Genomic DNA, 50,968 nt, shown 5'->3' on the forward strand with positions numbered 1-50,968 from the left:
AAGGACAAGCCTGAGCTTTTTGTAACAGCAAAGGTTTGTTAATGTTGAAATTCACAGGCAAGGCCTTTTCCACAAAAATGAAGTGGGCATTCTAGAAAGCCCTTGGTGATCTTTTAAGTGTTTTGTCTGGAATATTTATTTCTGGAAATTGAGGGTTCAGTGGAAAGTTTGCGGTTTTTTCCCTTCTGAAATGGTTGTAATGATTTCTGTCTGCTGTCAGATTCAGCAAGGTTCAACCAGTTTTTTTGGGGGTCAGGATTACATCCTGGCTTTACCGTTAATGTGTCAACATAGTGTCTAATAGTGATAAATAATGGGAGTGCAGTCCAGGGAGGATCAGCCCTGGAGTGGGGGAACAGTGTGGGGTAAAGGAGAAACAGAGAGGAACTGTTGTGGGCCCCATTGCCTCATTCCCCTGTGTCTCTGGGGTGCTGGGTGAGGAGGGGAGTGAAGCCAGGAATCAAGCAGTGAAATTGAGGAGCAGGAACAAGGTGTCACTTGAATTTTTTGTCTGTATTTCTCACTATGCAAATCTATTTTAATTTGTAAAAGTAATTCACTTTCCCTAAGTCAAGTCTGTTTTGTGCATTTTGGTAATTGATAAGTGATTTGTCTGCTTTTATCATGACCTATGACCTTTTTCCTTTTATTTTCTTCCCTGTCCCGTTGAAGAGCAAGAATGAGAGAGAGGTTGGATGGGTGTCTGGCTGCCAGCTAAGGCCAATCTGTCACAACCATCTTACCAGCCTATACTACTTTACAATTTCCTTTTTTTCTTATATTTATTTGCTAAGCTATGTAAAGTTCTAGTAAAACAAAGGCAGTGGATCCTATGGTTATCTCAAGAAGCTCTTAAAAATATTAGCAAGAGATCACCCATTGGAATATTGGCAGAAATCAACTCCCAAGTGAATTATCTTCCTGAACAGTAACAAACCAGTTTTAAAAGTCAGACACCTGCTAAATGAGCTGTTGAAATATTTTAGTCTTTTGTTCACTTGCACTAAATCCCCTTTACATTCTCAAATTAGTTTTTGAAAGTTTGGAGTAGAAGTGAAAATATTTTCATGTAATGATACACAAAGATAGCAAAAAGCCCACCCAGGGAAAGCAAAACCAGTCTCTTAGTCCGACAAGAGTATCACCTCTCTAATCTCCACCCAAGTTAAACTCAAGGCTATTCACAGGTGGGCAGCAGAAATTGATACCAACGTTGCAAAGATGAAGATCAGAGACAGTGCCAAACCTCAAAAATCCAGAGAACTGTCTCAACAGAAGGGTTAAGGTTGCTCTCCCAAAGGGGAGCAATCCGGGAAAGCACAGGCATGTTTACATTTAAACATAATGTTCCTCTGGAATTTTCTGAGTAGGTGTGTACCTGCAGATGATGTGCAGTGTTTTTAGAGATCACAAACCTTGTTCCTCTGCTGCACATTCAGAGAACTGGCTTTGTTTTTCATCTTGCTTCTTGTTACTCAAACACACTTCACGCTTCAGATTTTATTTCACCAGAAAGAAAACTTCAAAGCCACTCACACATATATATAAAATGCTTTATCACTTCCTTTTCTTTTGTGAAGTCCAGCACATGCTTTAACTGAATAAACAAAGAGCAATTCTGAGAAATGAAAATCCTTTCTTGGCAACATGGTGTTGTGAATGCAAGGCAAAAACATTGGGATTTTTTCTTTATTTCAGAAGGATATTCATACTCCTTTTACTGAGATGACAGAGCCAGGAATAATGGCAGAGATAAGCAACCAGGCAAGGACAGCAAGAAGCCAGCCTATAAAAAGGCAGATGCTGAAAGGAAGCAAAATGAGAGAACTCTAATTTTTACCAGGCTGGCAACCTGTCACTAGTGGGGGTTCCACAGGGTTCCACCTTGGCCCTGCTCTCTTCCACATCTGTAAATGACCTGGACACAGGACTGGAAGGGGTACTAAGTTTGCAGATGATCCTAAATTGGCAACAGTGAGCACAATGTGTAAATGCATTGTGCCTTTTGATATCCTATTTTGTTCTTCTAGCTAGGAAGCATCCAATCCCTAAATGCTATACCACTGTTGGGTTGGTGATATTGCCCACAAAATATAAAAATGCTATGAAAATCCCGAACCAAGAAAATCCTGAACCACAAGAACTCAAGAGTTTCTGGTCACACAACTGGTGAAGACTTTTTGTAGTGTTTGGGCTTTATGTCTGAGAAATCTCTTTACATGCCTGAAAGCAGCCATGGTTTTAGCAGATCTCAGTGGTTCATTATCACTCAGATATGTTGAGAAAATCAACCTGTTTAAGTCTGACATGTACTAACATTTACTTTCATGAATGTCCTTACAGTGCAACATGTAATAAAACCCCACTTCTCAAAATTCCACTTCAAAATATGTTTCATGTAAATGAAGACCAAAATTTCTGTAAGTGGCTTTGGCACCATCTAAAGAAGCAGGAAACTGCCTAGAGGTTTTATGATACAGATCAAAGGACACTAAAGGTGCTTTAATAGAATGTAGATGCTCTCATACAGTCAGAACAAAAATAAGATGAACTAAATTTTGCAAGGCTTTCACTTTACTAGTGCCCATGGAAGCTCTTATCAGGCTAGGGATGTTCACAAGTTCAAAACCATTCTTGTCTGGTAGCACTGTTGTCACAAAGCTGGCACCCTCTTTTTCCATCCTGTATTCTGCCTTTGGATTTCTTCTGCAACTTCCATCTTAATTTTGACTTCTGCAGAGCAGCCTGGAGCAATGTTGTGTTGTGTTGTAGAATCATGGAATGGTTTCTCTTGGAAAGGCCCTTCAAGACCATCCAGTTCCACCCCCCTGCCATGGGCAGGGACACCTGCCACTACCCCAGGTTGCTCAGAGCCCCATCCAACCTGGCCTTGGGACCCAGGGGCAGCCACAGCTTCTCTGGGCTCCAGGGCCTCCCCACCCTCACAAGGAACAATTTCTTCCCAATATCCAATCTAAATCAATTCCCTTTCAGTTTAAAGCCATTCTCCCTTGTCCTGTCACTAACTTTCCCTCTCCAGCTTTCTTACAGAACTTCTTCAGGCACTGGAAGGTATCCAGCTCTGAGGTCTCCATGCCTTCTCTTCTCCAGGCTGAGCACGCCCAACTGTCTCAGCCTGTCCTTGTAGGAGAGATGCTCCAGTCTTCAGAGCATCTCTGTGACCTCCTCCAGACCCATCCCAACAGGTCCCTGTCCTGTGCAGATCCCCAGAGCTGCACAAAGGCACATTTCCTAACCTCCTCATTCTAAAGCTTTCTTACTGGGAAATAGGTTCCCATTCTGCAGCCACCTCTTATTTGTGGATGATTTTTAGAAAAAGAAATGCAAATAGAGTGTAAGGAAGCTCTTGGACAACCTGATTTGAGCCACCAGAAAATAGTACTGTAGTTTCAGAAACCTTTAAGCCTCTGAGTAATATGAAAATGGTTGCTGTAGGAAGTGGAGGTAACTTCTACACCTGGGCAGCTTCTCTTGTCTCCTTGCCAGGGCTGAGGCGAGCCCTGCCTTTCTCATCCATAGCCTTCCAGCTGTATCAAGGCTGGATGGATCCATTGGTACAAAGTCAGAGGTGAAGTCTTGATAGTGGAGCTGAAAGTCTTGACAAATACCCACCTCTTCTCTGTAATCAGACTTTCCATTTGCAGCACCTTCTGTGCCAGTCAGCACAAGTTCTTTAACTTGCCATTTATGTCCAGTTGGTGCTCTGTTTTTTTGCAGGAGGAATCCTTACAAATGGGATAGGAAGTTGGAATGTGAGACCTCAGGCAAAGTTCTCACATATATTTGATCCTGCACTAAATGTTACATGACCCCCCCCCCCCACCCCCGGAGGATTGTCAGGGGATCCTCCAGGAATTCTCAGGGGTGTTGGGGGGAAGGAAGGAAGGAAGGAAGGAAGGAAGGAAGGAAGGAAGGAAGGAAGGAAGGAAGGAAGGAAGGAGAGTCTGTGGGTGCAAATAGTCCTGACATAGGGGAAAAAAGCTGCTGCTGCTTTTGTCCCCTGCCCCAGCAGCCACATCAGTGTCCTGCCATGGGGCAGCCCAGCCGCCTGGCTGCTGTGGTGATACCCATGAGACAGTTTCTATTTCACCACCTCCCTTTGTGAATGAGATGGGCTGGGAGTCCTAGAGACCTGCCTGGTCAGAAGGGCTGGGAGGGCCACCCTTTTGGGTTTGAGAACATCAAAACCTCAGAGGCTGTGGGCAGCATTGATGGACACTACCGTCACTGCAGTTTCTGCACCCTAAAACCTCTGGCCACAGTAGATTCCTATAACCAAGCTTTTAGAGAGTTTTAGTGCCAGAAGGAACAGGATTGTGTCCATTGACCTCTGAATAGAAATAATTGGCAACTAAAGACTTCATTTGAATGGCTGTGGACTTTGAGATTGATATCTTTGAGAAGTGTGTTCTATTTTTGATGTTTACCTTGCATGGCTGAAAAATAGCTGAAATGGGGTGTTTGCAAGAAAGGGATTTATTTGATGAGTTCTTATGCAACTTATAAGAAAAATGACAACTGCTGAACTTCAAGGAATCATGGATGACCAGGCACTTAGACCTTCCCATCTCCCTTTAGAAACGTTTCAATCAGTTATTGAAATGTTTGATATTTAATATGGGCTTGTATGAATGTGTCACTGCTGCTGTATCAGTTCCTCTTGCATAATTCCCTCCCTTGTGGTTTTCTGTGCACAGTATTCTGTGTCCTCAGCATCTGATCCTGAACAGAATTTCAAGAAGAAGGACAGTGTGTGCAAATATCACTGATGGCCAAAGAGCTGCTTGTGCTGCCTGTAAGCTGCTGAGCTCAAGTGAAACATTTCTTGTAATAATAACAATGATCCCTGAAAAATGCCAGCATGGTGAATGTCTTTGGTAACAGAAAACAGCTCAGTTTGGCCCAGAGAAACACAAACCAAAATCTGTAGTTTTACTTAAGTGCCGTTTATTCAAGACAGTTTTTGACTGTCTTTTTTTTCTCAGAATCCTAGAGGGAACATCCAAGGTGCAACAGCTAAAAGCCCCAAATTGCCTTACAACATCTTTCTCAAAGAGCCTCTTCCCAGGAACTCAAGGAGGGAGCTTTCCACACTGTAAATTTGGGACTCACTGCATTCCTCTTAGAGTTCTCTTTGCATCAAAATGAATTATTTACATAAGTCATAAACCACCTGCACAGCTCCTGAAATGCAGAGCATGAGCTCTGATTTCAGCTGCACCAGAAGAAAGCAGGGATAATCTTAGGGCAGTTGACTGTGGAAATTCCTGGGTGTGAAGCTGGTATCAGTGGGACCTTCAGGACTTGGTCAGCAGGTCCACCTCCAGTGTTTCTTGTCACTAGTGGAACAGCCACCACCCTCATCTGAGTGCGTTCCTGTGAGTTATAGGAGCCAGTGAGGCTTTAATCAATTGAAAGAGAAAAACTCTGGAAAAAATATGGGACTTCATTCATTGCAGAATTACATTAAATTAGAATTTATATATCTTTTCATTCCTTACTATGCAAATAATACTAGTTCAAAATAATGCAATTATGCAATCAAGAATAAACTTATAAATGACAGTTTAGGTCAGCTGTGCAAAGAATGGACCAGAATTCAGTAGTTTAGCTTTTAAGCCTATATTCAAACTAGGACAGATAGAATAATAATAAAAACAAACTGCTATGATGTTTCCTGCATTATTAGAACTTCCAGGTAATCTATCCAAAATTTCATTGACCTATTTTTACAGGAATTATGCCTGAAGTTTCAATGCTTCCAGTGGGATTTCACAACCATTCAGAGTTTATCTTAATGCATCATAAAATCTTTAAGATCAAAGCTTTTTGAACATTGTGCATAAAATACTGCATTACTTTTTGGCAGAAGGAAGATGATTATTAATTTCAACCCAGCATCACATCCTTGTTGTCAGTGTCCTTTAAGATATACATTGTAGATTGATCTGCTCAGACTCAGGAAGATATTCAATTATTTGAAATAAGGTTATCAGAGGAAATCTTGAAGGTACAGTATCCATTCTTGAATTTGAAATATTTTTTCTATACCCTTTCTAGGAAAACATATAAGGGAAAAGGTGGTTAATTATCAGATGGGAAATCTTCCCCCTCCTGAAATACAGGATTTATTATCCATGGATACTCGGTTTGCATCTGCAACTCATAAAGATTGATTAAAAGGCAGAAAAAAAGGGGAAGGCATGGGAAGAAAATACTTTTTAATACTATTCTCAGTGGCTTTTATTCTGCTTGTTCAGCTTCAGTCAGCTCCTCGGTTTATACTCAAAAGCTGTAAACCTAAACAGTGGCCTATATCTATGGAGATTTATATCCACAAATGTGCTTGTTTTGGATATGAATGATATTAATTTATTCTCCATAGTGAAGAGCTCAAAACCATGCAGTAAAGAAAGGTTTTCCCCTTCCTACTCTGCCCAGTGCAGGAATAACAACCTGCTATTATCTATTTCAGGGAGGGAAAATGCTGGGTTTTTTCACCCTAAGCCAGAGGATTTCCTTTAACTGGGAGCTATAGCAGAGCTTTAGGTGCTGGGACAGAGCAGGTTTAACTGCAGAACTCCAGGAATCAAGCAGGTCAGTGTTGTGTAACTCATACTTCTGAAAAAAAGGCCACATAAGCACTTCAAATTTCGGTCAGTTTAATTGGAATAGAAATTCTGATACATTTTATGGTGAAGTAGAGACATCTAGTGACTATTTTGTGTGATTCAAATGCAAAGGATTAATGTAGGAGGGAAAAAAAAACCCTTCCAAATTCTTGAGTATCCTTCGAACAATAGGTACATCTTTATATATAAAATAAATTTAGTCTGGCTTTGCATTACTGGCAGTGAGGACAGTTAGTGCCTAAGTACTAACACAATTACTAACTCAATGTTACTTTTTTAAAGAATCTTCCTCAGAACAACTTGACTGCAACCTCAAGCAAAAAATGTCTTTTTCTACTGAACCATCACCTGCCTGCCAAGGGAAGGGGAAGATGCTGGAATTAGAAGGGGAAGGATGTTAGAACTGGAAGTGGGCTGGAATTAGATGGTTTTTAAGGACTCTTCCAACCCAAATCATCCTGGGATTGATTCCATGCTGCCTTGGACAGAAAAGCTTTAACCCTGTAATCTTCTGCTCACCCACCTAGACATCTAAATCTCAGCTGTTTACAAACGTCTGCTTTCCAGCTGGTACCTCCACAGTCCTCCCACTTCCTCCTGAAAGGTCAGTCAGGTATTGCAGTGCTCTGGGACACTTCACATTTTCTCATTATATTTCAGCAGCCAAAAAGCACATTTTTCCAGAGTATGGGAGAGTATCACTTTCTCTCATTGCTGTCCTCCTTTCCATGACAGAAAAGGACATTGTGGTTCTTCTCCACTCTGCCGAGACCCCCCCTGCAGGGCTGCATCCAGCCCTGGGGCCAGCACAGGAAGGACTGGGAGCTGCTGGAGCCAGGCCAGAGCAGGGACACCAAGGGGATCAGAGGGATGGAGCAGCTCTGCTGAGAGGAAAGGCTGAGGGAAGTGGGACTGACCAGCCTGGAGAAGAGATGACTTTGGGGTGACCTCATTGTGGCCTTTCAGTGCCTGAAGGGAACCCACAGAAGATGGAGAGAGATGCTTGACAAGTGACTTTGGAGTGACCTCATTGTGGCCTTTCAGTGCCTGAAGGGAACCCACAGAAGATGGAGAGAGATGCTTGACAAGGGCCTGGAGCGACAGGACAAGGGGGAATGGCTTTACACTGACAGAGAAGAGGTTTAGATTGGATATGAAGAAGAAATTGTTCTCTGTGAGGGTGGTGAGGCCTGGCACAAGTTTCTGATAGAAGCTGTGGCTGCCCCATCCCTCAAGGCCAGATTGGACGGGATTTGGAGCAGCTTGGTCTGGTGGAAGGTGTCCTTGCCCATGGCAGAAGGGTGGAATTACATCATCTTTAAAGTCTATTGTTAATGCAGAACTTTTTAGTTACCAGAATTGTGAAGGCCCATTCTCAAAACATCTCAGTGAAATAAGCTGAAAATGCCAAAGTGTTCATCCTTCTTCTATGGCTGGTCCCAAGAGGGTAAAATATTGCACTCCTTGACTTACCACCATGATAACTCCAAAGAACCCCATTTTCTGCCTTTATTGAGAAAGTTTGAAAATCAACATGCAAAGAAAGCATAGGTTAGACTCACCCCTGGTTTAATTCTGAGCTCAATAGTGCCCCAGAGATATGAGGATTAGCATGTGGTATAGAGCTGGTTGAAGAGCAGAAGTTCCTCTGTGAGAGGAATTAAAAGTTTTGGTATCATTCTAAGTTACCAAAAACCCCAAAAATTTAGAAAAAACCCCCCCAAATGTAGAAATTTCTATGGGGAGGAAAATCCAACTGAAAAAAGGAAGTGGACCTCATAGAAACATTTTTAAACCAAACTTTTAAATTTAATTTTATTCTGTATGAAATACAGAAAAACTTTATTTCAAAAATATTTAGGGGTTTTTTTTCAGCAATATCAGATATTCTTTCTGTTCCTCCCCATATAACTGCTTTCTGGTTTCAACCCTGACCTATGGAAGTTTAGGAGGAAGTGATCTGATAATCACAAACCAAAGCAATCTAATCACAAAATGAGCAATCTAATAACCATGAACTGAGTTTTCTGTTGAAACAAATTTTAATGTCCAGTTGGTTTGACGACAGTATGAACACACTCAGCATGTTGCCAGCTCAGGTTCTAAATGAAAATTATGTGTGGGCTGAAAGTCACAGTTTATGAGAAAACTGATCAAAATCTCAGTTTTAAATAGAACATACACCAAGAGAAGGGAGTAAGAATTAAAAATTGTTTATCAAAAGCTACAAGGTGAGAATTTATATTTGAAAAAAAAAAAGGGTTCTGGTTTCCTTCCGTTTTGCAGACCTCTAAACACTTATTTTGACCTAATGTGGTGTGATGGGAGGAGATCAGAAATGGGGCTGTGTTTTCTTCAGCGAGTCCATTTTGATGGCAGACCTGAGAGCTGAAAGCAACTTTTCAAAATGGCAAGTGAGGTGCTCTATGCTGTGGTGTCACCCAAGGAAAGAGCGAATTTTATTTCAGAAGCTTCAGATACAGGTAAAAAAAAAATTCATCTTAATATTACTTATTTTTCTTTGCTCACTGACGCATTCTTAAAACTTTCACTCTTTCTTAAATCGTTCACAAGCAGCTGAAGTCATGTGGAAAGCCTTTTAAAACTATTAATACTCAACTCTGTTTATTATATTTATCTATTGGCATGGCAAATTCATGTTTATTGATAGAATTATGAATTCTAGCAAAAGTGAAGATTGACCTTTAAAATCCCATTCTGGCTTTCAGTAAGATGGTTGAAATAGGATCTTGAACACATTAATGTTCAGACATTGGAGATCTTTAGACAGAATATTGGAAACTCATTGACAGTTGAAGTTCACTGGATGGACTTCTCTTTCCTGCAGTCCACTTACATTTTGTGTTTTAATTTGATTCAGTTTCTTAGACACCAGAAATATTTTTAAATTCTAAAGTAATAGGTCTGTTTCTATTTTCTTGTTTCCTTCTTTCTTTTTCCTTTCTTTCTTTCTCTTTCTCTGTCTCTGTCCCTCTTTCTTTCTCTTCTAAAAGTTCTGTGTTGAGAAAAATACAAGTCAAGATTTAACAGAACTTTCTACAATTTTGAAAACTGTTAGTACTGCAATATGTGCATAACCTACTGATGCCTTCAACTATAGAACTGCATTGCTTAAAAAAATTATTTAAAAAAATAATGTGCAAAATATTGCCATTAATGGATTTAGGTAGGAAATAATTCATAGTTTTAAAACAAAAGTATCAAGTTTTACTTTTTCAATTCTGATAAAAAAATAGCTCTTTTCTTGTTGTAAGAAAATTGAGCATGGAAAATTTATTTTAAATTATAATATTCAGAGCTTCCAATAGGAAAGAAAAATATATGCTGAGTATACCATTAAAGCAATATTTATTCTTAAAAATTAAATATGTATATTCACTCATTGGAACAGAGTACAAAAAGAACCTGTACAGGTATGAAATCCTTGTCTTTCATTGTTCACTCAGCTTGCCCCTTAAATTACAGGACCAGTTCTCTGCAGAACACAACCAGTTCTGACAGCTACACTGCCAGGACAATCCTTGGAACTCCAGTGTAAAACTGTCCCCTAAGGATTTACTGGAGATGCACCCTCATGCCCAGCACAACTCACAATGACAGTCTCTTAAACTTGGAGAGCGTAAAAGTCTGTTCCTTCTCTTTTTATTTTTTTCCTCACCTGTTCATTAAATTTCCAGTTGTATGTTATAGTTTTAAGTACTTTCACACAGCTTTAATTCACTTTAGTGAATCATACTTAAAAATTGATGTTTAAACTCGGAGACCCCCCTAAGCCAAGATCATACTTCTGAAATTTGCCACTATAAGGTGCTTGGAAATTCAGAATCTAAAAAATTCAAAAGGCCAATTATGAGGCTAATTAAGTAACCAAAATTTCACACAAAATGCTTTTCTTATGTTTTAGAGTATGCTATCATGGTGTTTAACTTGTCATGATATTTATTTTTAAATATTTTTAATTGTAATATCTATATTCTTGTAATTTCTGTGCAGCTTGCATCCCTGTGGTATCCCAATGAATGCTTTACTTAAATAGCATCCTAAAGCAAGGACTTCCACAGGCTGATTGTAATACCTTGCATGAAGAAATACTTTAAATCAATTTTGAACTTGGCACCTATTAATAGCACCAGTGTATCCTAGTGAGATATAGCAGGAAAAAAATCACCTATCTACACAATTAATATTTTTTCATGTTCTTATAGATATAAAATCATATCTATACATTCTTACAGTCTGCATCTTCAAATTCTTTGTGTGTTCCATCACTTTTGTACTTGAGAGCAGAAGTGCAGGAAACCGAGCCCTCATCTTCTGCCAGATGTTGTTAAATTGTTCTGACCACTCTGCTGTTGCCTGTGAAAGATGCTCAGTTCTGCAATTGGGTTAGATTCAATATTTTCTGTAAATCTAAGGTTGATCTCAGCAGCCCTGGCACCTTTTGGAGGTTGCTTTTCTTCAAACAAAAAAAAAAAATATTTCATACACTATCAGTGAGCAAATATTTGAAAGTAGCTCCTGGGGAATGCAAACATGCATAGCAGGCAGCTCTGGAGGTTGCGGTGTGTTGCAGTTGATATAAAAATACAGCTCCTTCCTTCCTTCCTTCTGCTGCCACACCTACCAAAAACTGCTGGGGTCAGTGACACATCCCACACCTTTGGGGAAGCCCACCCTAACAACACTATTTATGCTCTCTGTTGGTTGCAAAAGTCTTGTAACACAGGATGAAGTACTTTTTATAATGCTTTTGACCACGAATGTCACAGCCCAGCTTGTGGTTTATTAAGAAGTAAATGGAAAAAAAAATTTAGTTAAGGAAAGTTGCCAGTGATTAACTTCTGCTTAAAGACTGACAGATATATAAATGTGTGTGCAAGATATGGAATGACAAAAAATGGAATTCATAATAGAGTAACTCAGTGTATGGTAACTGAGAGTCACTTAGAAGGATCTGTAAAATTGTCTAAAATTTAATAAATTTTATTTATTTATTTATTTGGAATACTGCACTGAAGAACCATTGTTGCAGGAACTCTCCTAGTACCTTCAACCCTTTTTGTCCCTCCAGGTGATTCAGTCACATATGCTGAGGTGAATATGAATTGGAGATCTGACAGACCTGACAGCACACCCAAAATTACACACTCAGGTATGGCAACACCGCAGGACACTTCACATTTTCTCATTATATTTCAGCAGCCAAACATCATAATTTTCCAGAGTATGGGAGGGAGTTGCTTTTTCTCTTTGCTGCAGGTGATATCAATCAATTTTTCCCTTTTTCCCTGCTCTCCACTCCTGAAGGATGCTCCGAACATGCTTAAAATTCATTTTGCAGTAGAGGCACTTGAAAACTTTTCTGTTCATTTTAGCAACCATTTCCATGTACTGCTTTTCACTTCTGAATGAATTTTGGGTAAATTCAGGCCAACAATAGTATTTAAAGCAAAACTAAGCTACTTTTGAAAAGGAATAGCCAAAAAGCAAAAATTCTGGACAGCTTTTTGACAATTCCATAAAAAATGTGTCTGTCTTTTCTTAAGTTAAAATTTTAAGATAGTTTAAACTATTTCAAACCATGTAACCAGCCTTGAAAGAAAATTTTATTCTGCAAAGTGAAATAATATATTGGATATGAGTTTTGACTCTTGTGTGTGAGGTGAAAACAAAGAAGAGAATATTGCATTCATGTGATACATACGAGCAATTAATATATGCATGGAAAAAATGTTAGCTGTGGGAAATGCTAGTGCAAACAAACATTTCCACTGGGGTTTAATTTGGTCTCACAACAAGCAAAAAGAAACCAAAAGCTTCAGATGTGTTTTCTGAATAAAAGTGGCAGTCAGGCAGACAAGGGAGTGGGCCAGGTGGAGACCCGGCTACAAAGACAAAACAAATTTACTGCTTTCACTGAAATGCCCTATGATTTTATCTCACTGGATCCAGGCTTGGAATACAGCATGGAAATTGTTGTCAGAAATGCAATTTTGATATAGGGCCATTGACCTGTCTGCTTTTTGGCTCCTTTTTATATCCCAGTCCTCAATCTCTCCCTTCCTTTCTCTGTTTCTGGCTACATTGTCTAGGTTTTTAGAATTTTCTTCAAGGAGTATCAAAATCCATATATGCTCTACCCATGGATAAATGCTACTAGGAGAGTTCTGTCCCTTCACATTCTTAACTGGATCTTCTTTAAAACCACAGGAGCTGAATGTTCTGATTCTTGTTTAGCTTGGGGAGCAGTTTAAATGGAAAGTATTAAGGAATGGGGATCAAATGAACGCAGTGATCCTAGCCAGGACTAAAGTTGGAGGAAAAAAATGATGGAGGCAGGGATTTAAAGACTAATTAAACAAGTGTGTCTTTGTGGTGCTTAAAAATTATGGTAATCTGGGAAGAGTCTCTAGTATTTCAAATAACCTATAAAAATTTTTTTTAAAGCCTGAATGGGACCTTCAAGGTTTCCTTGTGGATCTTCAGTTGTGCAACCTCAGACAATTAACACAGGATAGCTCAACCACTGCAAGCCATTTTCCAAGGAAAAGGCAGGGCATATTCCAGGGTGAGAAGCACTGGCAGTGTGTGCACGTGGCAAAACTCTGACACAGCAGTGCTTGCAAAGCTGTGCTCTGCCACTAAAGGCAAGAGGTTGTAGTTTTAGGTTTCTTCTCAACGGCTGTGATGATAAAATATAGGACTGGTCAAGAAAAGGTTTCTTCTGACCCTGGATCTATAGCAGGAGGGACAATGATTTTTCATACTCCACAATTCAGAACAAAAGTGTCCCCTTGCTTCTGCCCACTGTGACACCCCTGTCCCTTGTCCCCTTGGCAGTGACCTGCTTGGAGAACTCCCCCTGGTGCTACCTTGTCTTCGCCCTCCTCTTCTGCACAGTGATTCTGCTCCTCACGGTCATCCTGCTGGCAGTGAAATGTTACAGTCTTTGACCCTGCTGCCATACCAGGTAAGCCCTTCCCAGCCCCGCTGGATTTCCATAGATACCTTGGCAATCAGCACAGGAGGTGCAAGGAAGCTCCCAAACCAAAGGCTGGTAGTTTTGGGCAGCCATGGTAACACTCACAGCAATTTTGAGCTTCAGTGAGGTTCTCTAATTCTAGCAGCTTTTGTCTCTTTCCTTTCCAGGTAAGTCAGCATGGAAGGTTCTGCTTTTTCAACGGAACTGGATGTAGTCTGTTTTATTTTACATTATTTTGGCTGAGGAGACAAAATGAAGATATGCCATCAGTCTGATCACTCTCCAGTTATGTCTTCCCAGAGCTCTGTAAAACCTCTAACCTCTCCATATGTGGACTATATAGATACCAACTTTATTTGGAATTTTCTTAATCCTACAATACCAGCAACCATCCAACTATATCAGTGCATGTATCAAGACATGGGCTCAAGATCCTGCATCAAAAGGTGGATTCGCGCCTTGTTTACACAACAAAAATGATCAGGTGGAGACATACTTTTAATTCACATCTGACTTGATTCTGCACTGGTGTGCAATATATATACACTTTTGGATTATATGCAAGTGCAAAAACTCATAGACAAAACAGGGAATTATAAAAATCCTTTTTATAAAGGCTGGGCTTGGACTTGGTTTTTCTTCTTCTGACAGCCAACTAAAGTTAGTTGGATTTGTATGAAAGGGATATTGAAGGTTCAAGAAACTGAATGTTATCAGTAGAGAAGTCTCCATTTCATCTCCTCATTGTCTTGAATTGAATTGTTCTGTTCCACTTGTCCAGAAGAGCATCTCACAATATACTGTTTCTGTCTTGGGGCAGTAATTGATTTTTGTATTTGTGTTTGGTTTTTTTCTCCCACATGCCATAGCTTCAGTTAAAACTGACTCTTCCACTGGAACTGAGACACTGAAGTTCAAATACATTTGTTTGTAATTATGACCTTATTGTCTGTTTTTATATTATTTTTGGATCTTATCCTTTTAAACTTCTTTGTGGCAGGCTGCAGAGGATTTGCAGATTCTGAGTAGGAGGAATCTGTATAGCAAATATATCTAGAACTTATATATCTATATATATTTTATACATATATATAAAATATATCTAAACTTCCTGTACTTTAGCTGTTGCTGTTGCTGCTGTTGGTAATGTACCCTATCTTTATAATATATATATGCACAGAAGTCAATAAAGGGATTCAGTAAAGCACTTTTGCTGGTGTGTGGTTGGTTGGTTTGGTTTCCTCCAGTCCTCTGTTAGTAAGACTGGAGAAAAAATAACATTTGGTATTTGTATGAGTGTCAGTATATGTGGTGTAGCCCATTTATAGCACACCTGTTTTATAGATCTTGCTACTTACCCTCTTTTTTTTCAGACTTACCTTTGCCGTCCCCTCTTCAAGATAAAAATGCAGTACATAAAACTCAAAAAGCCAGAAATCAGACCCAAGACACAGGCAAAATCATGAGACTGGACATTTGGTAATATCAGAATATTAGAAATACTAGATGGGTGGTAGAAGACAGTGCAAGGTGAGGGTAACACAAGGCAATCAGTGAGGTATCAGAACCAAATACACCAATATTTTAATAATCTTATTTTTTTAAACAGTTGAATTCAACTGTCTCAGAGGAAGGCTACATATGTATATTGGTATTTCCAGGGAGGTCAATTTCTTTTACTCTTCTGCTTGCAAATGTTGTCAGCCAACAGCCTCACAAGTACCCTGGGTCATACACCCCTCAGATCTCTATGGGGTGTGGTGACTTGTAGAGAGAAGGAAGACAATTTTTTATTGATTTTATTATAATTTCCTGGGTATTGGCTTTGTAGCCTATTCCTTTGTGAAGTATAAGAATAGACAGGAAAAATATTTTTATTGTTTCTGGCCTTTTCATCATCCTAAAAATATTAAAAGTTTCATGTCAGGCCTCAAGTTTAGTAAAAAAAATAATTCTTGGAGGTCTGAGAGGGGCTGATTCCCATTCCCACATCCCGTGATGTGGGACCTGGACAGGCTGGATAAATGGGCTGAGACCAAAGGAATGAAGTTCAACAAAAGTAAGTGCTGGGTCCTGCCTTGTGTCACAACAACCCCCAGCAGCTCCAGGCTGGGGAAGAGCAGCTGGGAAGAGCCCAGCAGGAAAGGGCCTGGGCCTGCTGCTCCACAGTGCGTGCCCAGGTGGGCAAGAAGGCCAATGGCTGCTGGGCTGGGTCAGCAATGGTGAGGCCAGCAGGAGCAGGGCAGTGACTGCACTGCAAGATGGACAATGAGGGGCTGGGTGTGTCTAGAGGAAGGAACGGAGCTGGGCAAGGGGCCGGAGCACAAGTGTGAATGAGGAGCAGTTGAGGGAGCTGGGGGTGTTTAACCTGGACGAAAAGGAGGCTCAGGGGAGCCCTATTGCTCTCCACACCTCCCAGACAGGAGGGTGCAGCCAGGTGGAGGTCAGGCTCTGCTCCCAGGGAACAAGGGACAAGACGAGAGGACACAGTCTTAAGCTGAGCCAGGGAAGGTTTAGTTTGGACATAAGGTAGATTTATTTCATAGAAAGGGTGATTAGATATCGGAAAGGGCTGCCCGGGGAGGCGGCGGAGTCCCAGTCCCTGGAGCTGTCAGAAAGAAGCACGTGGCGCTCAGTGCCGTGGTGCAGCTGACGCGGCGGCGAGCGTTCAAAGGTTGGGCTCGCTCATCCCCGAGGTCTCTTCCAGGCCGAATGCTCCCGTGACCCTGCGCAGGGCGCAGCCGGTGGGTGTGGGTTTCCCACCACCACCAGCACGCCCTCGCACCGCGCACCCCGGGGCCGCCTCGCTTCGCTCCCGTCTCCGCGGCAACCGGGCGGGCCGGGCGGGGCCGCGCCGCCCCTCGNGAGCGTCCCGGGAGCGGCGGCGCGGGCAGACCCGGCAGCCCCGGCCCTTCTCCTTCGCGGCTCCGCCGGCGGCCCTGCCGGCTCTCCCGGCGCCATGTGCGAACCCAGCAAGCAGGACATCGTCGCCATCTTCAAGCGGCTCCGCTCCGTGCCCACCAACAAGGTAAGGGGCCGGGCCGGGCCGGGCCGGCGGGCAGCGCTCCGCCGCGGTGACACGTCGCACAGCCGGCGGGGCGGGGGAGGCGTGGGGCCCGCAGCCGGGCACGTCCGGCCCGGGACAGCAGGGAAAGGCCCGGTGAGTCCTCGGGCTGGCTGTCCCGGGATCGGGGGAGCTTTTCCCTGCCTGCCCCTCGTCCCTCCGGCCGGCATCCCGAAGGGATGAGCCCTTGGGCAGGGAGGTGCGGCTCCCGCCGGGTGCCTCAGGTCCGCTGCCAGGGTGAGCTCCGCTGAGCATAAAGGCAAGTTTCCAGCCAGCTGCAACGTAGTGTTGAGTGTGTGGTTTTGTTTGTTTTTTGTTTTGTTTTGGTTTTTTTTCCCTGTTTTTATTGTCCAGCGAAGTGGCACAGCCGTTTCTGTAGTGATAAAAGTTTGTTGGTTTGGGATCCCGTTGGGCTTGTCCCGTGCTCAGGTGGGTTTTTCCGTGGTGTGAAGGTGGTTCTGTGGTGCCCTGTGGTGCCCATTGGGCTGGGAAAGGTGGCTGGCCAGGTGACGCGGCACAAGTGCCTTCAGCTGCTCTGTGCTGTTTGTTTGTGTTGGCTTTGCGATGTACGCTGACAACATAGGTGATTTATACACCCACCAGGAAACTTTGCATTAGCGTTATGAAGGAACACGTTGGGTTTGTTTTCTGGGAATAGGAATCCGGATGTCTGTTTCTGGTCCAAAACTGACTTCCACACTTTGAACGCAATTCTTTAAGACTGTACACGTCTGGTTTCTCCAAGCAGAGCTCAGGGGTGAGCACTCGGTTTCTAACAGAAGAATTCTTAAAACTTGCCTTTGCCATGGGGTAAAAAGTTTATCAAGGAAAGGTTCTAGTCCCAGCAACGACGGTGAGAGATGTCTTACAAGCCCCTGAAATTCACTGGCACTCTGCGTGAAAATTGAGTAGTTTAGGGCTATTCTTTTTTATTGGGATCACAGGAAAACTAGAAAGTACTGCCCCTGGCTGACAACCATGGAGTGCCTCAAGCAGTTCCCCTGTGCTGGACTCCTTGTTACTGTGTCATCATGTGGATGTGGTACCTGTGGTTGCTCAGGTGTATCCGTCTCCCCATGTCAGATGCCATACAGAAATTCAGTGTTGACATAGCACATAGTAGCACAATTACCGTGAGCCAGTGGCAAAGAAGTAGCTCAGGCACAGAGAACTCGGTAACAATGTGGTGGTGCCCGGTCTGGGTGACCTAAGAAGGCAGAGAGGGAGAGTGGAAAACAGCAGCTTAGATCTCACAACTCTCCCACTCCTGCTTGTCTGACTGTTCTCCTGAAGTAAAAGTTGTTTGTTCCATCAGTTTCTCCTTGCATATTTGTTTCCTTTCTATTTCCTTTCTGTTGTGTTCCTCTTAAGCAGTCTATCTATCCCTTTTATTTGTAAGTCTTTTTTGTGTGGGAGGGAGAAAGACATGGGAAAGTGCAAATATTGAAAAGGGTTCTGGATTAAAAGCTTAGTAATTCGCATTAGCTGTGCAGTTTATGGATAGAACTTGGGAAGAACTGCCTGGTCTAGGCAGACAAGTGCATTTACACTGGTCTGGGTGCTCTGCAGTAGTTCTTAGTGCATGTCAGCTTAGGAAAATAATTCTCATTTAAATAAAGGTGCAGTTTAATATGTGGATTAGAGTGTATTGAAAGTGATGTTTTAATAATTGTTTTGAAATTAACATCTGTAATTTGATGTTAGTTCCCTTTATGATAAGGTTTTGAGTTCTTGGTGTATTTGGGTGTTACATAATGTAGAGCTGCCTGATGACAGCAGACTGTTTATCAGCTGCCTGATGACTTAACAAACATGTTACAGTTACTAACTAGGATGTATTTTGTACCCATAAATATGTTCATAGTCCTTAAGCTACTTGATATTGTTGAGTGAGTTCTGCAGCTCAACCCCTTTGAAGACTTGCACACTCAGGCTTTGCTGAAAGTCTCTTTGATTCTGTCAGACCTTTTAGATATGTTCCTCTGAAAATGTTTTTTCATTTCTTTCTTTCATCCTGTCTCTGCTTGGACTCCCAGTGTGCGTGTTGTGCTGGTGGTTTATCAGTAGTTGAGTTTTGTTGTTGCAGTGTGTGTTTGGGTGTGGCTTGTGTTTGTGTTGGGTTTTGCCCCAGGATGGACTCTACTATCTTGTGTCCCTTTAGTAATTTTGAGATGATGACACTTCCAAGACAGGCAGTCCTCTTGCCTTCCCGTGGCCAGCCCTGCAGTTCCCTTCCTTATGGTGGCATTCCTGGACAGGTGGCTGTGCTGTGAGTTGGCCCTACGTTTGCCCTGAGTCCAAGTGCCCGTGCGGAGCTGCTTCCCAGCGGGATCAGCAGCTGGGATTAGTAGTGCTGATGCAAGGGAAGAAGGAAAGCATATCTGGGAACAGTGGCTGGTGACTAAGAGGAGCTGCTTGGGTTTAGATTCCCTTGGCTGAGTGTGGCACTGCCTCCTGAGTTCCAGCCAGGTTAGTGTTCAGGCAGCTGGACGCACAGCCTTGGAATGGCAAAGTATGGATCTGCCCTGAGGCTGGAGCCCATTCCGGGGCAGGTTCAAAATGTAAAGGCTGAAAGTCTCTATGTAACCCTGACCTCAGGGATAAGTGCTCTTCCTGAACCAGCTCACCTCTTCTGCTTGTGCCAAAAATAGCATTTCTGTCAGCTATTTATTATTGCATTTCCATAGCCAATGTCAATATTTTATCTATTTATTTGTTAATGTAGGTGCTTTGCGCAAGGTGGATGTTTTATGATTTATTGACTGCTTTCTGTGGATTATACCCAAATCTCTGTGTTTGCTCTTGTACAAACATCTCAGTTAGGTCTTTGGCTGTTTTTTTTTTCCCAAAGTGACTTATACTGAATCTACACTGTGAAGTGTTTCAACACAAAGTAAACAAAAAGCATGCAAGTGTATTTTGAAAGCACTAGATTATTTAAGCATATCCTTCAAATTTGTTTTTAATTAATATTTTAATTATTTAATTGCACCTAAATCAGTGCAGAAAATACAGTCTGTTTTTTAAATGGAAACAATTTCTTACGGTGGCTCTGAAATGGATTTTAATTTCTTCCCCCTGATTCTTCTTAAAATTTATGTGGTGAGAAGCACTTTAAAAATTGAAAAAAACTAAGAAAATTAGTCTAAATGTTAGTGAAACGTGCATCTATTTCTGTTGCATAACATTGATGGAAATAGCAGTTCCTCCTTTGCTTTCAGAAGAAAATTGGATGTTTCTGTTTGCATCTCAGTCCTGAAAGGTACATTTTTATGCCTGGGAATAATTTCCACAGGTGTCTGATAGGGACTCCTGTAAGAGTGAAGATAGTGAGCTGTGGCAGCCAACTCCAAGGTTGACTTTAAGATGTTGAAATTACAAAGTGCTCATAATTGGAAGAAAGGAAAGGGAAAAGAGGAGAATCTTCAGGTATGTTTATAACTGAACTTTTAAAAACGTGGGTGTTTTTTTTAACCACCCACTCCAGATTATCGTTTCCCATTTGTACTCCAGGGAATTTCCACAAGCCTTCCAGCTGTAAGTCAGCTTTGCTCTCCTGTATCAGAAGTGAGACCAGGGTTGCTCTCTTGACTTCTGTTTTAAGCAGAATCTTCTCCCTTTTTTGTTGACCTATCCTACTTTGACCTTGCAAGAAAAAGCCTGAAAATATTAAATTTAAAATTAAAATGAATCTCATGTTTTTTTAAGGAGCTGCTTCACAGAATTTGAGAAAAAAAAACAAATTCTGGCTAGTTAGGCTGTGTGTTTTCTTAGAATATGGCATACATGAATTCTTACTCATTCTTCTTTTTCCCCCACCCATTCTGTGCCATTCTTCCACCTGGGCTTGTTTCAGGGACTCTCTCTAACCCCTCCTGTTGTCACCCATTCTGTGTTGCTCTCATTTCAGCTGTATGCCAGTGAATGTCCCATTTCCATGTACAGGAGTGGGATATGTAAAGAACATTAATAAGTGTTAGGTCCCTGTTGAGAGGGAAAGGCAGGACTTGCACCTGCAGGAGCTGTGATCTCCATGATTTCTGTGTGTTTTACCAGTCATTACCTAACTGAAGCTTATGCTTAAAGTGTTCAGTTGTTGGAAGAGTTAATGCTGGATCTGCTGGTGTGCTGTGCTTGTGCCTGATAAATTTGGACTGCCCAAGTTAAATATAGTCACATTAAACTGAGGAGTTTAGCCTCAAACTGCTCCTGGGCATGTAGTTGAAATTAATTTGGATGGATGATAGGTGACATGATTTGAGCCCAGACTCAGGGCTTGTTTGACCATGTATGTACAAAAAAATAGAGATAAAAATCTCTATCCAGGTCTGCAGAGGGGGTTTCTGACAAGAAGACTTCTTAATTTTTATTTTCTTGTTCAGCTTGGCAAGGAGGTGTTGGAAGCTCTCGGGCCTGATTATGATGTTCCATATGTCCCCACCTGGCTTGGAATAAACTTTTCTTTTAATATCTGCATATAGCCAGAACTTCCATTGCTATCTGAGGATGCATTAAGTTTATAGGAGGATGTTAAAGCATAAAGTTGCAAATTGGCATACTGTCAATTTGCATATAAAAGCTTGTCTCTCTGTGGAGTTATTTCTTATTAGGTGCCCCTGGGTGGATGCTTTTATTGTAAAAATACTTCTCTGCAGTCTTTGCAGATACCTCTGAAAAAGCATTGATCAGGTAAAGTCCTGTCACACAAGAATAGGTGTGTGCACATAGAATTAACTCAGAATAGCTGTTTCTGTTTAAAGTTATTGTGTTCCTTGCATTTGATAATTGATTTGTATCAGATAATTTTTTTCTGGTTCTTGCTTTCCTTGGTCAAAGAAGCACAAAGCTCAGAATAACTGAAAAAGGACTTGAAAGTCATGGTCTGCTGACCTGCAAAGTATATGAGACACACACACAGTTCTTGCTCTTTTGTCTGAATGTTAGAGGTCCATCATGGTGGCAGAGGGTAGGAAATTCCTGGGTTTGTCCATGCAGTAATTGTGGACCTGGTTGCTTTTTAACCAAGGTGGCACAGACAGTGGAAAGGCTGATGTGGCAATTGGTGTGTGATGAATCACGCGAATATCTGCAGAGGCTGTCTGGATAAGCTGTGCTCAGAGGCCTTTTTCACACAGCTGGATTGCCATGGCTTGCCCTGAAGGTCAAGGTTTCAATATAGGAAAGTAAATGATGGTGGCGTTAGTCCTGCTGATAATCTTCTGGGGACTCAAAGGTGCAACAGAGAGCCTGCCTTAACCACTTTCCTATTCCAGCAGTGCTGGAAGTGCTGTGTTAAACGTGTGTTTGAACTAGGCTGATGTGGGTTCTCTAACCTGATTTCTCAACCTGTGTACAGTGATTATTTTTGGAAATGGGGAGTCTGTAGTTGTGTGGGCAGATTGTGTAACTCCTCTTTAGATGTTTAAAATTAGGATACATGGAGTTGTCATGTCAACAAATGCCGTAAGAATGAGTTAACAAAGTTGGATCACTGCAGGGGTGTTACATTTGCCTGTAATACAACTCTAAGGCCTAATTATGCTCAAGTCCTGTTACTGATGTATGTTTGTTTGCTTGCTTTAAGGTGTGTTTTGACTGTGGAGCAAAGAACCCCAGCTGGGCAAGCATCACCTATGGAGTGTTTCTCTGTATCGATTGCTCAGGGACCCACCGGTCCCTTGGTGTTCACTTGAGTTTCATTCGGTAAGTGTTGGTGTGTTTTGACAGCAAAATTAATCTTTTAATAGTCTTCTTTGTTCACAGACCTGCTCAGAGAGGAAAACCCATTCTTCCTTCAGCTTCTGATTGTGTTGGCTTTGCTGTATCTGATAGCTTCTTGGTAATTGTGTTCATTTGCCAGCTTTGCTTCCTGAAGCAGCTCATTGTGGTGGCACCTGAGTTTTACCTTTCCAAGTCAAACTATTCTGTGGTTCTGGTACTTGGGTAGTGCTCAGGCAGTCAGCTGGTGCAGTATATCTGCACCCTGAGCTTGTCCCATTCCAGGTGAGTATCCCAGCTGCTGACTCAGGGCTTTTTGGGGTCTGATAAATAACTACAGATTACAAAAAAAAAAAGGTGGGGAGAGAAACACTTGGCAAAAAAACCAGAAACAAAGTGATTGAAAATGGCTTTGGTGGTGATGCTAAAAACATTTCTTTGTGTTTAGGTCAACAGAACTGGATTCCAATTGGTCCTGGTTCCAGCTGAGATGCATGCAGGTTGGAGGAAATGCAAATGCTGTACGTACACCCAAGTGTTTGCTTTGCACGTTGAGGCTCGGTAGGCTTGAAAAATGTTGTCTGTCCTTAGTGCCTCTCTTCCTGGGATTATTTTTATTTTTCCAGTCCTTTATCTTTATTACAGCATCCCACCCCTGTCCCACCTCCCTATCTTTAAATAATTTCTCTTGATGCTGATTTCATCCTCCATTCTTGCACCTTCTCCATTTTGGTATAGTCTGAAAATGTTTTGGTTTTTTTCTTACAAGTCAGTGATAAAAATCACTGGAAAGGCCAGATCAGGTTCCTCGTCAGTACACATCTAATCTAGACAGCTGCTCAAAGATGACTTGTAAAGCAAGCTTATTGCCCCTTCCTTTGACCATCATTCCTTCCATGGCTCATGAAAAAACCATGCCAAAACCCACAGAACTGCCAAAAGTCACTCGGAAGTAAAGATCTGACTTCACCTGAGTTAGCACTGCAGATAAGACATGCTGCATTGTTGCGGTGGGGGGACTAGCGTGTCATGGTTCGGGCCAATTCAGATTGGCTCTTACTTTCAACTTGATTTTTTATGTACTTACACAGTGTGTTTGTAAATTGAAGTTCTGTTGACAGCTGTCTTGTTCTCAATCTCCCTTTTTGTTTTTTTTTTGTAAGCTCTTGGGCAATCTTTTCACAGCTTTTTCCACAAATAACTGAGAGCGCTTCCTTAAGTTTGCCCATCCAGTGTGGGAGCATGCAACTTCCAAAAGCAATTTCTGCTGTTCTTCTAATTCCCTGAATGCTTATCCCTTATATATTTTCATTTATGCTTGGTCCTTAATGTTGTTTCTTTAGGAAGCTTCACCCAAGCTTGCTTTCCATACTATTTTCTGTGACAGTTAACCATTTTAAGTCTTTAGGGTTTTTCTGGTTTTTTTTTCCTATTTACATACTGACTTTCATTCCATATTTAGCTGACTTTCAGGGTCATTGTTACTTATTGTCCATTTCTGTATTTTCCAGTCAGATATTTTTCTTTGAATTTGGCATGCAGCAAGTCACTATCTCAGGCTTGCAGATCTGAGCAGTTACATGGTGTCTTCTCCCTCTTTTTCTTCTGCCCGTCCTTGCTAAGTTATTCCTTTCCGTGTTAGTACTGCTGTTATATAAATGTCCTCATCAAGTTTCTGTTATGCCACTTAGTCAAAATTGTTATTTTTTTTGTACTAAGAAGAAGAGGGGGATTTCATGTTAAGAATAATGATCATAGTCTTAATCATGTTAAGAATAATTTCTTTTTTAGCTAAATGCTTAAAAGCCTTGATTAAATGATATCAATTCTGCTATGTAAAGGGTTTGAAGTAGTTAGAAAGATGACAAAGTCTGCAAAAGTCTTCTGTTAGTCTTAGCCTCTTAGCAGAAGAATAACAATAAACCATAATTGTTTAATTTTGTGGGGTTTTGTCTTCCTGCTTGGATGTCACTGTTTCCTATCATACATTGTACCAAGAGGTGTATTATCCCCTCAGCAATTCCCCAAATACCTTAAAATCTCAATGGTCTGCTTTGGATTACTTCAGCAGATTAATACTTGAAACTTGAAAAAACAGATTGGTAAATTGTCTTGACATTTGAAGTAAAATTAACACTTTCTTCTAATGGCACTAAAAACCCATTCCCTTTTGGTTCCAGTTAAATACCAAATTCTAGTTTTACAAGCTATTGGCTAGAAGCCTTGCTAGATTAACATCAATCAGTTGTGTTCTGTAATTGCCTGATGATGCTGAATCCTGGATAACAGTGGTCCTGAGCTTCCTGCTGTGTTTCAGATATCTGGAAAATCCAAAGTGTCATTAGTTCCTTGTGCTTTCAGATCAAATCTCTATGGTAATTGGAATTAGGGTTTCTGAGAAGCCCCTCTGAGTCCCAAGTTAATAGGTATATATATTTACATGCAGAAATGTAAATCTTCATTTATTAATTTTATATAAATACACAAGCCTATAAACATATATGGGCACATAGATATGTGCATAGACACCTCTTTCATTTGAATGAAGGCCATTTTGTACACTCATTTTGATACTATTGAACATACATTGATCTCCCCAGCCTGACAAAGATTAATCCAAGCAGTGCCTTTTAGAATATTAGGAATGTTCTGTGGAGCACAGCTACTGGCAATTAATTTTACCTCTTCCTTCCTCTTAATCACTTAATTCCAGAACAAGAATTTTTTGTATGTGATGGAAGCTTGCATTTGTATATGCTCTTAAAGCATCACACTGATGTATTGGGGTTTTTTCTGATTTATTTATATGTATAGAAGTCACCAGAGTGGAGTTTCCTTTGTAATTTGCAGATTACTTAGACTCTATAATTTAGAAGATTAGATTTAGGCAGAGGAGCAGAGTAGTTTGCTGCATTGCAATACGTTTTTGTGTCAAGTGTCATTAGCTTTAAGCCTGTTCATCATAGCATTGTCTGTGTTCTGCTTCCCAGTCTGCATTTTTCCACCAACATGGGTGCACGACCAGTGACACCAATGCCAAGTACAACAGTCGTGCTGCTCAGCTCTACAAGGAGAAGATCAAATCTCTTGCAACACAGGCCACGAGAAAGCATGGGACTGATGTGAGTAGTGTGTGTCCTGAGGCCTGGAGATTTCTGAAAAACTTCACCTTCTTTCCCTCTGAAGTCACTTTAAATTTCTAATCAGTAATACAAAAGATTATCCAGTCTTCAGATAACGTGTCCATTTCTCCATGAACCGTGTAGTGGTTTTATTTTTGCTTATCTAAAGTTGAATGTTTAGAGGAGTACAGCATGAAAAATTGTAATGGAATTAACTGACTGTGTGTGATTTAAGTGAAGTTTGTTTTGATCAGTTAAATAATGTATTTTTTGTTTTCTTCCCTACAAAAATAATATTTGGGAAATAAGCAAGTTGTGTAGAACTTGTTGTTCTCCATCAGAAACAGTGAGGCAGTTCATGCAAGCTGTCAAAACATTGTTAGGTTGCTGACAGGAGTTAAGCAAAGTATCCAGAATTGATTTCTGAAGTGTTAGATAAGTTTGACAACAGTTCTCTTCTTCATACATAGAAAATACGTTTTGATTGTTTAATTCAGATTGTTGAAGTTTGTGACTGGTTCATTTGAAGTTGATCAGATGAGTGGAAATTAAAAGCAAGAAGGCTTGATTTTTTTTCCTCTTATCTGTGCATCAAACAGTGTGAAATTTAATAGATAATTATAATTTTAATTATTCGCACTATGGACAATAGAATTCATATTACTAAGTCAAAAGATATTTTCTCTGAACTTTGTGTACAGTTTAAGATGTAAAATGTGTTTGAGTAAGTGCAATATACTGTGTGTATCTAAGTTTATGTCAAGTTCCCCAAATAACTCTTCAAGGAACTGTGATTATCTTGCTTCAATTACAGGTTCCATCCAATAGTTTGATATTAAATATTTGAAAAATGCACAAAATATTTAGTAAATATTTTTAGCTGTGCATTGCAAACTAAGGTGATTAGGTGCTATTTAAATTACTGAAGTAAATTATTCAGATAATTGCATTTAGTACCAACCATCTCTCCCCCCCTGACATGTTAAAAAATTCCTTTTTTAACTTAGTGATAGAGCTGATTGCTGAATGGTGAGGTGAGCTTGTTGTACCTTCACTGTCCTTTCTGACAGAAGTCATTATTCCTGCATGGATTAGGAAGAGCTGTGAGAAAAGATTTGCCTGTGAGTGATCTTGAAGTGCAAATCACAGGTTGGAGTCCTGTCCTGCAGTTCTCTGGCACTCTGGGGACCCCAGCCCTGAGATCTGGCTTTGCTCAAAGCTCTTGGCTGATCCAGCAGGAACACATGAAATATATATGAATACAATAAAAAAAGGAATGTCATCTATTGAACACCGGATAAATTTGTAAGGAAAAAATACGGACAAGAAAATAATTAATACTTTTTAAACCTGAAAACAAAACAGAGTTGTTTTAAGATTAATGCATTGAAAAAGAATATGTTCATGCAATTAACCTGTAAAATTCTGGCCCTTAATTTCAGCTGTGGACAGATGGGTGTGGAATGCCACCAGCATCACCTCAGAACAAAGAGGAGGAAGATTTTTTTGCATCCCATGTTTCTACCAAGGTACAAATTACCTGTCTAATTCTTGTTTGCTTTCTAAACACTTTGGTTGACTGTGAGCTCTATGGTGAAGATTAAACGCTGAAAGAAAACTTTATAGAGAAAAGGTAGGATGGGGAGTTAATAAGTACCTTCTTTTCCTTCTCTGAGTCTCAGAATTCTTCCTGGATGTGAACCACTTCCTAAGATGATCATTTTAAATGACCCAAATAGTAGCTAAATATGGAATGAAAATCTATTTTTTTATAGACATGACAATTCCACTTGGAGCCAGGATTTCTTGCTTGGAAGTGCTCTGATATAAATGTACTGTGTGGTACCTTGGGTTTTCAATCAGCAAAGTGTTAACAGTTCTTACAACATTTATCAGGAGCTGGTCACAAACTGCCTTTTGAGGGGGGTGTATTTGAAGGGCGTGGGAGTACACACCAGGAATGTTGGGAGGACTGCTCACAATCAAAAATGTGTAAAAAACAGGAAGTGCAAGAGCTTCTAATGGGGAGAAGGTGTGGTGATTATATGTAAGTAAATCATCCAGCATACAATAAATAAAGCACAGTTAAAATGGATATTAAAAGGTAGACATTTCTTGTAATTTTAATAGCTGCCCTTATGTGTACAGGTTTTAATCCTGAAAGCTGTAATCATACGAATTCAATATTAATAAACCAGTGATGCTTAGGCAGTCTTTAGCTAAGTGCTCATATTTATTGGGTGTATTCAATTTTCTGTGCACTTTTGATTCTGTCTGGTTTTTTCCAAGGCAAGGGATACAGAGTGGATGTTACCAGAACCAGTTTCTCTCCAGCAGAAAACTTCAGAAAACATTGCAGAATCCTGTGAAGGTATGATTGATTCTTTGTTAACAATAACTTGCATTTTTCTAGTATTCTATTAGTTTAGTCTATTTTTACCCTGCTTTAATAGTTAAATAACCTAAGCATGCTTAATAATACAAGAATTTAGGGTGCCTGCTGCCCTTTTAAGTGACTGGGAAAGCTGTGATGAAACTACCGCATTATGGTGTCTCTACCAGGCACTACTGTGAGTACAGTGAGATGTGTTTGATACTTCATACATTGTGAAGAGCCTTCTGATATTCTTACCCTTGTTATTCTTTATCTTTTAGGATCAGAACATGGACCAAGTGTTGATGGCCTTAGCACATCCCCTCAGCCTGCATTAGGTAATGAGTGCAAGCAGCAGAAGACAACAGCAAGTACAGGGATTCCAAATATCCCTTTAGACAGAGAATGTCTGTCTAGGAAGAGCTGTGGAAATAGATTTTTGCTCCCTTTTCAGAAATTTGAACATAAAACTTGAACTGGAAAAATCCTATGTTTATAATGCAATACCTTCAGTGACCAGGCTCTTATACTTAACACTGGGCAGTTTATCATACTGTGAGTAAGGAAGAAAAGCTGATGGAGATAGAATAGAGTAAAATACCTCAGTTATTTATCACTGTGAGGCTTGTCCTGCAGGACCAGGCTTCTGAGAACGAAGTGTTCATTCTCAGCAGCACAGAGGTAGTAAAGAAGTGCTGTCTGGTCCTGTTTCAGTTCTTTAGGCAGACATGGTCTGTTATCACTGTTTTTATTTGGCGTTAGTTATTATATAGCTGGAGACTACAAAAAACTTCACTGGATGCACCTCCTGCTTTTCTCATTTTTATCTTTAACATGTTCTCCTAAGACAAGTGCTTTTCTTTGTTCCTTTGGACATCACAAATTCTGTCTAAAGGAAAGAATCTCTGTTCTGTGTATGCCCCTTTCGACACAAATTTCAGCTGAGAGTAGTTTTTCTGTGTGCACAGGCATCCAGTAGGATGCTGTAGGAGCAGTTGAAATTAGAACAGTAGGAGCTCTTTATAATGCTTGTGATGTTTTACTGATGCAGGTAACTATGTTCTATGTGTGTCACTGGTGGGTTTGAACACAGCCAATGCCTTTCTAGACAGGAAAAAAATCATCTTGGGAGTGATAGGAAGTTAGGTGGACATCAAGTCTGATTCAGAAGAGCAAGTCCTGCTTTCCCGTTCTCTTAACTAGCAAGAGCTTGCAATGGACAACTGAGCTGTAATTTCATTCCTATTGCATATTTTCAAGAGATGCCAATCAAAGGTAGCTCCCCACATCTTATTAGAGGTATCCCAATATCTCCATTATCTTGGGGATATCCACTTGTAGCTCTGTTACATAGCTTGGTTTAGTATCTCAGCCCCTCAGTGTAGAAAGATATGAAAATAAATGGCAAAATTATTTTGAGGTTGATGTTACAGATACTTTCTTCTGCAGTTCTGGAATTAATAAAAATTGAATGCTAACTAATGTATATTTAATCCTTGCAGAGAACATCACCTTCATAAAAAAGAAGCCAAATCAAGCTAAGAAAGGGGTGAGTGTATATAAACAATGAGTATTTTTAACTGTATCACAGTATCATTTATTTCAAGATAGTTTAAAGATAGTTTATAGACTTGCTTCTGCATGGGGTCTTAGCACTTTCTTAGCATCTGGTCTCTGTAAAAAAGCAGGAAGAGAGTTTAGTGTCTCTGAATGATGGTTCAGGGCACAGGAAAAGTGAGGAAGGCAGCTCAAGTTTTGAATGTGTGGCTGTTGCAACTCAAGAAACAGCCCTAATAGTCACCCTAATGCCACCCTAATCATGGGCTGTCAGGGTGACAGCTTGTTACAGGGACTCTCTCCTTTTAAGTCTGTGCCACTGTAGGACAGAAGATTTTGAAGGTTTATTGGAGCAGATAATTTAAATTAAATCCCATTATTCTGTACTCCCACTAGAAGACCCTAATAGCCAAGAGGATTTTTTTTTTTTATTCTGAGTGGTTTGTGCAGATCTGTTCCCTTCCAGTAAGAACAACAGAACAGGGTTGACAAGTGCAGGTACAGTTTCTGATCTGTGTGTGCATGGCCTGGACCTTTTGCATGAAGGCTTTAAAGCAGTAAAAGGTGAAGATAAATGCATTGTGAATTTAACTGTTGCAGTGTTGCAGGTGAGGAATTAAACACAGAAGAGACTAAGAGCAGCAGTTTGAGGGCTGTGCCACCATTTGAGTCAGCACCATTGTATCCATATCTGTAGTATTAAGTGTTTTATAAATCTGATAATGGTTCCATTACAACAAAATTTATTATGTTATTCCTATACAACAAAAGAAACCAGAGTTCTATATGTTATATTTGTTTGAGTCTGCCAATCTCTGAACAATTAAAACCTGAATACTTCAATTTTTCTGTGGGACTTCACTGCAAAGCTAACTAAATTCGTAAGAACAATTAACAGAAGCAGAATTTTGAAGTCCAGAATATGGAAAGAAGTATTTTCTGTGCTCCAAATAGTCCTTGCTGTTTGAAAGGACTGCTCCCAGACAGGATGTAGTGTTTGCTGTTGGTTTCACATCTGGCTGATGAGTCAGCTGAGGTGGTTGTCTCAGTGATAATTTTGGGGCCTTTGTTTTTTTCTTTTTCAATAATTCCAGCTTGGTGCTAAAAAAGGTGGTTTGGGAGCCCAAAAAGTGAGCAGCCAAAGCTTTAATGAGATTGAAAAAAAAGCACAAGCTGTAGATAAAATGAAGGAACAAGAAGATCTTCACAGTAGTAAGAAGACTGAGAAGGAAGAGCCACTGTAAGTATGAATTAATTATACAGTTGTAAACCATGAAGCCTAATTTAATGAGCTAATCGACAGCATTTTAAATATTACCATCGATTAGCATCTGCAAATAAAACTTCAGTTCTTAACAAAAATTCCCAAACAGACATGGTTAAGATGAGCCAAGCAGTAATTCCCCCAGTGCCTTTTTTTGGCTATTAAATATATGTTTATACAGTTGATGGGTTACTGTAGAAAGTTAAGTATTAAGAAGACTCTTGGCTCTTGAATTTTTTTCATCTCATGCTAGATACCTAGTTTATTTTGGTTTGGTGTAGTGAGCTCAATACTATTGAAAGCAGTCTTTCTAAGAGCATAGGGAATATTCAACTTGCACTTACTGGGTAAGAGCAGAGGAACTTCAGGTATGTCTGAAATAGCCTGATGAAGTTTTTGGCTGATTTATGCTGGAACTGCCTTCACTTTCACCACAACCCTTTGAATAATTCTGTCTGAGATCTTGACTCGTTGATCCACCTTAATTAATAAATACTCAGCCCTAAAGCTCAGAGGTTGCTGTTCCTGATTCCTCTGCTATGTGCTTTTGTTTTTTAACATTTCATTACTTGTCATCAAAATTACACTACTAAATAGTTGGTCAGTGTACACTTTTACTGCTACAGAGCTTAACATGCTGTCAGGTGCTAGAGAATCCATCCTACAACCTTTAAAAGTTTTCTGAATTGTTACATAATTGCAGGATCACTTTTTTGCTCATGATACCAAGGTCTTTGGTCTATAATCTCCTCCCCATTCCTTTTACTCGCTTTTCTGTTGTCCTTGCAGAAATAAATGTTTTGGTTGCGTTAAAAAGACCAGTCACAAGGGGATCATTTGAAGTGTTTTAACCACAACATCATGGTTCTTGGTGTCCAAAAATTACCAGTGGAAAGACTCTGAAGTAACAACTAAATAATCAAAAAAAGGATTGTTCATGTATTATTATTCTTTATCAATATTGTCTTTGACTGTGTAATTTAGTTTGGAAGGAAGTCCCAACAGTGTCTTGGGTTTTGTGTCAGAAATGTATAAATCCAAAGATCCAAGCTAACTTTTAATAAAAGTTCTGCAACCTTTTTGCTGTAGCTAAAACACTCTAAAAGTGCTTGTAAACATGAGGGATGCACATACACTGAGTTTATGGATCTAGTTCCAGTGCAGGCAAGAGAACTGTATTTCCCTGAGATTATCAGTTAGGTGGCAGCAGATACCAAAATGAAAGGATGGGCGAACTTGGCTAAAATTGCATTTGCTTCCAACTAATTTGTATAGTGGTTTTAATTTTAAAAGCTTAAGTAATAAGCTTTACTAAATTAATTCAATATGACTTTGTTCTGTGGCAAGGAGTAGAAGTAATTCTTTTGTAGTTTAGTATTTTCAGGGAGGAAGAGTTCTGAGACTTAAATGTGATTTTAAATTCTTACACAATTTTCTTATCTTCTGCTGTGCACTGACAAGAATAGATAACTAAAATTGCATCTAAAAACTTGATCATTATTCCCATTTTTTTTAATCCACAGCAAATAAGATTTTGATGTTCATAAAACAAATTTCCTGAGAAGGGCTGCTAATCTTACTGCATAAAGTGCTGGGTAGATGTCACCAGTTACTCCTTTCTGCTTTGGATGATGCTGCAGAATCTCATTTGTCATTCTTCTCATAGTTCATTTGTACTTTGTGCTAGTTGAGACTTAGGAATTAAAATATTGCTTATTAAAATCAATTAAAATTTGTATCCCTTCTGACCCGACAAATTAAATTGAGGCAGTATTTATGCAATTCTGTAATCAAGATGGAAAACCTCAGTCTCTGCTGTACTGGTGTGACTGGAAAATATTAAGATGGTTTAGAGATAAGGGATGGAGACTTAGCTGGTCCCAGATGTGCATTAAGGGAAGACATTAGAAAATACAGTGCTGGAATAAATATTGTTAATGTTCTACTAATATTTCTGGGCTGATTCAGTGTTGCATTGGACATTTCTCTGATAACTGTGGTTTTTTTCCAGTGTATCATCTTTAAGGTTGGCCTACAGAGATCTTGATATTAAAGCAAGAGAGGAAACCTTAAACCTCTCTGGTAAGAAGAAAACAGAACTGGAGAGGCTTGGCATGGGATTAGGCAGCAGTAGGAGGTATGTGAATTTCTGGAAACTGTATTGGAAATACTCTGGTTTTACGCACTTAGCCCTCATTTTAGTCAAGGAAATTAAGAAATGGACTAGAGCATGTTATGGAAACTTGAGCATATCAGAAAAAAAATCTTCTCTTTGTCAAGGGGAAACTTCTGATAGATTTAAGTTCTAACCTGCTAGACAGAGGTCAACCTAGATTGTGTTTTCCAGCTGTCAGAATGGGCTTTGTCTTCAGAATTCTGTCCCTACCTGAGAGAATGATTGTTTTCCAAGGGTTTCCTTTATTTTAATTCCTCTTTCTTTAACTGTTTGTATAGCTTGGGCTTTCTCAGCAAGCATCAGAAACTAGATTTAGGCTTTGATTTCTTTTTTTTCTTTTAGGGTGTGAGTTTTGTCATCTCTTTACATGCTTGTTTTCTTCCTCTCCCCAGTGGCATTTCTCACTCAGTCGCCTCAGAGATGCAAACAATCGAGCAGGAAACACCTACAATTGCGAAGCCAAAGAAGAAGTACATGGATAATGTGGAAGACTCCTACTTCTCTTCCAGCTCGAGGTATTCTGTAAGCTTTTGATTCTGGATGGGCCCAGAAGTATATGCAAGTTCCATAAAAATATGCATAGTGTTTTTGAAAGCTGAGATGGAGGCAGTTTGAACCTGTGTACACATCCAGCATGTTTTCAGGGGACATCTGAATCAGAAGAGTGGTGGAAAAGTTGGCTGTGCCTCCATGACAGATGGATTTGTGAAGTAGGGGCAGTAGCTTTGTTGGAAAAGTGGTCTGAACTATGTGTTTGTAGATTTTGTCTTGTCCAGAGTCTAGTCTCTGCTTGCACAGACAGTTGCCATATAAGCTTTTATTTGCTGTATTCCAAATCCAAAGAATTCTTTGTCAGAATGACTTGTGTTCATTCCTTTTTTCTGTCTTTCTTGTGCTGTTATCTTCAAATTAAATAAGCATTGAAGTCTGATATTAGATGTGCGACACTTGCATCATTCTCTGCATGCCAACTGCACAAACTTCAGTCTTTTTGAGGTATTGTGCTGGGTGTGTTGTGTGGATGTCTGCAATCCTATTTCAGAGACTTTTATGTATCTGAACATCAAATGTGAGCAAAAAATAATTGAAACATTTGTTATCAGAGGATGAATGCAATGCACACTATAAAATATTGCTCTTGGAGAAGAAAAATAATTAAATCTTACAGGCAATAATTGCAATGAACCAGCTGTTTCTGGACTCAGATATAGATAGGTGTTGATTTCATAAACTGTCTTTATTGGATCCATGCCACAGCAACATGCTCAGTGCTGAGACTTTGTTGCTTCAGGTGCCACATTTCTCATGACCTGCAAAAATGAGTGGCCTGACCATTCATAGTGCAAACATGGAGAACTTTTTTTAAGAGTATTTTTCACAAGATACAGGTGCAGACTTCAATATCTTACCTTGTTCTACTGAATGGTTCCATTCTCCTATGCCCCTGTGGTTTTGATCATCTTTCTCCCCATTCTAGTTATAGCCAAACTTCAGGTAAATTTCTTCAAGCACAAAATCTTAATCTTTGGCATTTTAATAGGTTTTGGTTGATTCTTTTTTCTTTCAAATACTTTCTACATATGCTGAGGCATGTGTAGGTAATCAAAAGGGGAAAAGATCAAATCAGATCATAATACCAGAATTTACAATCATGCTTCATTTTTTTCTTTTCTTTATTTTGTATTTTCCCCACAGTTTTGATGTGCAAGAGAAGATTGCTTTATTGAACTCAGACTCGCTTTCGAGAAATATATTTTTAGCATTTAATTTTAACAAAATGTGTGGCAAAACTCACAAGTTCTTAATATTTGGACTAAAAATAAAACCAGAACCAGAAAGAAAGGCTTTCCTGCCTGTTCTGAGCCATCAGATTCAACTGTACAAAGCTTCTAAAGCAGTATTGTGAAATCCAAACTACTTACTGACAACTGTAGTTTTGGTGAAAACATACTTGCTAGTGAACACTTACAGCAGTCATTATCTTACAACAAATAAATATATTCCCACTTTTCAATAAATAGCAAAGTTCTGACTTTTCAATAGGTTTTTCTTTCTTTTATTCTAGGTACTCTGATTCTTCAGATCTGAGGAGCAGCACTTTCTCTAAATGGGATGACAACTCAGATGCTTTTTGGAAGAAAGAAAATAATAATAAAGACATTGATATATTGTTAACTTCAAAAAGCACAGGATTTTCAGACAGGTACACCAAGAAAACCAAATTGATTTTTGTCCAGAAAGCCCAAGTTTTAAAATTATTTGAGTCCTGGTCATAGTAGTGGGATTTTCTTCAGTCTGTAGAAGGAGAATTAGGCCAGAACTTCCATAAGCAGTCAGAGGATCTCTTGACTGAATTTCTTTTGTAAGCTGAATTTCTTCCTTACATTTTAAGCACTGTCTGTTGTGCTCAGAGTTGTTCAGTCCATGTAGTGGAGGTAATTCCCTCCACTAAAACACTTAAGGCAAAAGAGGAAGTAGACAAAAGATGTGGGGAGAAACTCAAATATTTGCACTGTTCTGAGCACATACCTGCTTTGTTTATTGTGTGAAAGGAAACCTTGTTAACAAATGAATGCAAATTTGGAGTGCTCAGTTCTGAGGATGGAGGTACTAGAGACACAAACAACAGGTCTGATTGTGATGATAAAAAATACATTTTCTTTATGACAGATGTATTTCTATCTTTGTAATCAAGTAGAATATGTAAGAATGAGGGGGTTATGTGCTTGGTTGGTGTTTTCTGCCTCTCTTCTTTTTACTTTAAATCTTATTTTTTATTTACTTGTACAACGCAACTTGAGCACTTAAGTGGTTCTTGTTTGATTCCTTTTCATTCTGCCACGATGTGAATGTGGTTTCTCTCCCTGATGCAGTTTATTTTCCTTCCAGGCCTGCATCCCGCCGTAAGCCTGAATATGAACCTTCTGCAAACACAGATGAGGCACAGAAAAAATTTGGCAGTGTCAAAGCCATTTCATCAGACATGTACTTTGGAAGGCAAGATCAGGCTGATGTAAGTAGGAAATAGTGATAAGTATTTTTAAATGTAAAAATATTCTTTGACTATAAAAATGGTATTCTTTTGAGTAAAAGAGAAGGCAATAAATAGTTAAAATTGGTAGAATTAGTGAGCTTATAGAATTATGTTCCCTTGATTATTTGTTTGATAGAAATGTACAAATTTCAGATTGTTTATAATTTAATTTTAAGGAATTGCAGTTGCATGTAGGACTGTACCTCCATCATTCTTCCTTCCTAATAGAAGTGGTGGACTGTGATTTAGCACTCCTGATTTTTGATCAGGAATTTTAGGATTTTTAGAATCCAGCTTAATTTGTTCTAGACACCCAAATTGATGCCAACAAACCACTGCTGAAACATCTTCCTGCTGTCGATTTGTTACATGAAAACATCATTAATGTTGTAAAGGTAACCAAGTAAAGAAATTGTTCAGTGAATTGCAGGAGTTGAGTCAGCCTAGAAAAAAGATATTAGTATTGTGCTGGGTTTTGGAGGCAAGATACAGATTTTGAATGAAAAACTAACAGTGTAAGTACTAATTAAAAATATAATTACTGTTTGCAGGGAGCTTGGAAAAGTTGAGTTAAAAGTCATGTGGTTGGAAGGGTCAGCAGGATGTTAACTGCAGTGCTTTCCCCTTGGTTTTACATTTTTTAGTTGTTGTTCTTAATGGCTGCACAGTTTTCCAGCAGTTGTAGGGTAACTAACAGCTAGTGGGACCTTTGCGGTTGCAATGATAAATGTCACTCTTGGATAACTCAGAAATGAGATGGTGGCAAACTCAGTGTAAGTGATGTGAAAACTGAAATGGGCACAACTTTTAGTATTGTCCACTTCAGTTCTAAATGTCTGTAGTCTCTCAGATTATCTGACATGACCTCAAAGGTGACCTCAAGGTGATAAAATCCTTTTTATTCTCAATTCTTTTCCAGTATGAAGCAAGGGCTCGGCTAGAAAGGCTTTCTGGAAGCACATCCATAAGTTCAGCTGACTTGTTTGAAGACCAGAGGAAACAATCAACAGGTACATATCAAGCAGAGTAAGAAACTGGAGCATGTGGGGAATGCAGGCCCTGGCTCTGCTTCTAATCACAGTCATCACTGTGTTCTGCAAGCAAAATGCTAATAGCTCAAACCAGGCATGGCAGGTGTACTTATTTTTTAAAATTTTAACCCCTTGAATTTCAAGTTTTCTATTTTTGATTCTGTAAGTTCAGTATTTTATACTGCGGGCTGTGTTGCAAATAACAGACTATTTTGTAGATAAGATCTATCAAAGATAGATCTTATATATTTTGTAGATAAGATCTTCCAATGAGCTAACACCTAAATGGACTCTCAGGTAGTTTTTTTGATCAGTTACCATAAGTAGCTGTCATCATAATACTGGATCTGGGAAAATTATTAAATAAATGTTAGTGGACTTGAAATTCCCGTGTTACATGTTACATGGCATATCCATTCAGTGGGATAATTGCTTCTACCTCTGGCCTTACAAAATTATTGAGGAAGATCTTCAATTGTCTGTTTCAAAGATCTCTTGGAGCACCTCACATGGGAGAGTGTAGTTCATCAAATCAGAAAGGGAGAAGGATTAGATTGAGTGAAAAGAAGCCCCGTAGGTTATTGAAAATGTCTCATGTTTTCTTTCCAACACTTCTTGGATTGTGCAGTAATATGCAATGAAAAAGGTGGCAAATGCTGGAACATTTCATAAGCTTAATCAGTTGAGTTTCATTCCTTAACTTTTGAAGAAATTGGAAAAAGAAGAGTTACTGAAGAAATCTGTGAGTAATTATTCAAATAGCCTGGAAAAACAAACAGTGTGCAGCATCTGATTTTACTTTGGAAAACTAGGAGGGAAAAACCCAAAAACCTGTGACTGTTTAGTTTTGATCCCCTGAAAGCAAGTTTGAATACACTGACTAGCAGAGAACACACACACGGAGGAAACAGAATTTTATAATAGCTATGTTGTTAATATATTTATATAATATATTATATAAATATAACTGTAATTTATACTATAGTTTATATAATATATTTAGTATAATACAATATGTTATTTTAGGTATTATGTAATTGTATAGTTATTTATAACTCCTGTTACTGGTTGCTTAAGTAAAACCAGGGTTTAGGAATTTGAAATGTGAAAATAAAAGTTAAGGAGGGAAGAAGATACCAAGCAGAAATCACAGTAAGTTGCTTTAGCCACTTGAAAGAGCATTTGCAGCATGGTGTCATAAATTCACACTATATCAAGTACTGAAACTTCCTTTCCTGCATGTCTCTGCTACACCCCTCACCCCCAAAACTGAGAGTTGGCCCTTTTTGGACGCAGTGACAGTTTTTCTGCTGTGGAGTTAATGCCCAGACTATCATTAATTCCATAAAATAAAAATAATCAGGACACTGTCAATAAGAGCACCACTGTAGTTCTGGAGTCCTTGCCAGGATAAAACATCCTTTGCTCTAAGGTTGTTTTTATGAGCACTGATGAGGTGTCAGGGTAGAACAGTGTGGGGCTCCTTGCTTTTGTACAGAATGCTGTAGGGAATTTTTTAATCAAAGAGGGGGGCTGCAAGAAAAAGCCTTTTTGCATTATTTCAGAGCTGATGCTTATGAAAATCAAGTGGCTGTCTTGGAGGTGCTGATTTGGAAGGAAACCACAAGAAAAGGAGGTGCTTTCCTGCCTTGTTTACATGAACTTTTTCACACCAACCAAACTTAGCCAGTAAATGATGAGGGAATTCTTGTGGCTGAGAAGTGGTTAGAGCTTCTCAGGATATTTATATCTGCAGATTTTATTTCTAGGCCTGATTCTAGTAACAAAAATGCCTTAATTTGATAAGTGGAACAGATCATAAGAAAGTCCAAATTATAGCTCAGAAATAGGACTGTCTGAGGGAACTCTTGAAGATAATCTGTAAAGAGTATCTATAAACCCATGCTGGGTTGAAGGATTGGAGTGGGAAGTTCTCTTAATGTGACAAGATGTCTGTGCTACAAACCATCCTCTTATCTTAGGTAAAACAAAGAATCTCCAGGATTGTCTGTCACAGCCTGCTAAGGGGGCAGGTGCCTTTAACTTCCCAGGACAGAGGAGCTACAGGTTCCCTCTTCCTTCTCTCTCTTCCTCCTCCATCACTATTCAAAATATTAAAAGTCTCCATTTGGAAAATGGTGTGGTTTGGGATGATTACTTCCTGGAACCCCATTTTTTCCCCAAGATCTTTGGGGTGACCTCATTGTGGCCTTCCAGTGCCTGAAGGGTTCCCACAGGAGAGATGGGGAGAGACTCTTGACAAGGTGCTGGAGTGACAGGATGTGGGGGAATGGATTTAAACTGACAGAAAGGAGATTTAGATTGGATATTGGGAAAAAATTGTTCCCTGTGAGGGTGGGGAGGCCCTGGCACACAGAAGCTGTGGCTGCCCCTGGATTCCCTGGAAGTGTCCAAGGCCAGGTTGGATGGGGCTTGGAACAACCTGGGGTGGTGGCAGGTGTCCCTGCCTGTGGCAGGGGGTTAGAATGAAATTATCTTTGAGGTTCTTTCTAACCCAGGCCTTTCTGTGGCTGACTCTGTGATCACAGATTCTGGTTGACTTGGATTTGTGCCTTTGACAGTATTCCATATTTAACATTAAGGCATGCCAGTAATTATTTTCACCAGTGAGTGGCTGACAGTAATTTTTAGCATATTGATACTTAGCATGCAGTTAGTTTAGAGTGAAGTTAGAGTAGTTAATTAATTAGCTTCGATTTCTGTTACCTTTAGACCTGCATTTTCCATAATAACAGCCAAGCTAATTCTGTCCAAATTTTAAGGAAGGCTGGGTTGCCAGCATTGTTCTGGACTTATAAAACCTAATTTGTTTACATTTACTGTAATTTCTATGGATTTTTCCAAGCCTCAGATGTAGTAAGGCAAAATGTTTGTGTTTATACAGCATGGAAATCACCCTCTGCATGCATACAAATAGGGTTCATCACTTCAGCCACCTCTGAAGTGCATGTATCTTTAAATTGCAAGGGGATAACAGCTGTTGAGGATACAAAACAACATTGTCACAGACTGGGAGTACACAATAAGTAATCTACTATCCCAACATTAATTGCTTTGCTGGGAATGCAGAGTGTAGAGGATGGCACTCCTGGGTGGAATTAAGAAAACCTGAAAATAATCCAAAGGAAATGCATTTAAGACATTGAGATCTCTGTCTAGTGCTCCCAGTCATACATTGTACTTCAGGGAGGGGAAAAAAAAAAGGTTCATTTTAATATTTTAAAATTCTGTTTCCTCCATGTGTATGTGTGTTCTCCTTTTAGGAAGCTACAATATTACCAATGTCTTGTCTTCAGCTCCTGATATAGCTCAGTTTAAACAAGGAGTGAAATCCGTGGCTGGAAAACTTTCTGTCCTTGCTAATGGAGTCATGACATCTATACAGGTGAGTAAAAGTATCACAATCTATTAAGCATCAGTTGAAGCCTTTCTATAGGGATTTAGTACCATGGATCCTGCCACTGAATTATCTTTAGGCAGAACAGAATGCATTTGATTTTGAGCTCTGTAGATATCTCAAAGTAGACAGTAAATCTTTATCATTTAGAAAATAAATCTGTATTGCTAGCTCACCTTCATTAGGATATCTTTTTTCTTGCAATTAAAAAATCCCATCATGAAAGTTATTTGTTGTCACTCTGTTTTAAACTCATCACAGTTCCTAACTCAGAATGGAATAGTTTGGGTAGAAGGGATCTGCAGTGATCATCCAGCCCAGTGCTTGTGTTGTCTCTTTAGTTGACCTTTGATCCATGTTTTTGCATGAAATAAGCCATCCTGGCCTCAGTGTCCAGCATGTTTTGTGCTCCACTCACTTGGCAATTCCTGTATGAAGTCATTGGGAGTACTCAGGTGTTTGAAAATCAGGCTGATTATCCTGGAATTCAACCCTAAACTCCAGTTCTTGGAAGCATTGGTCAATTTTCTGAAAGTCTTGAAGAATTCAGCTGTTACTTATTACACAAATGGAAGTAAAACTGATTTCTTTGCATGGAAAACCCACTCATACCTGGTTTGTTATTTGTTTTTGCTTTTCTAGGACCGATATGGTTCCTAACTGAAGCTAAAGAAGGATTCCTCTTCAGGCACACAAGTAATCACTCTGCTGATTCAAATGAAGGTTGCCTTAAGACTGATGATGTTTTTACCTGTTTCTTAGTGCAGATTTCTGACTCGGCCTGTTCTTAGTGCTACTTCATCTTAACAGAGCAGAAATCTTGCAGCAACTTGTTACATTGCATATACTTTTTTCTTTTTGTTCCTTTCCAGCCTTTATTTCTTAACAGCCTTATTGTTAGATAAGCTGGGAGCTTTATTTTATTACTGGCTCTGTCTGTGAGGCAGGAAGGAGAAAGGAGGTGGTGGTGTTTAGTAGACTGTAGTAAAATATACATTTAATTTAAACCTGTGTTGCCAGGAAGTAAAAGCTCTTGAAGTCATAAATTGATGTGCATTGAAATGGTGGGGAATTAGTGTTTAATACAGTATTCCAGCTAGAAGGTTCTGTGCTTAGATGTGAAATGTGGAGAAGTCAAAATGCGGTAATGCTGAATAGTGGATTTCATCTTGTGGTGGGAACAGTCTATTTATTCCTAGTTTTGAAAGTTACAAAACAATTTGCAATATAGAATCCTTAAGTGCTTTTAAAAATTCTGTATTGTTTAAAAATTGAAAAAAAAAACCTTGAAATATACTAAGGGCCTAATAGAGTAGCTAATTAAATACTTATTCAAATGTTTAGCACAAACTTAGATATTTGATAAATTATCAATTATTGAATAAGGAAATAGGGGGCTGTGTTTTAGACAGTCTAGAATTTATTGCTGATGACATCCTGCATAAAAATGATTATGACCTTAAAGAAAAAAACTTTTCAACCAAGAATGAATTCAAGTTAATTCTGTTCTGTAATTTTCTTAATTCAAATTTGTAAACTGCTGATGTCTGTCTAATAAAAACAATTGATATAAACTCAGTTTTGAATTCAATTTCTATGTGTGGCCATCAGTATCCAGCTTTCTAAACACTGTCATCTGTATTTTGTCTATACAGTCGTCTGGTAAAATCAGCCTTTAATTTCAGGTAGTCAAACTTGCTTTCTTATTAAATTGCTGTAGTGATTTTAAAATATAAACACTTAAGTTGGGGTAGAAAATAAACCACTGAACTGAGATACTGTGTTAAATACGGTTAACAGTGTAGCTGTATTTAGGATTTAATTTCTACCTGCCTCTTGTCACCACATTTCTCTTCACAGAGAAGAGCAAGGCACAACTCTTCCCAAGAATATTTCTGGGTTTCACATTCTCTGAACATCAGAGAAAGAAAACACAATTCGTATCTCATTTGCTGTGCCTGTGTTGTGCCAAAGTAAAATGCAATATGGAGATTGTTTACCTAAAGTGATGATGTTTTGTTTCCTTGGCCTATCAGGGCCAAGCGTGTGTGTGTTGGGACTGTTTGTGACAGTCACGAGAGAGTCATGAGATGAGTGCAGTGGAGATGCAATGTAATATAGTGTAATATAGGACAGAATAACATAGTATAATAAAGTAATTAATTAGCCTTCTGATATCCATGGAGTCCTCCTCATTATTCCTCTCCCTGCTATGGGGGTCGCTTTGATTCAGTACCTCTTATCTAATTCCCACTTCTGATAACTTGTTCTTGTGGTTGTTGGGTTTAGATTTATTGATTAAATTTATTAATAAAAAAATTGCCTTTATTTTTTAAGAGAGTTCAAAGATGAACATTTGTTCTGCCTAATGGTACAGCTTTGCAATAAAAGATTTGCTTTCCTATGTCCTTTCCCACCCTATAGAGATGATTTTGATAATGTAACAAAAAAGTGTAGTGCTCAGGGCATCCTTTGGTTTTCCCTAATTACGGGTAGCAGTTTTTGGCTTTCAAAGCATACTTCATTTGACTGTACACATAAATTTATTACAAATAATCAGAGATTAATACCAACTTTTTGGGGGTTGTGATACACAAACAGCATCCAAACTTGCAGAAGAGATGCTCCTCCTGTGTCTAGGCTGCATATTCAGACCTCTGAGGATGGATGCAGGTACTTCAATTTGGGCAGGGGAGGGTAAGGAGGTATTCTGTCCTCTCTCCTGGTTCTTCATTTGTAACAATTTGTGACATCAGCTGCACTGCAGTAGATATGTAACTGTGTCCTGGTTTTATGCTTTGTTGCAAATCACTCCTAGATGGAAAAATACTACATATATATATGTGTGTGTGTGTATATATATATATATATGTGTGTGTATATATAGAAATGCTTTTGGGCCAAGCTTCTAAGGAAGACTTGGCATCGGTCACCAGTTGTGTTTTGTTGCAGTTCTTCTTCCCTTAATTCCCCCTTCCCACCGTTCCACATCTTGCTTTTCCCAAAAACAGCAGCAGCAGGGAACCATGCAAGTTAAGCTTCCTTCTTAAAGTCCTGTAAGGACACTGCATATAAGGGAAGGGGAAGGAGGGTTATTTAATACTTTATGTTTCAGGGAGTTTATTTTGGAGGTTAAATTGAAAAAGATAAAAAAATGTTTAAACATCAGAATGAGGATTAATTCGGTGTCCTGTACTCTCCTTGCCCAAGTAAGCTGTGAACAGAATCTTGTTGTGCTCTTGTTTTAATGCTGTCACTCTGGTCTGCTCCATATCAGTTTGTCCCACTGCTGGGAGAAATAATTTCAGAGCCATTCAAAATATTTTTAGAAGGATTTTGCAGTGCAAGAATGAGCTGAGTGGCTCCCCAGCATGGGAGTGTTGGTATAGCTGCCTGTGTTTTCACACTGCTGCTGTCCTGCTGGAGCCAGAGGAGTCCAGCTGTCATTGGGAATCAGGGCTGAAGCTGAAGGCCACCTGAAACAGGCTGTGCTTCTACAGCAGTCAGGAATTTTGCATATCCATGCATATGAGACTGGATTCCTCCTGATGAGTAATGGTGAAGCAGACCTGGAGTGGGTACAGACAGAAAAGTGGAGGCCATTCTTTGTTCTGCTGCTCGAAGTTTCACAGACACTCAGTGGCACTGCCTTTGTCTCCCTGCAACATCAGCTGCAACTGTCAGTGATCACCTTTATTCTCCAGAGCTGGGGAAGTGACTGGAGTGCTCAGAGGAGTGGCTGGGGAGGCTCAGCCTGGACAAAAGGAGGCTCAGGGGGACCTTCTGGCTCTGCACAACCCACTGACAGGAGGGTGCAGCTGGGGGAGGTTGGGCTCTGCTCCCAGGGAACAAGGGACAGGACAAGGGGAAATCGTTTCATGCTGTGCCAGGGGAGGCTCAGGTTGAACAGCAGGAAGAAATTCTTCACAGAAAGACTGATAGGGCATCAGGTGGTGGAGTCCCCATCCCTGGAGGTGTTTAACGAAGGGCTGGTGGTATCAACTCAGTGCTTGGTTGATAAAGTGGTGCAGGCTAGACCTTGGTCACAGGCTAGACTCAAGCATCCTCAGAGGTCTATCCAGCCTGAATGATTCTGTGACCCTGTAATGAAAGGCTTCGTGCTCTGACAGTCATTTGCAGCCTTTCTGGCACCTCCCCCAACCACCCCAGGCACATGTGCCCCCACCCTCTGGCTTTGGGTGTTCTGTCACAGCAGGAAGAGAGACCATAAGTGGAAACCCCAAACAGGACATCAAGGCAGGGAAGGACTGATGGCTCACCAGCCTGGCCTGGGAAACACAGACTGTGGGGGTTCAAGAGCCTCTGGACTTGAAGTGGCTTCTGCCAGAAGTTGCTGGAGTGGTGACCAAGCAGAAACCTGGGAGGGGCATGGATGTACAGAATCAAGGGGTGACGATCAGCCTGCTGAGCTGAACCCTCACCTCCAGGAGCAGAAACAGCATCATGGTCAGAAAACAGCTTCCACAAACTTGCCTGTTCATCCTCTTCACTTCACAGGCTCTTGGTCGTTCCTAGCAGGACAGTAATAACTAAGTCCCTTCTCCCTCAGAAATTTGATTTCTCTATCCTGTTTGCCCACTGTACCTTCTTCTTTGTCCTGGTTTAGGGCAAATTTGGGGAAAACCTCCAAAGACGGCCTTCCAGAAAGCAAACCCACACGGCCCCTCCCCCCCACCAGTTTGGGAAGGATTCCTCCGAGAGAAGTGGAAAGAACCTGTTTATTTAACAGGCAAAGCACCCCCAGCACACAAAATGAACAATACCGGATGACAACACTCTTTCACCGCACTGAAAAAGATGACAAATTCAGAAAGTCTTTCCTGGGAGTGGTCGCTCTGTTGTCGGTCCCTCGGGCGCTGGGGATGGCTGCTGCAGGCCACAAGATGCAAACTCTTGGTGTTTCCCAGGTCCCAGTCCAGAGCAGGCTCGAGTGGTTTCAAGAAAGGGAAAGGAAAAAGAGTCCAGGGAAAAGACTGCTTAGCTAAACTAACTAATGAGCAGAAGCAAAAAGCGGGAGCAAAGCAAGAGCAAGAGCAAAGCAAAAAGCAAAAGCCGCACTATGTACTGCCCCGTCTCTGTGTCCTGCCAGCTGTGGGGGAGCAGTCTGATAACAAAACCAAAACAAAACTTCACTCTTCAGAGCCAGTCTTGAAGGCACAGAACATAATATCCAGCATAAACATAACACAGAATTGGGGATACAAGCATCATAATGTCACCCTAGGACATCCTTATTTCCTGTCTGGAGTCACCTGTGCTCATGTTTCAGCAATACTTTTTCCGAGTTAGGACACACTGGTTTTTGTGGCTTCTGACCTCGTGCTCTCAGCACTTGATCATCCACCCTTCTCTGCCTTGTTTCCTTCCCCTCAAGTGCCATTTGTCTTGCAGTTACTTTTAGCATGATTAAGCCAGCTTGGTGGGTTTTCTTCCCTTCCTTAATGACATTAATACCACTTACTAATGACAGTTGCACTTCTGTGCTCAGTTTCTCTTCATTTTTCCAGGACCTGATAGAAAAATGTAAGAAGTTTGGGATCAACCTCAGGTCAGAGTTTGAGGTTCCCAGTCTGCAGGATTCAAGTAAAATGTGCTTCTTTGAAAGGAGGGGTGAGGGGCCAGGGAGGCAGGAGCACACACCCTCAAGGTGTTCTGTGTTTGGTGTTGGGGAGTAAGCAGAAATGTCAATAAGGCATTGCTGAAATGTATCATTCATATGTAGCTCCATAACTGAGTTTTAACTGCTGCTCTGATCAAATTTGGTTGATAGAGGAAGGAGCTGATGCAGCAAATCAATAGCAAGTGGCTTTTTGCCTTGTCTCAGGCATTTCCCTCTCTGGCTTGTTTTCCTAAGTTTTCTAAGCATCCATGGAAATACAGTTCAATACTTTTACCTCCCTCTTCTCTCTGTGAAAGCTGTGATTTTGCAGGATCTCAGGACCTCTCCTGGGTTGCAAGGGGTTCCCGTAGTCTGGAAGGTGGATACCCAGTAGTAGCAAAGGCAGCAGGGGCTGAAGAACTGAGCCAGCAGGCTGGGGTTTAACACACACAGCCTAAGAGGTGACTTTTTCTTTCAAATTAGAGACTTTTCAGGTGAAGGACATCTTACATGCACTTAAGTGGAAACTAAATAGAAAGTGAAAACTAAATAGACTGATCAAAAACACCAGGAAGAAATTATCTTTTCTCTGACTCTTTCCTGTTATTTCCCCACATATTTTTTTTTGGCATGAGTAGACTGGAATCCAATTTTTTTGTTGACATCAAGTCCTCGCTTTGTGTTGGAAAAAGCTTCTGGATTCCATGGGGTTTGGTGCTGTGGTGTGTTGTCATGGTGTGCCTCAGTTTCCCCAGTTCTTCCCCTGAAGTTTCCTTCTCCAGGTGGGCTGTCAATCACCTCTCCTTTCCCCACCCTTGACCCTTGCTGGGCACTGTCTATCAACCCAGAAATCCCGAGGAGAACGTTGAGCAATTGGCAGGTTCAAAGGATGCTCTCCACCCCCTGGGGGGCCATTGGTGCACCCAGGTGTCCCTCTCACCTGAGCCCCCCTCCCCCTGTGCCTGGTTGGTGCTCCCTGTGTTCCTTCCCCTGCCCCTCTCCCCAGGTAAAAGGGTAAGCACACCATACGGTCGGGAGGGTTGTTGGAGTTGTTTCAAGATTCAGAGGCTGTGTGGCCCGAAATAAGAACTCTGGATTAAAAACTCTCCATCAGGACCCGCTCCTTCTTCACCTCGGCTTAAGGGTTTCTCCAGCTCAGGGAAGGCCTGAGGAATGACCCCCTCAACAGCAAGCTCCAGCCCGCAAGCTCTGGAGCTCAGGATGTGCCTGGATTTGTCCCCACGTGCCTCAGCTGCAACCACAGGTACTGAACAGCGTCTCTGGGGAGAAAACTCCACAGGTGCCGCTATTTGGTCAGCAGCTGGGACCAGGTAGACCAAGGCAATCCCGTTTGGTAATATTGGTAAAATCCAATGGTTTGGGGTTTTTTGTTGTTCTGTTTTTCCTCATTGTCTCCCTCACTGTGTACACAGGATGAATTACAGCCCATTTCCTCAATTGCTTCCAGTCTTCCTCCTCCACTGGTACAGCAGAGGAGAGATCTTTTCCCAAGGGATGAAGGGGGGGACCAAAGCCATAGATAAAAGATGTCCAGAATGAGCTCAGAAATTCAGATTGGAGGAATGCAAGGAAGCTGCACCAAAAACATCCAGTAAAGTACCTTCAGGGAGATCCCTGCTCACACAAGACTATTCATGTTATGCAAAATCCAAGTTTTCACAAAAAAAAATTAAAAAAAGATCTCATGGTCTTTGAAATAAATGGGCAGGAGATCTTTCTCCTTTTTAATGCCTTTATTAAGAACAACAACTGGTCTGACTTTTTTTAACTCTGCCACCTAAAAAAAATAGATAGCTTTCTATTCATAACAGTCTTGAGGAAATTTGAGTTGAGGAAATAAATTAAATTTAAGAACTAGGAATTACTTCTGCCTGAGTCTACGAAACCTGCAGCGGCAAGGTTCATGTCCGGATTCCACACAGCCCTTCCCACTGCTCCAGTGGTGCATTGATCTCTCCTCTGACAGCCACAACCAGGAGACCTGCACAGAGGGGTCCCAGAGGAAAAGTGAGGTGAGATGTGGCGACCAAGCACTGACACAGCAGGTACTTCGTTGGGTTTCCTCCCTTTTGTCTTAATTTCCCTCAGCAGGATAGCCAGATGGAGGGTGATAAAAAGCTTCTTCCTCATCTCTCTGGCACAAGGCCCTCCATGTAAGATGAAACAAGCTTTTGCCCTCTGGCCCCCACACAGGAACACAGCCACTATTGAAATAAATGGGCAGGAGATCTTTCTCCTTTTTAATGCCTTTATTAAGAAGAATCAGCTCAGGTGAGGAGAAATCGACGGGTTGCGCCCTCGCCGCCGTTGCTCCCAGGCGTGGCACGAAGAAGGAGGATGATGCAGCTTTGTCCACTGGTCTGCAGACAGAGCTGGGGACTCTGTCCTCACGGGAGAGTCGTAGAGTCCTTAGTTTGTTTGTTTAAAAACCCGGGGAGGGGTCTCTTTAATCAGTATCTTTTGAGGTTAGGGTGAGAAACAAAAAGGTCCAAGCAGGTACAGGACTATGCTCCCATCCTTAGACGTCACTTAAGTCACTTGTTGGCTCGTGATTTTAGGGGTTTTTCTTGTAAAAACTGTAAAACTGTAAAAACCCAGGGTGCAATGCATTTCTCATTTGCATGTTGGCTCTGGTGTCACTGCCCGTTCTCTTTACCCTGGAAGGTTTCTCTTGGTGTCTTCTTGGCAAACGGCCAGCATCAGGGGAACAATAGTTAATCACCGGCCATTAACGGGTAATTAAAAACTTTTTCTTTGGCAGCGAAACCAAAGGAGTCTGACCCTCTGACTTGTTTTTTGTTTTTGTTGGTTTTTTTTTTGTTTTTTTTTCTTTTTTTAAACTCTGAAACTTAAAAAAAATTACAACTTTCTATTCATAACAACTATGATTTGTCCTGACAGCAGAAGGGTGTCCTGGAAAGAAGGTCCATCAGAGGCTCCTGGTGTGATTTTTGGCAGGACCCACTTGCCCTTTCCAACCATGGAGTACAACACTGTGTCCCCAGGTGGGTGACAGCCCCACTAAGGGAGTGATTTCAGGCAAAAGGAAGCTGTGTCCAAGCCTGGGTGCCTGCAGGGAAAGGATCCCTGGATCCAGGGGTCAGATCCCACCACAACCACAAAGACACCCACCCTGGGGACCAAGTGCTGTGGCTTGGGCTGCTGGGAGGGGCAGGAGGCTCTGGGGGCCTGTCCTGCTCCAAAACCCAGTGGTCAGCCACAGGCAGGGGCTGCTGAGGTAGAACATGCTTTTTTCAGGAAGATGCTTGGGAAATTTTGTGGGCTTGCAAGTCTGCTGAGATGAGTAAGCAGCATTGGCTCACTATTTTAATTTGGGGTTGGGAGTGGCTTTGAGGCTTTAAAATACTTCTGCAAAGCTTTTTGTCACAGCTACAGCATTCTGTTTCCTTCCCTCAATGTGTGAAGCTGCTGGGACTTTGTATAGGAGGCACATGGGATAGACAGCTAAAGAGAGGAGCAAAACTCAGCAGGACTCATTTCATAAAGCAGCAGCTTCCCCCAAACCTGGCAGAAGGAAATCCCTGTCCCTTGAATGGATGGAACAGCGGAATGCTGGAATGGTTTGGGTTGGAAGGGACCTTAAAAGCTCATCGTGCTCCACTCCCTGCCACAGGCAGGGACACTTTCCACTATCCCAGGTTGCTCAGAGCCACATCCAACACGGCCTTGGACACTGCCAGGGCTGGGACAACCACAGCTGCTCTGGGCAGCCTGTGCCAGGGCCTCAGCACCTTCACAGGGAAGTATTCCTAATATCCAACCTTAATTTTTCCCTTCAAAACAAGGTGAATCTGAAAACTTCTTTGCTAAATTCTTGTGTTCTTGTAAAAAAAAAAAACCCAAAACAATCAAAAAATACTAACAGGTGTCCTTTTTCTCCCCTCCCTCCCAGCAATGTGGCATAAATGCTGGTGATGGGAAAAGGTTGGAAGAAGCTGGATTATGCTTATGCACCAGAGAAGGAGCTGCTGAACATTAAAGGCATCAGTGAAAGCAAAGCTGACAAAATACCGGTAAGGATGTTCTGGAACTTTAACCCATCCTGACCTTTTTCCTTCTGTCTCCGTCCGGCTGTACCCGCAGCAAGGCCGAGGTGAGACCAGGATCTGTAAAACCTCTGACCCTCTATGTCTTGCCAAGGCTGAAGCTGTGTTTGCTGTCAGTACTGACAGAAGGGGAGATGCTAAAGACTGAAAACTCCTTTTCTCCCCCTGAATGCCCAGTCCGTGTCCCTGAGAGGCTCCTTTCCTGCTGGCACCTCAGGGACACTCCCCAAGGCAGCGGGCAGAGGGAGCTGTGGGTGTCAGCGTGGGAAGCGTCGAGCTCAGCTGCAGCTGTGGGAAGAGATCTCCCTCTGGGCTGCAGGCACAGGGCAGGGCTGGGAGCTTCCTGGACAGCATTCCCAAGGGAATTCCCTGCGTGTCTCGCTGGATCCCACCGTGGACACGGCACAGAGAATCTCGATGGTCACAGTTGGGAACTCGATAAATTGGAAGCAAAGCTGAAGGGTTTGTCCACCGAGAGAAGTGGTGATTTACAGAGCAAAGCCTGTGGTATCCCACAAGGGGAATTTGGGATGGTCCCAATCCCTAATCTTTCTGTTCATTTTCTTTTGGATGCTGCAGTCTGCTCTCCTGAGGGTGCTGCTCCTTTCTGTTTCCATTTAATTTTCTGTATTTCATTAATTCTCTGTGGAAATCTGCTTTGAATGAAAAGGCCCAGGATGCTATTGATGATATCCTGCAGGTGTGTGCTCAGACCAAGGATTGTTCTGGCTGGCAGAAGCTGCACCAATCTCCCAGGATGTCAGTCTGGATTTTCTTTTCTCCCGGTTGTCCCAATTTTCCCAATTTGGGGGTGCAGTGCAGCCCTGCCCTGCATATCTCCTAGAA

At 40.8% G+C, this 50,968-nt stretch overlaps 1 protein-coding gene and 1 long non-coding RNA gene across 3 annotated transcripts; both read left to right on the plus strand.

The window, feature by feature from the left end:
- Positions 1-9,001: 9,001 nt before the first annotated feature.
- On the plus strand, positions 9,002-14,804 carry LOC120501656. The gene is made up of 4 exons (XR_005627366.1): positions 9,002-9,136; positions 11,746-11,826; positions 13,515-13,644; positions 13,824-14,804. It is a non-coding gene; the product is annotated as an uncharacterized LOC120501656 (long non-coding RNA).
- A 1,700-nt stretch (positions 14,805-16,504) lies between these two features.
- ARFGAP3 (ADP ribosylation factor GTPase activating protein 3) lies at positions 16,505-41,992 on the plus strand. Of its 2 annotated transcripts, none has more exons than XM_039708187.1 (16): positions 16,505-16,684; positions 22,305-22,423; positions 22,887-22,959; positions 25,429-25,560; positions 27,003-27,089; positions 27,850-27,931; positions 28,216-28,272; positions 29,437-29,483; positions 30,586-30,731; positions 32,767-32,892; positions 33,324-33,446; positions 34,997-35,134; positions 35,821-35,944; positions 36,885-36,975; positions 40,314-40,402; positions 41,057-41,992. In XM_039708187.1, the coding sequence occupies exons 1-16, from the start codon at positions 16,616-16,618 to the stop codon at positions 41,072-41,074; spliced, it is 1,521 nt and encodes a 506-aa protein (XP_039564121.1). In that variant the 5' UTR covers positions 16,505-16,615; the 3' UTR covers positions 41,075-41,992. The 2 variants fall into 2 exon arrangements, with proteins under 2 accessions (XP_039564121.1, XP_039564120.1); XM_039708186.1 differs by having other exon boundaries at positions 16,506-16,684; positions 40,281-40,402.
- The last annotated feature ends 8,976 nt before the right edge of the window (positions 41,993-50,968 follow it).

The sequence above is a fragment of the Passer montanus genome, unplaced genomic scaffold (genome assembly GCF_014805655.1).
Source record: "Passer montanus isolate IOZ18808 unplaced genomic scaffold, ASM1480565v1 scaffold20, whole genome shotgun sequence".
In the NCBI taxonomy this organism is placed as follows: domain Eukaryota; kingdom Metazoa; phylum Chordata; class Aves; order Passeriformes; family Passeridae; genus Passer; species Passer montanus.

Coding starts and splice junctions, on each gene's coding strand:
- ARFGAP3 (XM_039708186.1), top strand. CDS start 16,616: ATGTGCGAACCCAGCAAGCAGGACATCGTCGCCATCTTCAAGCGGCTC. Junction 22,424..22,886: donor GTTCACTTGAGTTTCATTCG/GTAAGTGTTGGT, acceptor CTTTGTGTTTAG/GTCAACAGAACTGGATTCCA. Junction 27,932..28,215: donor CATTGCAGAATCCTGTGAAG/GTATGATTGATT, acceptor TTTATCTTTTAG/GATCAGAACATGGACCAAGT.